Source organism: Ambystoma mexicanum, chromosome 1p (assembly GCF_040938575.1).
Source record: "Ambystoma mexicanum isolate Mex_15411 chromosome 1p, UKY_AmexF1_1, whole genome shotgun sequence".
Taxonomy (NCBI): Eukaryota; Metazoa; Chordata; class Amphibia; order Caudata; family Ambystomatidae; genus Ambystoma; species Ambystoma mexicanum.
Genome location: NC_090921.1, coordinates 41,996,877 through 42,068,965, shown reverse-complemented (window position 1 = coordinate 42,068,965; position 72,089 = coordinate 41,996,877). Strand labels below are relative to the sequence as shown.

Sequence of the window (72,089 nt, the reverse complement as noted above, 5' to 3'; positions counted from 1 at the left end):
ACAAAGCACCACATCGACACCCTTGCACCAGCATTGGCCAATTTCTGTAATCACTCCTTTGCCACTGGAACCTTCCCTGTCCCCCTTCAGTAGCCCATTCTAAAGAAGCCCTCTGCCGATCCTTCCTCTCTGCTACCTATCACACGATCTCCATTACTCCTTTCCTGGGCAAACTCCTGGAAAAGCTGGTCATCTCCCAGATTAATCTGCATTCTGAATCTGTTGATTGTCTCCACGACCACCAGTCTGGCTTCAGAGCTGCCAGAAGCACGGAAACTGCTCTCCTGCACACCTGTGAGGACTTGCTCTGTTACCTTGACTCTAATCTTCCTTCTGTCTTCATTCTCCTCAATCTATCCTCTGCTTTTGATACGGTCAACCATGCCATCCAGCTCAATTGCCTACATGACAACCTGGATATCAATGGTCAAGCCCTGGCCTGGTTGACCTCCTTTATCACTGACCGACCCTCCCAGTTCCAACTGGGTTCTTTCCTCTCTTCTATCTCTTTTTCTACTTGTGGTGTTCCCCAGGGGTTTAACCTTTCTACCTGGCTTTTCAACCACTACCTGGCATCTCTTGCCCACTGCATCAATACATTCTGCTCTAACTTTCAGTGTTATGCGGATGGCACCCAGCTATCCTTCAGGCTCCCTTTAGCCACTTGTGCTCCTTCTCACATACCAGATTGCCTGGTCGCAATTCAGGAATGGTGTGCCGCCAATAATCTCAACCTTAATACCAGTAAGACTAAGATTCTCCTCATCGGTACACCTGCTCCCTCCTTTCCTCTCTCTCTCTTCGTTCTGAGACAGATCTCCAGGCAGAGGTGGGGTTAAGGAGGACTCATCCATAGTTTATGATTAAGGGGGCTCTGAAACAGATCTCCAGGCAGAGGCAGGGCTAAGAGGGACACACCGATAAGTTATGAATAAGGGGGGCTCTGAAACAGATCTCCAGGCAGAGGCGTGGCTAAGGAGGACATAGCCATCCATAGGTTATGGATAAAGGGGGAGGCTCTGAAACCGATCTCCAGGCAGAAGCGGGGCTAAGGAGGACTCAGCCATAGGTTATGAATAAAGGGGGAGGGGTTCTGAAACAGATCTCTAGGTAGAGTCAGACTAAGGAGGACACAGCCATACGTTATGAATGGTTATAGGTTAAAGTTTCGACTCAAAAGGGTTGAATGACAAAAGGGTCGAGTCCATTAGACAGAAAAAAAGGATCCATTTTTTTTTTTTTTTTTTTTTTGGGGGAGTTCCCCGTCCAAACCCCCGTTTTTGGTGTAAAAACACCTTTTTTACCTATACAAAATTTTTACAAAAATATACATTTTAAAACAAAATTCGATCCTTTTGTTTTCGGTCGAATGCACTCTCACCTTTGGCATTCAATCCTTTTGATTTCGTAACTTTAACTGGACACCGTTATCATGTGGTGCAATCTAACTCTCAGGGGCTACAGAATGTTGGCATGTCTGCGTTATGAATAAGTGGGGTTCATCTCTGACACTGGTCTCCCAGAGGCAGGGCTAAGGAGGACACAGCCATACGTTATGAATAAGGGGGGGCTCCGACTCTGGTCTTCCAGAGGCATGGATAAGGAGGACACAGCTATAGGTTATGAATAAAGGGGGGCTCTGAAACATATCTGTAGGCAGAGGCGGGTCTAAGGAGCATACAGCCATAGGTTATGAGTGACAGGTGGTTTTATATGGTGCCAGAAGCCGGGGAAGCACAAAAAAGAAACCTGTCACAAACATCCACATGACTATCCTTTACTCCACTTTCATTACTGTGGCGTTTGATCACTTCTGGGTTAAAGGGTATTCCGTGTGAAAGGCCCTCGTCACTTCTGTGTTAAGATGGCTTGTCCACTTCTGGTGTTATGAAATATTTGGTACCCCATCCCTTTCCGGCATCCCCTGATCTTGACCGTGTTTGGGGACTCACTTTGTCATCACTGATTGGCAGCATTGCCATATTTGCTTATTATAAGCGACTTTGGGCTTGTTTTTCCCCAAAGTCACTTATAATATTTGCAGGTCGCTTGTCGCAGTTTTTGTCCGCTTGTGTGACCATCTGTGTGCGTGTAATTGGGCTTGTTTACGTTGCCCATTACACATCATCGGCTTTACGGAGTGTCCTGCAATGGTCTGTTGAGAGTCCTTTATGACCAATTAATTACACCTTTGTATTTCTCCCAGGTGCTCGCCGCAGTACTTTATTGCTCATCACTCAGTGTTTAATGATGATCCCTCTCTCCCTTTTAGAGCTGCGGACGGGGTTGACTGGCTCCTTTTACACTGGCCCTTTTGTGTTTATCAGCTGATCAACATACCTTTTAACTGTCTCAATGCCTTTTGCTGCTGGTCACCCCGCTATGCATAAACTGATTTCCCATTTGCCGGCCATTGCTACTAATTCCGCTTTATATTTTCCTGGCCCCTCTAACTTATTTTTGCTTGTGACTTAAAATAAGCCTCATGTTGCTGGTTAATGCCACGCATTCAGTGTTTGGCAAAAGTCTCAATTTTGCTTAGAGACAAATTGATGTAGGCATGTGTGTGTAATATAAATACATATGGATTCGGAGAGAATTCCAAGCTTACAATTGTTAATAAAGTGCACCAATTTCCTGTTCGTGTTAAATATCGTAAATGTAGTTAATGATGGTAGAATGGTTCTTGGCCTTGCGTAAATGGGTCGGAATTTTTGAGAGCATCCCAGAATGTGAAAGTCTGCAACAATGTGCCCCCCTCTTGTTCCTCCCCCGACCTTGACTGTGATCTCCACCGACTTACTGTATTAACATGAAAAAATGCAAAGAAAAATTAAAATACAGCATGAACATTGAGTGTAGCGCTAATTTACGAGCCATTAATGAACCTCTAGTCTACATATGTCTTTTTCCAGATCCAAAAGTTCGGGACTGCTTTCTAAAGATCAGATTGAACTTAATCCCGACTTGAGAAAGATTATCTAAAACCAAGCAGCTGGTATCTGTAGAAAGCTATTGCCGGTTTTGTTTGGTACCAGAGGAGCCAGAAACATTATACCATCTAATCATATCATGTACGGCACTGGCTCAGAAGCGAGCCCTATTTGGATCCCTGTTTGTAATTGAAAAGTTCCAGCTAGAGCCTGCCGAAAGATGGGGCCAACTGAGGAGTGGGCACGATAAAAAATAAATTTTTACCCTCACGCAATTCATTACAAATATCTTGGACTTGGATAAGATATATTATAAGGAAGTGAACAGGCTTTGTTTCCACGGATTTGTAATGCGAAGCTAGAATAGAATTTTTTTTGTTTGTTTTGGGGTATTATTTGTGTAACGAAAAGAGGCATGTGATTATATTGAATTTTTATAAAGAATGTATAGTATCAAAAATGTAAAGAGAAAAAAATGAAAAGTTTATTGTATAAACTATATCATTTTAATAAAAGAAAACTGTGTTAACCACCCACAGAAATGCACTCCTTAAGCCAAGTCTGCTTACAGTATGGAGACGTGATTCTTCGGCGCTCCCGCGGCCGCCTGAAATATCCTGCAATATCCTGTGATATGCAAAATGAAACCGCTTGAAACCGACATCTCCGGGCGGCAGAACCTCGGGGCAACGCCTCGCAGTGAAAGGAGCCGAATCCGTGAAGGGAAACGCAAGTTATCTGCGTTGAAAGACTGGTGGAAACTTTGCCCAGCCCCAATCAAGATGACCGACATCGAGACGCGGTGAACTGCGGCGGGGACGAGCGGAGGTGGATAGCGAACCCCGACCGCCAGATCTGCACCTGGAGCCGCGCGGCAGCGCCTGCAGATAAGGGAGCAGCTCAGGACCAGGACAGAGAGTGGACTCTTCCTGTTGGTGAGGACGACGCGGGCAGTGACGCCCCCGGCGCCATATTTCCACTCCCGGCGACCGGCCAGTGATTTAAAGATATATACGTAATCACCCAAAGGGGAACGCTTCTGCGACAAAACACAGCATACACCCGCACACGGCAACTGCAAAAGGCACTGCAAGTACTGGTAAAGGTTCGAACTACGCCATGAGAAGGAGTGCTCCTCCAAACTTGCACCGGACAACTCGCGCAAAGCAACATCATGGGCAAAGAAAAGAGCAAGAAAACCTCAACGCAAAGTACAATGGACCAATATGCTGCAAGCACATCTACAGCAATAAGCGTCGAGGATCCAGGAGGGGACCCCCCTCTGCCAGACGAGGCCCTGTCACTAAAAGATGTAATGGCCGCCATCGCCAGCTCGTGCTCCTCGGTGGAACAGAAAATTGACACTATCTCCACGGAGGTCTCCTTCCTCCGCCATGACCTCCAGAAACTCTTGTCTCGGACCGGGGAGGTGGAACAACGAATTTCTGGCATGGAGGACGACCTCGGTGGGGTGCACCAACAGCTTACACAAGCATTAACCCGACTGAAAACCCCGGAAGCCCGAGTCGACGAGGGAGAAGGCAGGTCCCGCTGCAATAATATTCGCATCCTGGGACTGCCGGAACGCACGGAGGGACCTAGTGTGGAACTCTTTCTGGAAGAATGGCTGGCGGACCTCTTTGCACCAAAGACCTTCTCAAACGTTTTCTCAGTGGAACGTACACACCGCTTGCCCGCGGGTCGCCCGGCCCCGGGTGCACCCCCAAGAACAATCATTGCAAGGCTTCTTAATTATCGTGACAGAGATGCCATCCTACAAATGGCCCGAACAAAAGGGTCAATGACATTTAATGGAGCCAGAATTGTTTTCTTTCCAGACTATACTCACGAAGTCCAGAAAGCCAGAAAATCCTTTGAGCTCCTAAAAAGGAAGCTTCACTCTATGAACGTGAGATACGGACTGCTGTTCCCAGCCCAGTTGAAAATCCAACATGAAGGCAAAACTGTACACTTCACCGACCCACAGGAGGCCTGGAAATGGGCGGAGACCCACATCGGAGGCGACTGGACCAGACAAGATCAACACCGCAGGGGTAGATCAAGACCCCGCCCGCAGAGACAAAGACCAGCCGAGCAACCTATACCTGAGATCCCAATTGAGCCAGACGGAGATCCCTATCCCTTACACGGCCTAAACAGGAAACACTGGCCGGACGCAGGAGCAGACTGAACCACTAATGGACTCAAGAACCAACCCTTCTCCTGGCAACCACCTGTAATGCAACACTCCTCTTGAAGTGACAGTAGCAGTGAGTTACCTTCACTCCTGTATAAAGGATCATATGAGTCACATGCGGTTGCCATTAACACACCATGACATCGGCGGACGCCACACCCCCGACTCGAGACACCAAACCCACAAAGGAGTAGTAAGTCAGTGGGAAAGGGGGAAACAGTTCATATTAGTTAATCTGGCGATATAGTTTTAAATGCCAGTAGAGTTTGGGTGACAGATACTTCATGTTGGGGAGGAGTATGGGGAGTGGGGGGGGGAAGTGTTTTATGTTAGTTTTTTTCCGGGAAGTCACACCATGCCAATGTCCATCAAGATGCCACCAAACATACCGTGCTCGCTGCCCAGGCCCCCATCAAGCGCGAACGCTGTGTCCCCACGGCCAAATGCACCACGCACCTACCATTAACGGGAGAACACAAGCCCCAATGATACCCAACAAACGCCTCAGGTATCTTAAAATCCTTACCTGGAATGTAAATGACATGGGCACACATATAAAACGATGGCTGATCATGAAATTCCTTAACAGACGCTCCTCTGACATAGCCCTCCTAACCGCGACCCACTTAGCTGGCTCCACATGCCAATTCTTCCGCAGAACTAACTATCGACCAGCCTACCTACCACGCGGGGTACACAATGGGATCCCGGGGTGTCCTGATCCTCCTACATAAGCGACTCCCTTTTGAACTATCTGCTGTGACGCAGGACCCTTGTGGCCGTTTCGTGATGCTCCGGGGCACACTCTGGGGCGAGACAGTGGCCATTCTAGCGATATATTCCCCACCGGGGTTGGGGGAGGGTCTCCTGAGTAATGTATGGATCTTGGGCGGGGATTTTAACAATGTTATGTGTAACACATTAGACCGGTCCCACATCTGCAACCAGAACCCAAACTGGCCCACGAGGCTGGCGACCTTTGCGTCAGCGCTTGGTTTGAGCGATGTGTGGAGAGAACTCCATCCTACAGACCAGGGATTCTCCTTTCACTCGGGTGCCCACGCATCCTTATCCAGAATAGATTACTTCTTCCTCCCAACCCCCGAAGCATATAGGGTAAGAACGGCTGAACTCCTTCCCCGTGGCATATCAGATCACTCTCTCTTGGAGGTGACGCTCCGTACGGAACATCCCCTACCGCCTAAAACATGGCAGCTAAATAATTACTACCTGGGCCTCCCCGAGTTCATGGAACACATCACGGAAAAATCTAATGAATTCTTCTAATTAAACATGGGCTCGACACTATGGGAGGCACATAAGGCAGTACTTAGAGGGGAAATGACGGCCTGGACGTGCAATAAAAGGAGGGAACACCATAGGAAAGTGACGGAGGCAGAGGATGAGGTTGAGAAATGGGAAATCAGATACATCTCTGATGCCACCCCTGAAACACATCACTCCCTCTTGAAAGCGAGAGCAGCCCTCCATAATACGGCGTTAAATAATGCAAGACAGGCGCACAGGGAGTCAAAGACCAGAATTTATGAGCAGGCCGACAAACTGGGCAAACTATTGGCATGGCTGGAGCAACGTGAGGAAGGGCACAGACACGTCAGACAGGTTACTGACAGCCAAAATGAGCCTGCCCAAACAGATCCAGAGATAGCGGAGGCATTCGCCAACTTCTATGCCACGCTCTATGCCGCCCCAACGGCTCCTATAGACTCATCCCTCCTAGATGAGATCGTACTCTCGCAATTATCGGAAGTGCAGAGAACACACCTAGATAGGCAATTGGACGAAGCGGAAATAGCAGAGGCTATGACCCAGCTACAATCTGGGAAAACACCGGGCCCAATTGGTTTCCCGGCCGAGACCTGGAAGAAGCTGGGCAGCAACAAGATGGCCGCCCCCCTCCGTGACATGTTCCTTGCAGCCAGTGAACAGGGCACCCTTCCACTAGACTTACGAACGGCCAACATTGTGGTCATTCCCAAACAGGGCAAACCCCCTGACCAGTGCACATCGTACAGACCGATATCGCTTATTAATAGCGAAGCCAAAATCCTGGCTAAAGTACTGGCCAATAGGTCATATCCTCACTGGTCCATCAAGATCAATGCGGCTTCATGCCTCAAAGATCGACTAGAATGAATTTACCCCGATTACACCTGCTATTGGAAAGAGCCCCAACTCTCAATACACCACTTGCACTACTCACAATTGATTTTGAGAAAGTGTTCGATTCGGTGATATGGCCAAGTGCCTGGGCAATAATGAGGCGCATGGGCATCGGTGAAACCTTTTTTAGCTGGGTCCAACTCTTATACAAGGCCCCATTAGCCGCAGTTAGGGTGAACGACTGGACCTCTGGGACCTTCCCGCTGGGTAGAGGCACCCGACAGGGCTGTCCTCTGTCCCCCCTCCTTTTTGCCCTAGCATTAGAGCCACTGGCCCAATGGCTCCGACAGGTCACTACACGGTCCGGTTTCCACTGGCCAGACGGACGAGAGGACAAGCTCTCCCTTTACGCGGACGACCTATTACTTTATTTAAGCAACCCAGTCCACGCATGTCCAATCATAACCCAAATGCTAGAGACCTATCGGGACTTCAGTGGCCTCAGAGTAAACTGGGGAAAGTCGATCCTCTTCCCAGTAAGAGGTGGCGACCTAGCAACCCCTCGGGACACCCTGTACTCAGTAGAGAGGGAGGGCTTCCGCTACTTGGGCATATGGGTCTCGGGGGCTCTATCGGACTATGTGCTTCACAACCTGCACCCACTAATTGACCGCTTTGCTGGGGATGTACAACACTGGATGCTCCTGCCCCTTATGCTTATGGGCAGAGCGGCCCTCTTTAAGATGGTGGCACTTCCATGTTTCCTTTCATACTGCAAAATGCCCCACTAGTCATACCAAATTCGGAATTCATCCGGGTGGAGCGCCTCCTTAGGAAACTGATATGGAAGGGGGGCAGCCCCGAATTCGACCACGTTGCAATGATGTATCTGGGAGGGGGTTATTGGAGTTCCACACCTTAGGTCCTACTACTGGGCCAGCCAATTAAATGTAGTCAATGACCTCCACATATTAGAGCGGAACTACCCATTATTCAGGACATCCTACCACTCGAAACAATATACCAGAGTCTTGCCAGACCCCCAGCACAAACGATGTCGACCCACATCGCGACCATCTGGAGGCAGGCTCACATGCACATGGGCTGGGGGAATAGGATCACCACAGCACAACCACTGTGGAACAACCACATGTTGTCCGAGGTGCAAAAACTGACGGCATGGACCCGGTGGGTGAGGGCGGGGATAACCACGATAGGAGATATCGTTACCGATGGCTCCATCCTCCCGTTTGAAATTCTCCAGGAGAAATTTGGAATCCGAGCAGCAGAACACTATCATTATACGCAATTAACGCACGCCCTGTTCATAGGCAAGCACTTGCCGATGCACCAGATTACAAACCCCTGGAATGCAACCTACTCACACAACACATCCCCACCAAGGTAACAACTATCCTATATAAAGCTATCAATGCATTCGCTACCCCGGAACTGGTCAGCCTCCAAGCCAGATGGGAATAGGATGTTGGGGCCATTGAACCTGAGGACTGGATTCAGGTTCTCATGCACCCATGCGAAATTGCAATAGACTCCAGAATAAGACTGATCCAGCTCAAGATACTCCATAGGGTAAACTACCCCCGTGTAGCCCTTTTCGGTTGGGGAAGGGCATCGGACCCCAACTGCTTGAGATGCCGGGGGGAGGAAGGTACATTCATCCATCTCCTCTGGGAATGCCCCAAAATCAAGACCTTCTGGACACAATGCTCTCAAATATTAGGAAGGACGCTGGGTCGCACGATAGCATTACAGCCTGCAATAATGTTACTGGGGGCCCCAGATGAGAATACCTCAAACAAATGGGAGGGTATTTTCCTCTCGATTGCAATGGGCCTGATAAAGGGTGACATAGCGCAGAAATGGGGAGCCCCGGAGTACCCGACAGTGGCCCAATGGTCAAGCGAAATGGACATTTGCGCGGCGAAAGAACAGAGAATATACACAGCACGGGGGTGCCCAGCAAAGGCCACACAAATTTGGGGAAAGTGGGAAGCACGTGTGACTTGAGGAATGCCAGCAAAGGGAGAAAGAAGGAGGGGGAAGAGAGCGCAGGAGCGCAGCACGGAACTCGGCAAGCAACATTTTACTGAAAAGTGATGCATTGAGTGGCAAGACACGAGCAGATTGATGGACCAACCCGGTGACCGGGGGATGGAGGGTGGGGGGAAACTGTTGGTATGTTGTATGTATGTTTAAAAATTAACCAACAAAATATGTTATAAAAAAAATCTGCTTACAGTAGTACTACACTGAAACATTAACCTACTTTTCTCTGCTAAGATATTTGTGTCCTGTGTTGTTCCCTCACCATCGCCCCCTTGCTATTGAAGTGACAAGGCCTTTAAGCAAGCAATTGCATACTCCTCTATAGAGTAATTGCTATTTGAAAACACAGTTGTCAAAGAGCAGACCTTTGACAGGGTGTACATTTGCATATTGTTTATGCTGTAGCATAGCTGGTAGCGGTTGAAGAAGTATTTGGAGAGAAGGCCAGATAGAAATATATTAACTGTCAATTAGCATTTAAAAACCTGATTTTTTTGGAACGGGTTTGTCCATTTTCCATAGAGGGGCTCTCGTGTATTTACCATTTGAAATGATATCCATATGAATAATGGGGACATTTCCTGAACAAGGTACGCCCCTATTGCAGAATGGGCAGACAATCTAGAATGAATGCTGAATTAACAGAGGTTTTGCCTGCACTGAGCATGACAAGGGTATTGGGTTTTGTATGGGGCAAACAGAAATGAGGTGGACCAGAAAGGGGTGGGTATCATACATCATGGTGGGAGGATGTGTAATGCCAACGACTCGAGTGTACAGCACTCCTGCCCACAAACCATGGGACAAAAAGATCAGTCCTTTGATATGAATTGATGGATATTGGGAGAAAGGGGGCGAGAAGTTTCAAGTATATCTCCGGACTCTCCTACACTGGGTGGGTGGGTAGGCGGTGAGGACCTCCTTCTGAGCAGTGGCGTGTAAGTTGATCCACACCAGAGGAAATGATTAAGCCAATTTCCCTGCCTCCTCCCAGCGGAGCAACTCACAAGGGGATAGCTGCACAGTGGGCCTGTTTCATGCATGATGATATGAGCCAGTCCTTGACTTTCACTTGCATGCTGGTACTTGTAGGCCATACCTATTACAGGATGGCAGTCCATCATTCAATGGGAGATGCCCAGGCTGGCCCACATTGTTATTGTAATTGTTTATTTATAGACAGCTTATACACAGGTGATGTGCTTCAAAGCGCTTCAAGGTGGGAAGGGAACAGGGGAATGCAGAGTCATTCTTAGTCCTTAAAATTTCAGAATGAACTTGTAAAAATAACCAGCAAACTTGGCCTGACGGCCTTATTACAAGTGCAGTGTAAGACAAAGGAAGGAGCACATGGAGAGGAGAGGGAGAAGAACATACAATCCTTAAGCTACCGTACTAGGCCAACGATGTTTCAATAGTGCAAGTGCGTGACAGATGGTAAGGCTATAGGGGGGGAGAGGAGAAGGACATACAGAAACAAAAAACTACAGTACTAAGCCTGGCAGACCAGTGCATTCTAGGTAATGTAAGTGCCAGACATGGAATGAAAGAGGGGGCGGGGGAGGAGGCAAGTGGGCCCAGTCCAAGGTCCAGGGTTAAGTGCAGAGAGGTTAACATTCTCAAGGAATGAGTAAATAAGTGGAGAGTGGTGGGTGGAGTGCAGAGGCCTGGGGGCAAGTGCATACATGCCAACCCTCCCGATTTAGGCCTAAAATATCTCTAACCCCAATGCAATTTAATGGGGAAATGTTATGCTCCCGATTTTCGTGAACAAATCTCCCTCTCAGGGGATCTAAAACGTTGGCATGTATGCAAGTGTGAGGACTGGTGGAGGAACCCGAGACCTCTGTGGCTCTGGAGACATGACAGGATATACCTGGGTACCATGCAAGGGAGCTGAGGAGTGACAGACTCAAGAAGACAAGAACCAAGGGAGAACGACTAACCAAAGACCAGTTAGGCGAAGGAGCAGAGAAGCCAATGATATATACCTTTAAATAACATATATATGTAAGAAATGGAAACAAGAGATACTAAAAGTCAGGTTGCACCCTCCCAGGCATCACCTATCCACATTATTATGTGGGTGGACTGCCGCTGCGGTCCTTTTCCCGAGGCAGGGAAGTGACGTTGGGCTAGGGAGGGGGGCGAGATGTTTCCGGCAGTCCACTGCCATGTTTGAATAAAGCAGGTTGCAACGCACCCCAGCTCCCGCGTATTATGTCCTCATGACGGTTGGGAGGTCCGTGCAAAACCTCACATTTGGCGACAAGGGGTGTTTGACACGCACCCGTGCCGGCACGAGGACCGCGGTCGAGCGGCTTGGCGCGGCGGCACACCTCGACCGCCAGAGGCACACTGTGCGCATACGAGGCCCATGGTCGAGCGGCTTGGCGCGTCGGCATCCCTCCACCCAGTAATTCAAGGTGAGAGGCCCCCAGCCTGGCCCCAGAGCACTCAAGCTGCACGCATCTGGCGAGCAGTCGGCAGCACTGCCCCACAACGCAACCCGAAAGATAACGGGCCCCACAGCGGTTCGGGAAGGCCCCGACATGTGTGCACGCACCACGCCGGCCTGCAGAGGCAGCCACCATCCCTCCCACCGCGGGCAGTGAAGAACTGGGAGACTACACAGCACAGCACACATGGGCCCGAGGGCCACGTGTAGCAACCCCAAGCACAGAGGAGGTACGTGCAGCAGGGACATTCGCTACAGACACCCTGCAGGTAGCAGGTACAAGCTACCGAAGTGTGACACACAAACCCCTAGGAAGGGTAGTAGCAACATCACATCCGGGTACAATACCCCCAGGAGACCCACAGGACCACCACATGCCAGAGATTCCAGAGGCACGTGTTACAGGCCCACGAGTACGGCATCATGTCCAATCCATCCAGCCACGTGGCGTCCCCATTCAGCGGCGCAGGAACCGTGGCAGAGGAAACACAACAGACACAAGGGGTAGGAAGCTCATCGCAGAACATGCCCATGCTAGGCCCTTTTGACCTCAGAGACACTTCAAACTTAGGACCCAGGTGGGTCATATGGCTACGTGACTTCAAATCGCAGGTGAACTGCTAAATGTAGACACAGTGACATATGGAAAACTTCATGGCAAACTGTCGGAATACTTTGCCCCCCACACCAACATTGACTACGAGCGTCACATATTCCACACCACCAGACAAGAAAACGGGGAGTCCATGGACAACTTTGTGATGTGCCTCCGCATCAAATTAAAATACTGCGAATTTCACAAATACTGGAAAGAAGAGGCGCTAAGGTCTCAAGTAATAGCCGGCTACGTATCACAACCTTTCAGAAAACAGCTGCTCCAAAAACAAAGGTCACTAGAGGAAATTCTTGCATTAGCCAGGATGGAGGCAGCAGTAGAATCGCAACTAGACAGCCTGGGAAAAGTTACCATACAACAGCCTACATCAAACACGGACATGATCAACAAACTATACACAGTCCCTACACAAGGCGGAAAGCGTGCGGACGCCACATGCTACCGCTGGCGAAATGAGTATCCCCACACGGGAGAATGTCCCACGGTCGGACAACAATGCGCTGCTTCCGGCGGAATGGACCACTACAGAGCTGTCTGCAAGAATGCGCCAGGGCCCGTACTCAGCAGAGAGAGACATCAGGAGAAACAGAGAAGCTCACGCCTCAGCCCACTGGCCAGCAGAGGAGACGGAGAACAGGTGGCACCAAGACGGGAGGACAGAGCCCGAAGGAGCTCGTACGCACGTGAAGACAAGAGGCCATCAGACGGCTCCAGATGGTCCCAGAGGAGGAGATTCATCAGATACATCAAGTTGCGGTCCCCATTTACCAGTGAAACCCAGTCATCAGAAGATGACCAGAGGAAGAAGGGATATGTGTGGGCTCTCAACAACGCCACGGCCATCCAGCACAGCCCCACCCTCACGCTACAAGTCAACAATACCCCCTAGAATTCCTCATTGACACGGGGGCGACAGTCAACATCATAAGTGAACAAGCGTACAACTCACTCACCAGTCCACCAAAAATCTGCAAGGCAACTGTAGACATTTACCAGTATGGAGCGACGACCCCGTTACCCTACAAAGGCACGATCTCAGCATGGTGCATATATAAATCTCACACCGCGAATATCCCCCTACACATATTAAAGACGGAGGCCAACAGCGGATGTATTTTAAGCTTCAAGACAGCAGTTGAAATGGGCCTAGTCCACATACTATACCAACTAATGGCTCACAAATACTTTGCCAAGCCTGATACCGTGGAACAGGCATTCCCAAATCTATTCAAAGGTTTAGGGAAGCTGAAACACAGGAAGGTACAGCTCCACATCAACCCTGATGTCCCACCGGTCGCCCAACACTATCGCGGCATACCCGTGAACATCCAACAGTAGGTGGAGGAAGAGTTAGACAAGCTCATCAAACTCAACGTCATCAAACCTGTCTCTGGACCTACGCCATGGGTGTGACCCATAGTCCCGGTCCCCAAGAAATCCCCGGACAGATCAATACACCTGTGCGTAGACATGAGAAGGGCCAATGTAACGATCGAAAGGGAGAGACATCAAGCACCCAGGATCACAGACATGATCCATCTGCTCCACGGAGCACAAGTCTTCTCAAAACGGGACCTAACAAAAGGGTATCATCAAATTGAGATAGCCCCTGAGGCAAGATACATAACAACATTCGTAACCCATCTAAGGCTGTTCCAGTACAAGAGACTCAGTTTTGGCATTTCCTCTGCCGCTGAGATTTTCTAAGAAGAAATACATCGAGTCATGAGGCACGTACCAAACTGTCTAAATTATTCAGATGATGTCCTCGTTTTCGGCAAAACTAAAGAGGAATATGACACGGCATTACACAGGGTGTGTGAGGATCTGGACGCATCAGGACTTACACTCAACAAAGCCAAATGTGAATTCGGCAAAGGCTCACTACAATTTTTTGGACATATATTTTCTAACAAAGGCATGCGGCCGAACCCAGACAAGGTAGCAGCCCTCAATACGGCCTCGCCCCCCAAACCGGCAACAAAACTGCAGTCGTTTCTCAGTTTAGCCAGCTATTGCTCGAGATATTTAAAGGATTATGCCACGGTCAGCAACCCACTGCGCCTGCTAACGCGCAAAGATCAACCGTACACTTGGTCCGAAGACTGCCAGAAAGCGTTTGAAGCAATACGCAACGCCATCACGAAAGCGGAAGATATGGCTTACTTTGACACAAAACGAGACACAGAGGTAATAGTTGATGCCAGCCCGGTCGGACTGGGAGCCATCCTCACACAAAGGGACCCCGAGGCACCCACAAATGTGTATATAGTGGCGTACGCCAGTAGAAGCCTGACCCCGACAGAACAAGCCTACTCCCAAGCAGAAAAGGAAAGCTTGGCGGTAGTATGGCCGTGTGAGTACTTTCATTTGTTTCTGTACTGGAAGGAGTTCACAATCACAACGGACCATCAAGCACTACTCACTATATATGGAGACCCCAAGGCGAGAATGCCCCCGCGGATAGCAAGGTGGGGACTGCGCCTGCAAGACTACAGATTTGTTATCAAACACCGACCGGGGAAAGAGGACAACCCGGCAGACTACCTGTCCCGTCACCCAGCAGGACCGGCAAGCCCCAAGCCATTCATAGCGGATGCATACCTCAATTACATAGTCCATCACCTGCAGGGGCTTCCCGTGGTGTGGGCAGACATCATCACACATTCGGAACAAGACCCAGCCCTCCAGATCGTCTGGCACTGCATACAGGCGGAAAGGAGAGCGCACATGAGACAACAGACAAAACAGGAACTGGTGGCGGTTCAAGAAGACATCAAATGTATAGACCATGTCTGAGATGAACTCTCTATAATAGATGAACATGTCGTGTTAAAAGGATGCAAGGTACTCATCCCGGAGACCTTGCGAGCAAAAACAATACACATGGCGCATGAAAGCCACCGAGGGGTGGTCGCCACTAAGCGTCTCCTAAGACAAAAAGTGTGGTTCCCGAGGCTCGACGCCATGGTAGAAGAAATAGTGGCAAAGTGCCTGACGTGTGAACAAATAGCACCACCACCACATCCGAATCCACTCCAGATGTCACCCCTACCAGGACAAGTATGGGAGGAACTAGCGGTGGACTTCTTCGGACCACTGCGAGACGGCACCTATGTGCTAGTGTTAATAGATAAACACTCCCGATTCCCTGAAGTGCAAATTATGGAGAGCACAGCAGCTTCAAGCGTCATTCCGGACCTCGACCGCATGCTGTCCACGTACAGAATTCCAAAACTGATAAAGTTCGATAATGGGCTGCCATTCGTAAGTCAGGACTTCGAGAACTTCTCCAAATACATGTGGTTTCAACACAGAAGAATTATGCCCCGCTGGCCCCAGGCAAACGGCATTGTTGAGAGATTCATGGGCAACATCAAAAGGACACTACAAATTGCCACCATCCTCAACAAACCGTTTGAACAAACCCTCTACCAATTCTTGAGGGACTACAGACACACCCCCCACAGCACGACAGGGATATGCGCGGCCGACCTTATGTTTAGAAGACCAGTCAAAACTTGGCTACCAGAAGACCCCAGCCCTGTAGACGCCACACCGCTAGAACAGGAGGCCAAAGAAAGAGATGACACCGCAAAGGCCAAAATGAAGGACACCGCAGACCACAAAAGGTGAGCTCAAGAATAAACTGTGGAACTAGGGGACCAGGTGTGGATACGTTTACCCAAACAATGCAAGGAGGATGCCACATTTGCAAAGGAACCATTGAAAGTGACACAAAAGAAAGGGACAATGATCACGGCACAGAGAGAAGATCACTCCTCAGTAACCTGCAATGTCTCTCACTTCAAGCGCATGACGACCCACCCCGAAGACACAAGGGATAGCAACATGTATAGCGCGGAGGAAAGACCACGAGACAAACCCTACCTGGGAGACAGCGAAGCCTCCGAGGGTGAGGACAGTATGATGAACTATCCCGAGACCTGGGTGACTCCTCGTAGCTCAAGGAGACCACAGAGGAGTCGTAGAAAACCTCACAGACTCATCGAAGAGATGGAGTGAGAACAAGCAAGGACCTTGTATGTTAAAAAGGGAGGAGATGTCAGGTTGCTCCCTCCCAGGCATCACCTACCCACATCATGGGCCGGGACCCTGAGCTGGCAACACGCATCCCGTGTGTGTTATTATGTCTGAATGCCTATACACATGTGGGGGCCCAAGCGGTCACTCTCCCACACAACACTGGCGACGAGGAGCGGCGACGATGAGAAAATGAGACATTGCTCCGAATGAGTCGGAGATAGTGTCTTCTCCTCACTTCGTCGCGTACCTACGCACCTGGGCGGAGGCCATCTATGTTGATACGCGGATCGCAGCGGTTGCAGCCCAGGCAGGTGCATGTGCGCCGGCTGCGATCCATTTGCATAAAAACAATTTTTGGACATTCCATGGCCCTTTCTCACCGAAGGGCCGTGGCTACTGGAAAAAAAACCAGGCTGCAGGCACCACCATCAAATGCTGCAGGCCCAGTACTCCTCCATCCTGTGCTTTTGGAGTCTGGGCACCCATCCTGTGGTTGGAAGCCCAGTACAACTGGTCCAGAAGTGTTCTGCCTGAGATAACCTCAACCCAATCGTCATCATGGGTGAGAAGGGGGGAGAAGAGGGAGCCCCTGCGCCTGTCCCATGCAGATTGCACAGCACCCTTGCACCCATGCCTGAATTTGACACCACAGGTCCACCATCAAAGCTGGGGCCAAAAAGGCTACTGTGGGTGAAGAAGTTGGAAATGTTTTTCAAGGTATCAGGGGAGACAGATGATGATACGTAGGTAGCCACTATGCTATACTCAGCTGGCACGGAGGTCCACAGGATCTATGACTCGCTAAACCTTCAGGTGGTCACTTATGATGCAGTGAAACAGGCCCTCCAAGACCATTTCCCCCCCATGGCGAATGTCGATTTCGACAGATTTGTAATGTGTGCGGAGAAGCAGCAAGGAGAGGAGTCGCTGGACCAGTTCTGTGCACGGCGGAGGCACCTCGCAAGTACCTGCAGGTGGGTGAATGAGGAGGAGATGGTGCAGAACCAGCTAATTCAGGGGTTCAGCTCGGGGAAGCTGCGAAGGCAGGTGCTGAGGGAGCCAGGCCTGACACTGCAACAGATCCTCGACACATGGAGAGCATACGAACTGGCGGAATCCATAGGGGCGAAAATGGATGCTGCTATACACCCTGGGAAGGGCGAAGACGCTTTTGCCATTGGGCGTTCTGCCCCAGGGAGAGCGCGATAGACACTTAAGAGGGTGGACAGTCCATCTGCGCCTGGCACTCCGCAGTCATGTCCGTATTGCGGGTATGACCTGCCTCATGCTGGCGAACGCCCAGCAAAGACTAGGATCTGCGGCCGATGTGGCACACCAGGACACTATGCAAGGGTGTGCAGAGCTTCTACATAGCTCTCAACCATTTGTCTTGCAAAGGCGGGTGAAATCACCCGATTTTGTTTTTGGCGGGTGCGACGCCCATTGAAATGAATGGGCGTGCAGGAGGCTTGGCGGGTGAGGCAGCCCTTTGCAAGGCGGGTGACACCCGCCAAAAGCGGGTGAGTTGAGAGCTATGGCTTCTACCCCAGTGACGGCGTCGAGGGGGCCAGCGAGGGTAAGCGGGAGTAATGCCCGGAGAGTGAGGGGTGTATCATCGGTTGAGCAAGGCATGCATGATCTGGACATTGCTGAGGAGGAAGAAGAGGAGGAGGAAATCTTTTTCATATCAAGCATTGCTACAGGGTCCAGGCTGAGCAGACAATCGACGTGTACAGTGAACATTGGTGATGACCCGGGCCAGAGTCACTGCCGCGGGACGAAGGACCTCCAGAAGCACCGGGCACACCGGAGACACCTCGAGAGGAGTCCAGGAGGTACCCGAGCTGTGAGGGGCGGAAGCCTCCGCAGAGGTTCCAGGACTTCATCATGGACCCAGCATCATAAGAGGCCGAGAACTGCTTTCGAGGTCCAAGGTTGTTATTGGTGCGTTTTAATGTTATAGTTGTTTCTTGTTTGGGGAAAAAGGAGGGATGTCGCGTAGTCATTACGCTGTAGGCGCATGCGCAGCCGATAACTAGGCTCGCGCATGCGCGTAGATAATAAAAGAAGTCCCGGCCAGCAGTTGCGGCTGGGACCCCGAGCTGGCAACACGCGTCCCGTGTGTTATTCTGTGTGAATGCCTGTACACGCGTGAATGCCTGCGTGGGCCCAGGGGGTCACTCGCCCACACAACAGTTGGGAGGTCCGTGCAAAACCTCACACTAAAAGTCAGATAAATGCAAGCATAATCAAATGTTTTTGTTCTAACACACTCTGCGTTTTCTCTATGTACATTTATGCTTTTGTGTTGTTTCTAAGTTTTGAGACCTATCCACAGCTTAGGTGTGCGCTTGTTTGGAGGGGCGTCAGCTTGTTTTGGGCTTGTTTTGGAAGGGCGTTCAGCTTATTTTTTCTTTCCCACCTGGCAACGCTGCGGATTGGCTGCATGAAGCCTGAGCCCCGCCCCCGCGAGGTGAGCCTGAGCTGCACAGGCTAAAGCAGCCGAGCGCCGAGCTGCCTTGCTTGTAGCGCTAGACACGCTCTGCTTATCCTAAGAGAAAGCTGTAGATGAATGGCAGCGGTAACACCGGCATCACGCCGTCTAGCTGGGCCCCGGAAAGCGGGGGTCTTTCCTGTGCTGGGAATATCGCTGGCGAGGCTCCCCTCTCTAGCCCTCACCATGCACCTCCCTGCACGTGTGCACTGCCGCACGAGCATCTAACCTCCTGCAGCCCCAGGGGCCTCCGCCCCACGCCCACGCCCTTTCCATAAGGACGCCACGGGTGAGCCCACCCCCCTCCCCCCCAGCTGCAGGCTGCCAGCCGCCAGCCGGGAGAGAACGGGCGTGCCTGCCCAGGGGGGAAGGGGGCGTGCCTGCACAGGAGGGAAGAGGGGGGAGGGGGGAGGGGGGCGTGCCTGCACAGGAGGCGGGTGCTGCTCGCTCTGGGTTTCTGCTTTCATTTTCCTTTCTTTGCAGATTGGAGCAGCCTTCCTGTAATCCAGGAGTACCTCGGAACACAAGGTTGCGGTGAAGTCTCTGGGGAACGGGGCACTATGGCCATGGGGGAGGCACTCTTTATGGCCATGGGGGGGGCACTCTTTATGGCCATGGGGGGGCACTCTTTATGGCCATGGGGGGGGCACTCTTTATGGCCGTGGGGGGCACTCTTTATTGCCATGGGGGCACTCTTTATTGCCATGGGGGGCACTCTTTATTGCCATGGGGAGGCACTCTTTATTGCCATTTCTCACTCCCACCCCTGGCCCTACGCTGATCTCTAGGGGGGCAGGTTTGCTAGCTTAGTAGGTTCTTCGCCAGCTCCTTATGTCACCCTCTCTCCCTGGGCCATTTCGCTGGATTAGTACCCAAACACTCGTTGGTTTTGATCTGGTTTCTGTTCCCATGCTGGTGGCACACCTAAGCCCTGTTCCAGGTCATTCGCAATATGCCCACTAGGTTATGTTTTTCACTTTGTGTGCTTCGTTTATAATGGGGTGAGGGGTAGAAAGTCCACACTACATATAGTTACCCAAAATGCAAAGTTAATAACGGAACCTGCTGAATGGTGTGGGAGCTTTTCGATGTATACATCACATTCAGAGCTCCCCATGGTCACACTTGATAAGGACATGCACCCTCTTTTGTCTTTGAATTTTGGGACTTGCGATTTTAAGTCCCACAATACCCAAAAGAAAAAAAGGGCTGGATAGCCTTCTCGCATCGGCCACAGGAAACTTGTGAGTGCTATAACTTTCTTATACATGATCTGTCTTGATATTGTGGGTTGAATGGTGTGTTGTGATGCACATGTCAACAAGAACAAAATCGGCAATACAGGTCAAAGGTGAGGAAAAGTAACTTTTACTATTAGGACAACAGCATATGTATTTCTTAAGCAATGTTTTATCCCTTCCTTTAATAATATATCTCATCACTGGAGCCTTACAAATGTAGACCTGCACCAGCCTTCACCGGGCGCGTCCGCCATTTTGAATTACACACCCCCTGACCCCGCTGGGCGTGCTTGTGCAGAACCCAGGTCTTCTGCTCACCCAGAATGTAAATTGTATTCTGACAAGGCACTTGGTATGGTTTTGTTGATTTAAGGGTCTTTATTTTCTTTAGACAAAAGTATATTTTTTTCCCCCAAATATTCACAGGAAAGGAGACAGTCTAGCTAAGGGGTGTTTCTCCATCTCGACCTCTCGTGGGCTTTCTTAACCCTAGCCCAGGTTTCCCTAACCCCATAATGGACCTTTTAGACTAATGACAGGTAACCTCTCCTGTCTTCATCGTAGTCTTCCTTTTTGGTGAGTTCCTAAAGACCACATCCTTCTCTGACTCACTCCCTCTGGGATTTCCTAGGAACGCCTTACTCTAGAAATCTGCTCAAAGTGATATTTCGAAAAGATGCTATTTTTGTGCCAACTCCGACCATCCTATTCCTTTTTATTTCGCACTCCCGTTCAATCCACTCCCTAATCTTCTTAATCCTGACTCTCCCAACCACTTCAATAGGTCTCAGACCCGATACGCTACTTGTCTTAGTTCTCCGTCTGGTAAGGAGTTTAAACTCCCTGCACGTCTGGTGCAGGTTGTCTGGCAGTGAATTTATCTTTTGTTAGACGTCTCTATCACCCCCATTTCCACAGCTGGGTAAACAGCGAGCAATGCAGATGTGTTCAGAGACCTCGGGATGTGCAGTATTGTTTTAAGCGCAGGTCTGCAATGTTAAATGCTGAACTACATCAACATGAACTCTATCGTTGGTTGAAGAAAATGGCCTTTGGTTGAAGTGAAGAATTTGTTCTTCCTCTCTGGGTCTGTCTAGAGGTAGCTTCAGGTGCCCCCGCGTTGGGAGTGGAACCCCTACAGGGGTTTCTGTGACTGTCCGCTGCCAAGAAATGGTAACGAGGACGGGTGACCAAAGGATCCTCCAGATACTCCCCAGGGCCCATCATCGACTGGTTCTGAGTGGCCTCCGGGCACCTGAATTACCCTATTGGTTGCCTGAGAGCCAGCTGACCCAGAATCCTCAAGGTGTCCATAGCACTCATGTCCCAGTCCCATAAGGCTATGTAGTAACTTAGTCAACTCGCCCTGCTGAATGAAACCACTGGTTTATCTAGTGATTTAAGAACAGAAGCACTGATCAAACAAAATGTCGAAAGCAGAAGCAGAGATTTAACTGCATATGCGAGATTGCAGCCCAGCGGTATGGCTTTGCACCGGAGAGACTAATGTGACCACTACTTGCAGAAAGGTGGTGTGGCTCGATCGGGGGAGGAGGAAGGTTTGAAGCCTCCAGGCGCTGTGGCCCAAGACCGATTGAACGGATAAACCCAGATTGGCCAGGGTCATCAGATGTGCCGTATAACCAATGCAAGGGTGAGAAAGAGAAGGAATTCAGGCCATTCGTAAGCCAAAGGAGTGAAGGGTGTTTTCCAGTGGAGCGGAGGTGGACGGAGAGACCAGGTGCAAAGACGGTGGAGAGAAGCTTTGCAGAAATTCTGCTGGTGTTTGTTGCAGGTAAAGTGTAGTGAGAGAGAGGTGCCTTATTGGTAGAGTGGATGGGTGAATGTATGGTAGACTGAGAGAGGATAGTTATGAGTCGTAGACTGACTGTGTGAGATTTACAGGTATGACAGAGAGTGAAATGAGGGCAAGAGTAGAGTGGCGAGTTGGGGGGAGGGGAGAGCAGAGTAGGATGCTGTGATAAGACTAGAGGGGAGAGTAGAGAAGTGTTAGGGGGACTTCTCATAAATGGCTGATTTCCCTTACCTAATGAGTCCCTAAGCAGCTTTGCTGGATTTCTAGGGCTTATTCTTTTTCACCTGGTAAGAGTGTGAGCTTTTTTTCCCACTCTTACATGTGTTTTGTTGTGTGTTTTTACCATTTGTGTGATCTTGACTCTGAAGCCTCACCTACTCCATGAGCATCATTTTTGTATGTGTTACACAGCACCTTCAGTGTAGTGACACAGGGTTTTCTTTCAGACTTCCCACTGACTCAATTTTTCTGGGACTGACTACTGTCTCCCAGAAACAGGTAAAGTTGCCATTATCTTTATGTAGTCTCTTTTAAACCACAGACCCAGTACACACCATCTTACATGGAGTATTGAAAAGGGTTGATTCTTAACCCCTTTTTGTCTGTTTTTCTTGGAGCACTGTTTTGCTCCCTTTTCATCAAGACTTGGCTGGTGGCAGTGGTAACTACCCTATTTTTCCTACCGCGGTTATCTTAAATAACCATGGTATTGTTTTAGGCTATTATATTAGCCTCAAACATAAACCCGCTTGACCAAATATATTTTATTTCGGCTCCGGCTGGGTTTATTCGCCATTTCTTTTTGTTAGTCTTTCTCTTGTTTTACTCTGCGCGCCAAACCAGGTTTGGTCCCTTTGTTTGCTGTCTTTTCGCGGGCTTTTGCACAGAAGCCCTTCTTAAGGCACCTGAAAGTCTGGGTAGGCAGGATGTGAGGGAGGGGTCTTAGGACCCCTGCAATGGGTTCCCTTGGTAACCCAAGTCGCACTCCTGTTTGATTTGCTGGGTGACTGTCCTCGCCAGGACAGTCACCCTGCTGTGTGATTGACAGCCAGGCTGTATGAATGGGGGGAAAACTGCATAAAAAGCAAGTCTCTGGGACTGGAAAGGCAGTCACCACTGGAACGAAACAACGAACGAGGAGCTGACAGAAGAGGACCCCTACAATGACTGAACCACGACCTGGTGAAGCCCTGATGCAGGTCCGAATCTTCAGAATCCGACGACGGAGGAGATCCTCCAGGAATCTTCTTCCCTTGAGCTGGTGGGACCAACCAGTTTTAACTTCAAGCCAGGACTGCTCCTCTGGTCGAATTCACTGTATAGAGCTACAGTGGGCCGGATAGCCAGGAAGGTCGGACCCTGCTTGGGTTTTAAGGAGCGCACCTTTTATTCGTTGCTTTGCTGCTGGTTTCTTCCCTGGGTAGTGCAGGACGCTCCAGTCTTCTTACTTCTTGTCAGTCCGACAGTTACTTCAGGAACCGTGAGCCTGCAGGAACTACCAGGAATGTCCGCCTCAGCTACAGCTTCTCCGTTTTAAGGTACTGTGCAAATCCGGTTACTCGTTTCGTTCAACTGCGGTGAAGTGTGTGAAATCTTTCTCCAATCTGAGGGCTTGGAGGGCTCCAATCTGAGGGCTTGTCCTTCTCTTCTCTTTGAACTAACTTAATTTTCTGCCAATCAACCTCGTCCGGAACCCGCGGCACGAACTTTACTGCGAACTACCCTGAACCGCGTGCCTTAAGGCACTTCCCTATAGCCAGCATTAGATTGTAGATGTTATCGATTGCTATTTGGAAGTCCTGGCATTTTGCAACCCCTCGGGTAGAGTGGAGGATGCTCACTGGCTATTAGAGTGAAGCTAGGGTGCAACATTTGCACTTGCCACTGGCTAGTGATAATTGACTTTTGGCAAGTGCGAAATGGTATGCTGTTTGTATGAATGGAATTGAGGTGGTGAGTGACTTATTTTTAATGCTGGCTAGTAGCTTGCAACTTAAATTTCTGACCCCTGGTGAAATACCTTTGTGGATCCTGCCTACACCCTGCCCAGAATAAAGGACGCCATTTTTACAATTCTGAAAATTCAAACCCATGAGCCATCATTCAAAGTCTGATAGTTACTGAAGCTATCCGTTACTGTCTGCGCCTTGGACAGTGGCTTACCTCGTCCTCACTTGTCCTTATGGGTACTTGTGTGCTTGCCAACTAATCATTGCTTATTCTGCGTCAAGTTATAGTAGGGCTGAGAGTGGGCTTCCATTTCTGGCAGGTGTGTGTGTGTGTGTGTGTCGGGGGGGGGGGTGCCAGGCGCATTGTTGCATAGTGTAAACACTGATGTATTTCAGTAGTGCTCAATGTGCCAAATACTAGCATTTTGGGTCTAACCCACTGCAGGTGTCTTACAGGTGCAAGTGCCAGTATTGTTTGGCAAGTGTGTTCTTTCAGGGACAAAGGCTGGCATGTTGGGGCAAAGCCGCTTTTTGTTCAACATCACGTGTCTTCGTACAGCTGCTGTAAAGACTGGAGGGGGGTATCTGTATTTCTTCCCGCTATCTGGTAGGGTAGCGACACAGAGCACCCCAGCCAAGGTTCTCTATATGGTAGCTATGGACAAGCAACCAAGACTCAAGCTCTCAGGTGGTGTTGCGGGCCGGTTCTTAAGTACAGCGAGTCTCCAAGCCCCCACAAAGGAATGTCCACACACTATATAAAATTAAGGTTCAGATAGATATATAATACAATACACATGTTTGTACTCTGGTAATCCTATAATGACAAATCGATACAATTCAATGTGGAACCACACTTGGGGCCTGATTCACAGAGTGTTTTCCTATGGGATTGCGCCATTATAAAACATTCCTGTGAATCTCGGGCCCTTAGACTTTAGATTCCTTAAAAATGCATCAACTGCTGGCAGTTGTAATAGAGCATACACATCATTCAATAATGTGAATCAGCAGGTTATATGTGATTTTCAGAGTGGGAAATATAATTGCGGCCAAAATACCAAAAACACAGATTTATGTTTTTAAAAAAAAATGTTTTACTGGGGTAGGACCCCCCCCAAGCACCCTGTATTTGTACACTTACAGTGCCCCCCCCCACCCAGACCCATGTATACCCCTTTACCCCACTACCCTTTATTTAATTAATGTTTGCAGTGTTTTTCGGTATTATGGTCCACTCTGCAATTTACCACTCTGTAATTTTTTCGATATACTGTGTCAGCATAGATAATATGGAAAAAAGGCCGGTTAAGCAATGTCAGAAAGCTTTGTTTGGAGATAGATGCACACAATTCTGAATGAGGACCCCCCCTCCCACCCGCACCTGGGCCACCTATTAACAAGCCCAGTCCATGAATGCTCAATAAGCCTTGGTTTTTTGTTAAAAGGTTCAACCACCCCAATGTACTTGAAGTGGGAGAGTTTCTTCGATGATATCCTTCGAGGGTGGACCCGTTTGAAAGAGCCACTGGACGTCGAGAACCTCTAGGAAAGGGAGGACACTTGCAGCGATACAGCAGCTTTGCGGTGCTCTTCGATGGTCGGTCGTTCCCTCGATGGTGGAAGTCCTTGGCAGATGATGCGTGTGGTAGACCTTGATGCAAAGTGTTCGGTGCCGCAAGTAAGACTCCCTGGACTTGAAAGACCTTCGGCGGTGATGGATGCAGGCCCAGTAGTCAGATATTGGGTGTCACGGTCAGCAGTCCTCTGGCCTATCGGTGCCGCAGCACATACCTGGGGATAGCTTCGGTGATCGGGAGGGACTCGACCACGGGCTGGACCTCGGATCTTCACTCCATCAGTGTCCTTGAGATGTCTTTGTTGGCTTCGGGTGGTGGAAAAACCACTAGCGGACTTTCCTCTGCAGCCAGCGACTTTGACTTTCTCCGGCGGGACAAAGTGGTCGACTGTGATGGCAAGGGAACCCTCTTTCAGGCAAGGTGGAGCTTTCTCGGATCCGGGCATTGAGCAGCATGGCGTCAAGGTGTCCCCACTTCTGGGCGACACGATTCGACTTGGCTTCTGATCGAGCCCAATGGACTCCATGTCCTGACGCTCTTTTCAGGATTCTCGGCGGACCCCTTCTCCGGACGTCAGACTCACAGAAATGTCTTCCAGGGTGTCTCGATGAAGAACAGCAGTTTTTGCACGATGGTCCCTCGTAGCTCGAGGAGAGATCTCCTAGCCAGGACCTCTCTGGGTCAGTCCTCGACAGATTTTGGATTACTTTGAAGAAAATGCAGCAGCAGTCTTCTCTCCAGCTGTTCTGCGAGGAACAGCTTCTTCTAACTAAGCTTCGACTTAAGCTTCCAAACAACTTGGTAAGTGAGAGGACCCCATATATATACACATCTGTCCCTCATTCACTCTCTGGACTAGGCTCTGTCAGCCAATCACACAGAAGGGCATTCATGCAGGCAGGGAGCCAATCATGCTAGCGGGCATTGAGGCCATTCACTCCACTCAGACACACATAACAAGGAATGTGGATTGGGGCAAGCACCCAGCCTTTCAGCACACTACACTGCATTCATGTCAGTTGCAGTCAGGGCTGTCTCATCCATTGTGACACACTTCACACACTTCACACAGGTCGCACCCCAAGGGTGTACCCACAACATAAAGTCACTGGGAAGGCTCCAGCCAGTCTGGCCTGGACTTCCCCCCCCACAAGACAAAATATGGTTCTTCCACCCAACAGGGACAGAGTCGGGCTTCCCAAAACTTTGGGAAAACAAGGTAATAGGCAATCGAAACCAAGAGGCCCCAGGGACCATCTTGCCTTCTACCAGGAATCCATTGATTCCTATGGCAGGGTCTGAGTGTCTCAAAAATGGAGGATACTCGGGGCTCCTGTCACATCAGCAGGAAGCTGCTACCAGCCCATACCCCGCTCTCTGGGCAACACACAGGTTCCCAAAACCATACAGTAGGGCTACAGGGTTGTACCCCCTCCATGAGTGCCATAAGGGTTTCCCACAGGTCTTTGTTCACCACAAACAAAAAGAGGAAGAGCTGCACGGACCTGGGTCCCAACTGGACTCCTGTGCAGAAAATAAATAACACAGAGTACACGTAAGGGAGTAGAGGACAAGGCCATGGTGGCCCTGACTCTCCAATGCATTTCCAGCACCACAGGGGCAAGATCAGGCATGTTGAGGTTAAGATAGCAAAACAAAAGAGGTGATGGCTGGAAGGTTTAGGAATATTTATAAATAAACATATATGATTTAAAAAGGCTCTGAAAACAGTTTTCAGTACACGGCTCTAAGCAGCTGGGGGCAGTCAGTGCTGCACAGGGCAGTGTCCCACATACTGTATGCCTCATCACTTGATTTAGAAGGAGAAATTGAGAAGCTTTATAAATCAAAAAGTTCACAATGTTAAAGGATATTCATAGCTGGAGACTAAGCACATAGGATGGTGTTCCGGAAGGCAGGGTAATTGCCAACGTCAGGAGAACAAAATGGCCCTTGCCAGCCATTGATATAACCTGTTTTCAATATAGTGTTAAACACCACTTTTTCTGGTGGAGGGCAAGCCCGAGCCAGGTATGCCCAAGCGTGGCATTTCAGCCCAGGAAAGCAGCACTTATTTCATTTAGCATTCCTAGCCGGCATCTCCTAGCCGGCCTCTCGGCTGTTGATACATAATGATTTGTTTTTAAGGGAACCAGGCTTTGCTGAATTCATGATTCCCTTAAAAAGAAATGTCTGCAAATTGGCAATAACTGCTTCCAGGACCTGGAGGTGCACAGGTGAGTGGGCAGGTGGGCTGGCTGGGGACTCTGAGGGACCAGGAGTTCAAGGTGAGGCACTCCAGTGTAGATTCAGCCTGGGGCACTGCCTCAAAAAAACAAGGTGAAGGCTGGGCAGAGGTGCAGCAGGCTGACATGAAATGCAGGCAGGCTGCTACTTGCAGATTTCTCTTGTGTTTCCGGCCTCCTGATTGGCCATCTCCCTCCCCCAGGGCCATCTCCCTCCCCCAAGTGCTAATATATAATACAATCACAATTGTAGATCAAAGCGTGAGCCAGTGTCTGGTACTGCAGTATGTCTGTAGATGTACAGACTGGAGGGAACTATTGAACGCTACTTTGCCTAAATCTAGTTAGCCATGTGTATTTTTTTAAGTAAGAGGAAAGCGTGTAAGCGATTAAGCAGAGTGGATGACGTTGCAGGCAGAAAATTGGGCAAATTAATTTTAGGAGTTTGGGATCAGCTCATGGGTTGAGCACAGGTGCCTGAAACCAGTAGGTAAGAGTTTTCTATCGAAAGCATTTTGCCGTGTGATCATGTACATTTTTAAGTGTTCACTCGTCAGTATGATGCACCCCCTCGCTTCATCAAAATAAAATATAGTTGACACTATAAGGTTTGGCTACACTAACCCTGAAAACATGGAGACAATGTTGTGCTTTACTACAAAAATACTGTACTTGTTAATTATGTAACAACTTTCATTTTTAGGAATGGAACGGCAGGAGGGTCTTCTAAAAAATGAAGTACATTTTATGTACTGATCTTTTGACAAACATAACATAGTTAGCTTAATAAAAGTATCATCCTGATTACTTCTGGTTTGCAATTATTTGAAATAGACCTTTTTTTGGCTAGTACTCCTATAAAGGCGGCTTTGCCCCCTCTCTCTCCCCCCCCCCCCCCTCTCTCTCTTTTTCCCCCTTTGCACATGCAGTGAGGGAATAGGATTGGGATAGGGAAAGTATAGCAAGGCAGGAGGATTGGCTGGTAATGGGCGGCGAAAGAGCTAGGTTATATGGTGTTTGCGGAAGGAGGATATAGTAATGATGTGGGGTTAGTAGGGCAATCTGGGCTCTGAGGGCCCATTGGGTGACAGCTTGTTTTTGTTCACCAGTTGGTTTGCGGTGTAGAGTACATAGGAGATTTTGGTTGGCTTGTCTTCTGTTTTTGTGGTTGATGGTTTTCAGTTTGTTGTGAAGGCACAATGGGGTTTTGAGGTGGATGGCTTTGTATGATGCTTTGAAATCTTTTGAAAGCGGTTGGAGCTAGTGAAGCTGAGGGAGAGCTGGGGGGGATGTGCGAGTATTTGGGAAGGTGTAGATGAGCCATGTAGCTGTGCTCAGTATGGCATGCACAGGGACAAAGAAGAGCTTTTCCATAGCAGGATGGAGAGGGCTAGTGCCTGTATTGTGGTACAGAAGTCATTAGGGGGCCAGAGGGGAGACGTGCCTTATCTTGCATAAGAGGTGTAGCTGAAGATAGCATGTTTTCATGATGGTGGCTTTGTGGGGTGTGACGGATAGGCAGGGATTATTGGTGAAACCTAAGGATTTTACTAATGAGAGGGATGTGTGTATTGTCGGTGGCGAGTTCTTGGATCCAGAGGCTGATTTCTGGCTTGGCAGAGGAGGTTGTTTGTGGCCATCTAGGAGGTGATCGTACAGAGACTGCTTTTCGGGATGTGTTGGAGGAGAGTTGCATGTATATTTGCATGTTTCATGTTGTGGTTTCTAAGAGCCTGCCCAAAAGAAATCAGCCTGTATCATATTGGGCATTTGTTTAGTGCCTTTTACCATTGGTTTGATTCCAAAGCACTGTGGGTTGAATACCCTCTGGGACCGCACGTCCAGGCCAGTGGAGAGAGTAACGTAGTAAAACGTGCTAGGGTGCATTCGGTATGTGTGCAGCCAGTGTGGAATGAGTGGTGGGTGTGTAGGTGCATACTAGTGCTAGGTGTGGTGGTTGTCAGATCAGTAGTATGGGTGCAGCAAGACCAACGGAGGTGGCTAGCTGCATTCTGACAGCCCTAGAGATTGATATTGTGGCAGCAAGGCCGAATTTGAGGAGTTTAGCTGCGTTCTAAAGTGTTGAGCTGTTCGTGGAGGTGTTCAAGTATGTGTTCAGCTAGGCTGAATTAATTGAGGGCTGTAGCTGCATTCTATTGTATTTTGGTGCAGAGGAAGGAGTTAGCATAATGGTATGTTCTGAGTATCTGTGTACCTTCCAGGGGGGCTTTGTGCCTGTTGGGATTCAAGGGGTTGAGGGGGAGATAGTGTTATCTCCCTTTGAGTTCAAGCTGTTGGGCTAAGGTCCTTGCTGTGTCTTGTTGGGTAAAAATTGCTTTGGCGAAGACGGACGGGTGGTGACGAGCACACCTGTCCCAACTCATGTCGTTACTGTATAGGTGATAGAGACATCCTCGGTTGGTAGTTCTGCTAAATGGATTCCCAGATAGATGGGATTTGCAAAGAGTAAGTGCTAGACGGTCCTTGGTATATAGTTCTGCTCAGAGATTTCCAGGTGTGTAGGATTAGCAAGCAAAGGCATTTTTTGGACTGATGGCGTAATGCATATTTGCAGGGCAGTGATCAAGTTCATAAATGCTATTAGTGCTTAGTTGGTATTCCTGCTAGATAGATTCCCGGTAGGTAGTACTGCTAAAGACGTTCATACAATATATGTATACCCAAAGTAATGTCCACCTCCTGAGGCTTGTTAAGGTTTAGCCTTGCAGGGCGTACATAGTTGGACGTACATGGCGGTAGAGGTGACGCAGAAGGAACTTTGTTGGTCTTTCAGAAAAGCTAGAGCACAGGGTTCGAAATTGATGGGTGTTGGGAGCTATTTAGCTCCTGCTTGTAGTCTAGTATACCCCGGTTAGCTTGACACCCACAGCTACCAGGTGCTACTTTTGGCTCCCCAGGCCAACTAATGCTGAACACCTATGTGAATTTAGCTCTGTCTGTTTCAATCTATAAATGAACATTCGCACACATGTATACAATGTTTAAAGAATGAGGGGACATACATAATGGAGAAAAGTATAGAATTGCATTTTATGTGGAAGTTAGATTTGCAGAACACTAAGTACTAGCTCCTTGTTCCCGTGGGGTAGTGCCTGGTCACCTGTTAATGCTGGATACCTAGGAGCTGTTTTTAGCTCCTGCTTATCTAATCTTCGTTTCGATTCCTTTAGTTTGCAAACCGCAGTTCTTAAAATTGTTAATCACAGGTGGGTGGTTGGTTGTTTGTTTATTATTTGTAGCGTGTGCCATACCCGAGGGTACCAGGGCGCGGAAAGCGATAGGTAAATTCTCAGCTTGGTTACATTGCTGTACATAAATACGTTTTATACATTTTAGAAAGGCAGTAGTTACAGGTATATACATAGTGAATATTGTTGTTCAAATATACAATCGCTGGGCAGTGATCCAAAATAATTAGTTGTGTACAAGGTAGACGGAGAGGGTGGGTAGTATCCAGGATGCCGTGGCCTAGCTATGTACAGTTAGTCTAGTCATAAGGTTCATAAGTGGAATAAGGTTAATGATCATTTTCTTTAAACCAATTAATGATGATCCGTCAAAAGTGCGGGTAGGTTTGGTTTGTTCTTAAGGCGGGTGGTAGCGAGTTCCAAAGTTGGGCTGGTTTGACTGGGAAACTACCCCCCAACCCTCCTGTTTTGGCTCGTTTGAATCTAGGTATTAGTAAGAGGTTGGAGTTGGCCAATCTTGTTGGCCGGTTAGATGATTAGATAATTGTCTTGAGAATCTTTCGGTGAGGTAACGCAGGGCGGTGTTGTTGAGGCATTTGTGTGTCAGAGAAGCTGTTTTTAGTCTGATTTTGTCTTTATTTTAAAAAAAATGTTGTTTATAAATCAACACACAGGAGCTTATACATACATATTACTTATAGCTTCTCAAAACATATAAAGCACAGGATTGCCCTCCCCCCACCACCCCCAATGTTCCACTGTGGGCACCATTCTCGAGTCTCATTCGGCCTGGTCCGGCGACAGATCGTCCATAGAATTAAGGTCTCTGGCAATCGGGCGTGGTTTAAATGTCAGGGCCGGGAAGTTCTGATCATAATCTAGCACCGGTGCCCAGATGTCCATAAATCGATGACGCAGTTCTGCTTTAGCTGCTGTGACCTTCTCAGCTATCAGAATATCCCAGAGCTTGACCCAGCAGAGGGTCATTATGGGTCCTTCCGCGGATTTCCAAGTGCGGGCAACCGTGATTTTGGCTGCCAGCAAAAATTGGGATATTAGGGACGTTCTCCTCCCTGATCTCGGGTAGATGTCTGGCAGCGGGATCCCCAGGAGGACTTGCTCAGGCGTTAGCGGAATGGTCACATGAGTAACATCCTTTATAGTGGCTAGGCAATGAGACCAGAACTCCTGTACTCTGGGGCAGGTCCACCACATATGGAAGTATGATCCGGGGAGGCCGCAGAGATGCCAGCATTGAGGATCCAGGGCCTGTTGGAAGTGATGGAGGCGCAGGGGGGGGTAATACAATTGCAGAAGCAGTTTATGGGCGCACTCCCGGTTGGTGATGCAGCGGGATGCTGTGCGCGTTCTAGACCAGATGTCCACCCACGTGTGATCTTCTATGGCATGCCCAAGGCCCATCTCCCATTGGGACATATAGGAGGGCCTGGAATGGAAGGGGTCATCTTGTAGCAGTTTATAAAGGGCTGAGATCTTCCCCCAGGCCGGCAGGTCGTTCACTGTTAGCTCCAGTCGAGTAAGGGGTCTCGTGGCCGCAGCTCGGGTCCGGGGGTGGGAGCACCAGTGCCTGAGTTGGGTGTAGGAGTATCTGTCTGTCTCTGCTAGCTGGAATGCCAATTTATATCATTCAAAGGTTAGGGGGGAGTCCCCATCAAAGAGTTGCCCCAGTTTTTCAAGGCCTCCTGCGACCCAGTTCCTTGGATGGGCTCTGGGGGAGAAATCTGGGTTAAGGAAGATTGGAGAGTGCGCACTCGGGTCTCCTGGCACGCCACAATGCCTGCGGGCCCACTCCCAAGCCTTTATCGATTGTTTTGGGGCAGTCAATACTCCCGGCCAGCTCCGGCGTGAGGCGGAAGGGAGAAATGGGAGGAAGCGGAGGGGGAGAGGGAGGCAGGATTGCTCGATCTCCACCCATTTCGGCCGCCCTGTGGCGAGCCCTCATGCTTGGAGGTGGGCTAGCTGTGCTGCCATTTAGTATTTTCAGAGGTCGGGGACCCCCAGTCTCGTGCTGGTCATCATCGATCTTCGCGGGATACATGCTTTCTTCCCTTTCCAAATTAAGTCAACCATCTTCCTTTGGAGCCGCTGTAGAGGGCGGAGCAGAATTTGGGCTGGGAGGGAGGCGCAGGCATAGAGTAAGTGAGGGAGTAGGTTCATTTTACATGTCGTGATGCAGCCTAGCAGGGAGATTTCTTGGGATTGCCAGCGGGTCAGGTCCTTCTCCAGTTCCTCGAAGAGCGGCGGAAAGTTGGCCTGATAGACCTTCGTTGGGTGAGCAAGGATCCGGACCCCCAGGTACGGGATCGAGTGGGTGCTCCATTTGAACGGGCCTCGTTCCTCTAAGGCCTAGCGTTCGGCTGGGGTCAGGCCCACTCCAAGTGCTGCTGTCTTTTGGAAATTAATGGCGAATCCCGATACCCTCCCGAAGTCGTGGATTTCAGCCAGGGCCGTCCTCATGGACCCTTCGATGTTCGTGATGGTTAGCAGAACATCGTCTGTGTAGAGGGCAACTTTATGTTGCTCGGAGCCAATCTTCAGGCCACTGATTCGGGGGTTTTTGCGAATTCGCCGAGCCAGCGGCTCCATGGCCACAGCAAAGAGCAGCGGGGATAAGGGACATCCCTGCCTCGTCCTGCATGTTAGATGCAATAGGCGGCTGTTGACTTTTAGCCTGGTCTTAGGGGCTTGGTAGTTCGTGAAGATCATCTTCCCGAAGGTCGGGCCAAAGCCGAAAGCCTCTAGGGTGAGGCGCAGGTAAAACCAGTCCACCCTATCGAAGGCCTTAGTGGCGTCTAGCGCCAGTAGGGCCAGTTGTTGGGAGTCCCGATTGGCGATCTGATTTTGTCATTTGTTGTGAGCCAGTTGTTCAGTCTTCTGGTCTTGGATATGTGGACTTTTTTTGAGATACTTCAAAACAACGCTCTTAGAGCGGCATTGGGTACCTGGATTTTATTGATGATTTGTTTGTTGGTGCCCAAGAATAGTGCGTTACAGTAGTCTAATCTTGGCAAGATCAGGGCTCTGGCCATTGTAATACAACTCAGGGTTTAGCAGCTCTGATGAGCTTGCATGTATAGGCCGTGGTAGAGGCCAAGGAGTTGGCCTGTTTAGATAGAGAGCGAGTGGCATCTAGGTAAAAGCCTAGTGTTTGGACTTCTTTGGCCACTTTTATTATGTTGCCGTCTATATCAAAGCTAGAGTATTTGGAGTTTATTGATGTTGGTAGCCGTCCCAAGGATGAGTTCTGTTTTGTCGTCATTCAGGCATAGACCGTGGGTGGCCATCCATGCCTGGATGATGAGGTACACTCTATTGAGCAAGGCCACATCCTTATCATAATCTCCCGTCAACGATAGGAGGATCTGAGTATCATCTGCATAGTTGGTGTAGGTAATATCGAGATCATCAAAAAGGGGCTTGGTGAATGTTGTACATGATTATGTTATTTGTTAGGTTTATTTTTTTCTTAAACCGTGCCAAAGCCTGTAGGCATCCAGGCGCCGAGAGACAGAAGAGTGCAGGCTATCAGTAAAGGGAGGTACTAATAAGAGGTGGGTCTTCAAGCGTTTCCTGAAAGCGAGCAGGACCCGGTCTTACGCAGTGTAGCCGGCAGCTCATTCCAGGCCTTGGCGCCTTGGATATGAAAAGCTCTGCCAAACCCGCGGGATCGTTTCACGCGGTGTTGGACTAGCAGAGAATCTTCCGCTGATCTAAGTCTTCTTGTGGGTTGGTAGACACTTATAACATCTTTCAAATAGATTGGTGCAGTCCCAAAGACGCATTTATGACAGATGGTAAGTAGCTTGCACCAAATGCGGGCCTCAACAGGAAGCCAGTGTAGTCTTTTCCTGGCGGCGGTAATCGGTTCTGAACATTTCATCTGGAAGATGATACGCATGGCTTTGTTTTGTACTTTTTGAAGTTCATGGATGTTGGCTTTACTTGCCCCACATAGGAGTGCGTTACAATAATCTACCCGTGGTAGAATGACAGCTCTCACCACTTTGCGGTTTTCGATGGAGACAAGTGGGGCAACCTGTCTAAGCACTTTGAGGTGGTAATTGGTGCTCTTTGAGATAGCTGCGACGTGAGAATAACAATCTAAGCTACTCTCCATGAATGTGCCTATTGTTTTGACTTTCTGTACAATTTGTATGTCACTGCTATCAATCCTAAAGCCTGAGAACACTTGGTCCAGTTTAGTTAATGCCTGGCAGGGACCGAATAGCATAAACTCAGTCTTTGAGGCATTAAGGCAGAGCCAATTAGTAGACATCCACTTTTTCATCAGGGGATACACCATGTCTACTAAGTTTTGGTCAGTGTCATGATTACCAGTAATGTCAAGGACCAATTGAAAGTCATCTGCATAGTTGCAAAAGAAAATCTGAAAGAATTCCAGTTCATTGCAAAGAGGGAGGATGTAAATGTTAAACAACAAAGGGGAGAGTCAAGCCCCCTGTGGAACTCCACAAGTCAACATTTGTGGTTCAGGGGCACAGTTGCCCTCAAATGTACCTGGGATCGGTGACCCTCTAAAAATGATCTCAACCAGTCTATGGCATTAGCAGAGAGGCCCCCGACTGACTGCATTCTGTCAAGAAGGATGTTATGATCAAGCAGGTCGAAGGCTGCTGATAGGTCCAAAAACATCAGCAGGCCCGGCCTACTTTCTTCCAGCTTAGAAAGCATAAAAGTCTGCAGGTCCAGGAGGGCACTCTCAGTGCCATGGTGGCTTCTAAAGCCTGACTGCCTAGTGTGAAGTAGATCGGCCATCTGTACATAATCCTGCAGTTGGATGGTTGCTACCTTGTCTATTAGTTTAAGTAGAAACAAGGTATTTGTAATTGGCCTTAGGTTAGCATCAGATGGATCTAATCCGACTTTTTTTAATGGTGAAACTGCAACATTTTTTAATGGCTGGGGAATTTTTCCTGACCGAAAAGAGGCATTGGCGAATCTACATAGAAAAGACGCAAACTGCTCTTTGTGGTCCAAAATAATTTTGGACGATAGAAGTCCGCCAGGACAATTAGTAGGGTGCATAGATTTCATATTATTAATAAGTTCTACTACATTGGTGGGCGACACACAGGAGCCTTGAGGCACCCCACAGGTGATGGGTATAGGGTCGGCGGTGGCTGATGGCGAAAAGACCTTCATGATCCTATCTTTCAGGAAGGATTGGGCCCATATGATGGCGTCCTGAGAGAAATGAGCGGCTAAATCCAAGTGATTACAGAGGACTTTGTGGTCAACCAAATCAAAGGCAGCTGACAGATCAAGCAGGAGCAGTAGGGCGGTTTGGCCGTTTGTCTCTGAGTGTGTCGATCTGGGCCTTAAGATCGATCGGAGCTGTTTCAGTCCCATATTGTGGTCTGAATCCTGACTGGCAGGCTCCTAGTAGGTGGTGGTGTTCAAGGTATTTTTGGATCTGGATGTAAGCTACCCTATCCAAGATCTTAAGCAGGAAGGGGACAGTGGTGATGGGTCTGTAGCTGGTAGATATGGAGGGGTCTAGGGTTTGTTTTTTAAGCAGAGGGAGTACCCAGGATTCTTTGAGATTGTTACGGATGGTCCCAGTGGCGAATGATGCATTTATGAGCTTTGAGATAAATGGGGATAAATCTCTAGCTGCATCCTTAATGATGTGGGCCGGGCAGGGGTCTCCTTGGCAGTTGGAGGGCTTGAGCGTGAGGATGATTTTCTTAACCTCCAGGATGGAGACTTTGGAGAAGTTGAAATGATCGGGGGGTTTCATGCTGAGTTTAGGTTTACTAGGTTGTTGTAGGGAGTTTTGGCTTTTCTTTTGTTTTTTGGCGATTTTGTCTTGTAGGCTTGTTTTATCGGAGAGTGATTTTTGAATGCTGGTCCTTGATGCAGGTGTCTGTCGGGAATGGGGGATTCAAGCTCTTTGAGAATTGTGAATAATTCTTTTATACTTGAATTTGGCTGTTATAATTTCCTTCTTGTAGGGGTGGATATATTGGAAAGTTTAGCCTTATTGTCATCCGTGGGGGACAGTCTCCATATGGTTTTGCCTTTTTTTCTAATCTTAATGCTTTGGGATGAGGGGTGAACCAGTTATTGAGGTGTTTTTTGGGTTTGCATTTTCTGATTTTTAGTGGGGCGATGGTGTCGAGGGCTGTGGTCATATTTTGTTATATTCCTCCACTAAGGTGGAGGGGTCAGTGGTTTCTGTGAGAGAATTAAGAGTTGGTAGTATAAGAGGTGTTAATTTTTCAGCTGTGATATTTTTTTTAATTCCTGGTGGGAATGGAAGGGGGCTAATGATTTGTTTTTGGTGGGTGGCGTAGTTGCCTCTAGTGAAAAGGCTATGAGATGGTGGTCAGTCCAAGATTGTGGGTTGGTGGATATAATGGTGGCTATACTGTTATGGTCCGTGACCCAGTCAAGGGTTCTCCCTTTGTCATGAGTTGGGGAGTTTACGTTTTGGCTGAGACCTGGTTCTGTGAGGGAGTCTTTGATGAGATTGGCCTGGTGGTCTTTAGGGTCGTTGAAGCCTAAGTTGAAGTCACCCAGTAGCAGGACTTGTGAGGATTTTGTAGGTCATTCGAGATGATGGTGGCAAGGTCGTCTTCAAATGAGCTGATGGGTCCTGGGGGGGGGGTCTGTACAACAGGTGGATCGTGATTGTGTTAGAGCCAGTGATGGGTATTTTGGCGGTTAGGGCTTCGCATGAATTGGTATGTAGCGTGGGAGCTAGTCTTAATGCAAGGTTAGTTTTGGCTATTATGGCTGGGCCTCCGCCTCCGGCCATGTGAGCTCCGATTATTGTATAGTTCTCAGGGACTGGCAACATGATGGCTGGGCCTGCTGCTGTGTGGAGCCAGGACTCCGTTATAGCGAGGAAGTCATAGTCTTCAGATTGTAGAGTATCTGTTATTTCTGTGGCATGAACCACCAGGGAGCGTGCATTAATTAGGACACCTTTAAGATGGGGAGCTATTTTGTTTGGGGGTTGTAGTTTTGGTGTGAGAAAGGTAATTTTGTTTTTAACGTGTGATTTGAGAGGGGAGTACAGGCCATGGCTGATAAGTGGGTAACGGTTACTCATATTGGGTTCGGTTAGGGACCTGGCAGGGGGTTCATAAAGTTTAGGTAGTCTAGATCGCAGTCTTTGGTTCCTGGTTGTGATGCTGCTCAGCGTATTCCTGTTGTAATTGATCGATGGAAGGTGGTTGGGGGTGAGTGTCTTAGTGGTGCAATGGCTCTTGTGGGGTAGTGATGTTGGCCAGTTCTTAGTGGGTGTGTGTTTAGTCAGGGTGGGATGGGGTGTGGTGGAAGCATGTAGGAGGGAGGTGGAGGTGGTGGAGAACATGTATAGGCTAATCTTTAGTAGGATTGTGTAGATACCTGTGATGTGCATGTTGCTGTAGTATCGTCTAAGAAGTTGCTCCTATGTAGGGAGTGATAGTGGGTGTGATGAGCTAAGGAGCTAGGGTGAGCTGGGTGAGCTTTGGAATAAGAGCTAATATACGGGTTGTCTGTGTTGATTTCTAGACTTTGTTCAGTTCAGAGTAGGCTAGAGTTAGTGAGCATGGCAGTGCAGATCTAGTCAGGGTAGGCTAATTCACAGGATGGATGCAAGAAATATGGGGCACTGATCATTGCTTGAAGGAAGTTAGTTCAAATGCAGGAAGGTGTGTCATTGCCTCTTAAGCAAAATATGCTAGTCCGAATGGCATAAGTCGATAAGCAGTATGGGCTAGTACAGACAGGGCTAGTTCAAATGGCAAATCTCACTAAGCAGTTAAGTAAGTACAAAATGGGCTAGTTTAGTGGCATAGCTCGCTGGACGTCGCATCATTGCGTATCATAGGCTGGGTCAAAAGTAGGAGTAAGTGACATAGCTCAATAAACTAAACAGGCTATTACCGAATGGCATAAGTCATTGAACAGTATAGGCTGGTACGTAGGGACTAATTCAAGTGGCATAACTTAGACATGTAGGCTAGGGCAGGTGCATGGCAGATAGTTCTGTGGAATCGATTGTGTGCCGCCTAATAGGGTATAGAACGAGTTACTGGTAGTTCGTCTTGAGCGGTTAAGTGTGGCGACAGGCACAATCTGCGCAATTGCACTTTTTGTCAATTTTGAGTCTGCTAGTAAGCAAAGAGATTGTAAAGAATGATCGCTTGGTGTATTGTGGGTTAAGTTACTGTAACGTTCACCTGGTATCCATGGGGACGTCACTCAGCCTGTTCTGACCTCTTAAGACCTCCAACCCTTCCCTGGAGGCTATTCGACTGGAGACTGGGCCTTGTTTTCTTGGATAGTGTGCTCTCCGTCCTGCCTTCAGCGCAGGGGTGCTTTGATTGATGCAAGCTTGTTGCTGCTAGTTACTTCACTGGCAAGAGTCTGACAGGTAAGTATAATGAGTCTTTTGAACAGTTCTCTAACTTCGTTCCTTTCCTTCCTTAGATGATGGCCGGTGTCCGGGGATGACGGCGTGCTGCTGAGATGAGTAGTGCTGAAGGTGAGTGAGAGCGTGATGCACCCCTTTCGTATTTGTGTCTTTTAGGTGCCGCAATGTTTTCAGTGTGGATGCCGGTTATGAAGAACAAATGCGGTGGGTAAGCGCGGTATGCGCGCCTCTAGATGTTTCCACGCTAACCTAGAGTGTCTTTTCCCTCTTGCAGATGGATGAGAAGTTCCGGAGACCGAGTTCCCCCATAGTGGCTGGGATTCAGGTAAGCGTTTGAAGCTCGTACAGTATTTAAAAAAATAAGCAAGATTTGCAGAATGCTTACTAATGCCTTTTTTCTGTTATTTTCCCTTTTCCTTAGGAAGCGGCGTGCCGGGATGGGTATGACCCTGCGAAGATGCCCGCAGAACAGAAGGAGCGATGACTGATGGGCAGAGACGCCGCAAGGTAAGGCTGTTCCTAACGGTGTTCTTGTTCTTGCAGGACCTGAGCACAGGAGAAAGATGCAGGCCTACTGGAGACCGATACGAACACGGTGAGTGTCACGCTGCAGAAAACGCAAAGCATGTTTCTCAGCCTGGGTGAGGCTTAAATAGTCTCTGGGTATCCCAGGTGCCTCTGGGCTGAACCACACCCAAAAGACTAGACCTCACATGCAGTTCTGGGAACCGAAATATGTGGGGGCATCCATCTTGTCCCCATCAATGCACTACAAGTCCAATCCCCAATGTTATCCTATGGGAGTGACTGAGTCTGGTGCCACAAGCGCCAAGTCTGACTCCAAGTGGGTCTTTAGAGGGATGGAGAGGCCCTTGAGGGCCATCTAGGTGATCGTGGCCTGGGGACATGAGGGCGAGGAATCATGACAGTTACCTTCCAATGCCTCGTCAGGGAATCTCGTCTACGTGTTCATTCGCGGACAGCTGCAGACAACTCCAGTGCCTTAATAGGCATGCCTTCGTGGCACTGAAATGGCCATGCTGGATTTAAAATTGAATCTTGGATCCATCATCGATCAGGGCCATCCTGCACGTTTGATGTTGTTATATCTCTCAGCTGCGTTCGACTTGGTCGACACGCGCTCTTGGCAACCAGGCTACAATCCCTTGTCGGCTGCTCGAATCTCACTACACAATGATTAGTCTCTTTTGTTGGTCCTCGCAATGCTCGCGTTTCATCCAAAATGCCACCTCTATACCCTCTCTGCTCACACGTGGTGTCCCCCAGGCTTCCTCCCTATCTCCTACCTTACGACCTGGGTATTCTTTATACCAACTACGCTGACGACACCCAGGTCGTCCTTGAATTGTCTGGCTCCTACCCTACAGACTCCAAGGCTATCTCTGCCATCTCCTGTTATCCATTCATGGATGAGTAAGAATTTCATGGCTCTGAACGCGGATAAAACTGAGCTCCTGCAGGTTCAAGCCACATGTTAAAAAATCTTCCTAAGGAATTTGACTCATTTACTATTGCTAATGTATCTGTTCCAGTGGCACGTAGTGTTAAGACTCTTGGCGTCACCATTGATGCAGAGCTCTCAATGTGCCAACATGTCGCTAAAACCAGGGCATCTTGTAGCTGGATTAACAAGCAACTTTGTGCAATGCGTCCTTTTCTGTCAGCAATATGTCTCTTCTTGCATCTGCCCTTGTTAATACCAGGATAATTACCTTAATAGTCTCCTAGCATGTACGTCTACTGCCAATATCACTGATCTCCAGACAACCCAAAACGGCGCAGTCCGAGCCGTGCTTGGTCTAGCCAGGCACTCTTCTATCACTGAAGCCAGGAAAAAACTACACTGGCTGCCCATCAAGCATAGGGTATCTTTTAAGATACTCACTCTCACCTTCAAATGTTTGATTGGTTCCGCACCCATCTATCTGACCCAGTGTATTCATCGCTATATCCCTGGCCGTTCACTCAGGTCCACTGAGCAAGCCATGCTCACTCAGCCACGTTTCCGCTCAGTCAAGTTTGGCAAAACCATCTTCAGTGTCACAGCCCCTGCTCTACGGAACACTCTTCCTCTTCACCTCAAGAGCTCCTCCTCACTGATCCAGTTCAAGAAAAAACTCAAGACCCATCTTTTTAATGCTCCTTAGCTTTCGCCATAGAGTCCCATAGACTATACATATGTACATCTTGCCTTAAGGAATAGCAGTGTGCATAAGATGTTGCATGGCAATCTACATGTGTTGGAGAGGGGTGACCACTGCAGATTTTTAATGTTGGTTGAGTGCTAGGAGTATTTGCAAATGTGACCTAGATGTACCTCAGTTCTTGCTTGCCACAACATAGTATTTTATTTACCTGGGAGACTTTAATATGGCATTTCTGTGGAACTAGACCTATCACTGCTGCTGCCACTTTATGGTCTCCAGGCGCCCTGGTGGATCTCAAAAGGAAGGAGGTTTGGGAGGGCTTAGTTAGTCGTATTGAGATGGAAAGGTGCAAGAGAGCTTTGATGTGCTGTTGGTAGCTTCAGTTCAGAAAAAAACGGTCACTGCTTGCTATGTTTTCAGCTGGTAGAGGTTTTGTGGTATTTTTTGTGTCTGTATATGGTGCTGTCTGCAGACCACGGAAGGGAGTACGTGTTAATTTTTCCATACTACCATGTTTAGATTAGATCATTACTGAACCCATGTTTAGGTTTGATTACTGAATCCATACTAATATTGTTCACAGGTGCAACATTTTCCAAGAACCTTATCCGATCCCTCGCCATTGGTGCTTGAGATGCGTATTCTGATTTTCAGGGCCGCTCTAGCCATGGATGTTTGTTTGGTAAAATGGTCACATGGTAGTTGAATCTTAAGGTCTAGATTGGTTGCCAGACAAAGGGGATTTTTAAAAAAGAGTTAAATTAAACCGACAAGATGTAAGGAAAGTCAGTACTGAACAAAGCGCTGTAATGGACAAAGCACCATCGACCCCAGCGACGCTAGTTAAAGTTGAGTGGCTGTTGAGAATGTTACCAGTGGAGATGATGGAGTCCTCAGATGCTGCAGAACTAAGCAATGTTTTATAGTACTGACCAAACAATTTCTGGATGCAATTGCTCTGGCCATACTCGGAAATGGCACACATGCTCCTGTTACCCTGATGGACATCAGATCTGTCATTTAAATCCCTCCCAAATGCAGAGTTTCATGAGGATTGTGCTGGAGATTTTCCTTCAGGCCCTGTGGGTTAGGGGCCTCTGATATATAACTTCCAGATTCCAGTGCTAATTGCGATTGTCTGAAGCTCACCAGGTTCCCAAGTGGTAGACGTGTTTTGAACAGACAGGCCAGGGGTGATTCACAGTTCCAGTGCACTTTTCGTTAATAATCCCAAGATGCAAAAGGGTGTTTGGCTGTTAGTTCAGTTTTAAAGTTGTGATACCTTTTTATTTGACATACTGCAGACTAAGGCTTATAGTGCAGAGACCAATGTGTAATGATTCAGGTGAGATTGGCCGGATGGTAATCACAGAGGGTACCAATTGTCAAATAAGGCTGGCAAATCGCTTGTTTGCCAACTAGAACTTGAATTACCTAGGCTCACAATCAGCAATGGTCATTCCTGTAAAAAATTCAGATTGAATTCAGATAGAAGTGGTACTTTCCCAGATGTTTGTGCTGTCGATGTCTTGTCAATCTGTCTTGGTCCTGTCCAGTAGATTAGCCCATACTGGTTAAGAATAATACACAATGTCACAGGTGACAGTTTAGAGGGAATTTTATTTTTAATTAAATAATGGCAGTGTTAAATGTTGCAGGTTTTTATAGCCTCCATGGTTAGAAATGTGTATCTGTAGCCATTTGGCTTCTGCTTGCAGCCTAGAAGATCCTGCCTAGCTTGACAACATAAACCAGGAGCTTCCTTTGGCTCACAGCCCCAGTCATGCTGACAAAACCCACCAATGAATTTAACTCTGTTTTCCGAACAATCTATAAATAAACCTCTTTTACATTGTGTCACACAGCATCTTCAGTGCAGTGGAACAGAGAAGTCTTTCAGATATCCCAAATGTTTAAATACCTTCTTTGGGATAAACTACTGTTTCCAGGCAGTAAAGTGAAATTGACTTTACCCACATTTGTAACTTTCTAGACCCAGCACACAGTATCTTACAATAGGGTTGTTAGGCAGAACCTCCTGCAGTACCCTTTGGGAACACAACAGGCAATTAGGACTACAAGTGTAAGCACAATTTCACCTTTGGTACAAGCCTATACTACTCAGTAAAGTGGTAGCGATGGCTGAGCAGCCAGACTTATTTCAAGAGTTTAAGTGAGTAGTAAAACAAGTTACACAAAGGACCAACTAATACAGCGATTCAAGTAAACACTTACTCAAGGTTTCTTGGTAGTTTGAAGTTTGACGAATATACATTTATTTACTCAGTCAGTTAGAAAACATTACACTAGCATAAGCAGCTCAATATCACACACTAATAAACCACAAAAATCCAACTGGTAAGTAAATGAACAGGTTTAGCTCCTGTGAAGTGGGAGCAAAATGGCACTTCAAATACTTATCAAACGGATAAAAAGACAAGGTTATAAGAATAGACAGCCCAAATACATTCATAGGCAGGGCAAAGGGTTTAAGTTAAATACTACCAGCAATTCTTCTCTTAGGCATGGCCCGCCAAAGTCAATGGTTCAAAGTCTTTGTATAGGATAGCACAGTTCTTGTAGATAACGGTTAAGTCTTTGCCACAGAGTTTAGAAGTATTTGGCTAGGTGAAGTTTGATGAATGTTTTGGGAAGGACACGCCTTCGAAGTTGAGGAACGTTTCACGCACTTTCTCGATGGCCGAAAATCATTCCGGACCCCGTTTCCACAGTACCTTGATAATGAAGAAAGCTGTAGCTGAGGCAGTTGTTCCTGGCAGTTCGAGCAGATCTCGCTGTTCCTGAGCTTCAGTCGTGGGGACAAGGAGGACGTTGGGAGGTTCCTGCACTGCCCAGGGATGAAGCCAAAAGCTATAGGATGACATTGGTTTAAGGTGTGAGTGCCTTAAAGTCCACAAGCTGGTTTCCTTCCCTCTGGCTATCTAGTTTTCAACAGCACTCTGATGAAAATTCGACCAGATGGGGATGGTCCATATGGCTTACGAGTTGGTTGTTCCCACCAAACTCGAGGGAAGAAGTTAACCTTGAAGGGTTTCTCTGTCGATTGGAGTTTCAGGCAATTCAGTCCTGTAGCAGGGCTTCACCGGTCGTCCAGGAGTTGCAGGAGTCCGCTTCCTTCAGCTAGTCTTCGGTTCTTTCGTTACAGTGGTCGACTCTACTTTCCAAGTCCCAGAGACCTGCTTTTAAACAGTGTTCCCCCATTCATTTCAGCCTGCTGTCACTCGCACAGCAGGGTGGCTGTCCTTTAAGGACAGCCAGCCGGCCAATCACGCCAGTGTGCATTCAGGTTTCCAAGGAGACTAAGCACAGGGAGTTTCAGGCACCTCCCTCACATCCTGTCCATCCCAGACACTCGGGCGCCAGAGGAGGGCTTCAGCACTGAAGTCCGCCAAAGACCAACGAACAAAGGGACCAAACCTGGTTTGTCGCGTAGAGACAAACACAAGATGGACCTTTCTTAAAAGAAATGGCAAAAAAAATGACCAGAGTCTGTTTTTATAGATAGGTCTGTGGCGCCATATTGAAAAACATGGCTGACCCGTTTTTAGCTACCGTTGTTAGCGGTCGGGAAAAATCACAGTAGTTGATCTAAACCACTGCCAGCAGCCATTTAAAGTAGGAAAGGGTAACATTTGACTGTAAATGAGTGTTTTGACTCAGGGGACGCTATGCAACCCCTCCAGCACTCTAGTAAGATAGTGTGTGCTGGGTCAGTAAATTTAAAGAGACTAGTAAAGCCAATTTAACTTTACATGCTCTGGGAGACGGTAGTCCGTCCCAGAGAAGTCTGAAAGACACCCCTGTGTCACTGCACTGAAGGTGCTGTGACGCACAGAAAAATATACCACTGGAGGTGTTTTAAAACTCCATAACCAAAGAACACAAAAGCAAAGACACATCAAAATACATGGAAGAGTGGGGAAAAAAAGGCTCACTCTTCCCAGGTAAAAAATCAAATCCTAGAAATCCAGCAAGTTGCTGAGGGTCTCAAAAGGTAAGGGAGCTTAGCACATAGTGAGAATTCTCCCTAACAAGGGTGCTGGAGGGGTTACTTAGTATCCCCTTTGTCTAGCTTCTCATGTAACATTTTTGTTACCCTTTCCTCGATGAATGGCTGGTGGCAGTAGTTTACTTTTAACTATCGTGGTGTGCATTTACCGCGGGCTGTGTTGCTGCAGTAAAGCCCCTCACGGTGCCATTTTTGTCAAAATGGTCCCAGTCTTCTTATTTTCACCATTTCCTCTTGGAAAGGTCCTTCTTGAGATTTACTCTGCGCGCCAAACCAGGTTTGGTCCCTTTTGTTTGCTTTACCTTTGGCAGGATTCACAAGTGAAGCCTGCCTCTGGCTCCAGGGTGTCTGGCGGGGGCAGGAAGTGAGGAAGGTGCCTGAAATTCCCTGTGTGTAGTCTTCTAAGAGACCCAAATGCACTCTGTGGTGATTGGCCGGCTGAATGTCCGGCAAGGACAGCCACCCTGCTGGGTGATTGACAGCCGGGCTGGAATGAATGGGAGAACCTGAATGAAAGGTGAGGCTTTTGGCTTGAAAGGTGGCGTCGACCACTGGTCGAAGGATCCGAAGAAGAGGACGCCTGCTGCAACTCCTGGACCATTGGTTTGCCCGGTGAAACCCTGCTGCTGTGCTGAAACTCCAAATTCGTATCGACAGAGGAGCCCCTTCATGGAGGACTTCTCCCCTTCAGTTGGTGGGACCAATCAACTCCAACGTAAGCCGCCTGGACATCTTCTCAGAGCTGGTTTAATTTCCAGAGTTGCTACTGGAAACTGAATAGCCAGGTAGAGGAACACCAGATTGTGTGCATTGCTTTTAAGTTGGCCAAGAGCTCCAGGAAGATCCTCCGGACTCCGAGGAAGGAGGACTGACCGAGCATGAGCCCCCTCAACAGAGTGCGGGACCCCAGAAGCAAGGAAAGTCCATCTCGACAGCCAAAACCGCAAAATATTGTGCTAAGACTTTTCTACTTAACTACTAGAAGTGCTTCAGCTCATATAGACTTTTGCCCATTGACTTTTGGCTTAACCTGTTCTACTGAATGACTCTGCTTAGGGGATCCAAAAGTATTTACCTGCTTAAGAATATTTTTGATCTCTTGTTTGTTCTAGTAACCCTTTTTCTTTCACCAATTCCTAAGCATGTTCTAAATGCAATAGTAAGATATTAATGTCCCCAGCACCCTAGCTAGTGAAGTCACCCGAGGGTGTAGGTTGTGATTGTGGGCCATCCCAAAAGGGTATTTACTGATTTAGAAAATAAGAGTGTGTAGTTTTGGAATGTATTTGTGTGTTGCTTTTATATTGCTTCCTTCTGGAGAATGCTTACTCTAACTGACCAATTAATAATTGTTTATTCAAGAAACCTTGTGTGTTTATTTGAATACTGGTCACTGTGAATCTCTGTGTAACTCCCGTACAGCTCACATTGACTCCTCTTGAGATAAGCCTGGCTGATCAACATGATACCAACCTGTTTAGTACACACTTATACCAAAGGTTGGGTTCCTATTGCAGGAGGTTAGGGTTGTTGCAGTGCACCCTAAGGGTACTGCATAGAATCTTGCTAAACAGTCCTGCATGCACTAGGCTTGCCAGGGCGGATCTTGCATATTTTAGTTAAAATGCACACTAATCTAATAGCAAGTGTGAGGATGGGAAACCAAGGCAAAACGCAAGCTTTTTGGAGTCTCTGGGGTGTAAGGCAGGGGTGCCTTATAGCACTGTTGCTTTTTAATCTCTACAGAAATGGGTTTCCATTATCTGATTTGACGACTGATGTTCCCAGAATGACTGGCCAAAAGACGTGCATATTTCTGTATTCCGATGAAGCAGTCCTGATGGCCAGAACAAATCATGCCCTTCAAATATTTGTCGATGGAAATTACATGGGGGTGGGGGGAGCGAGATCTAAAGATTAACATAGGGAAGTCAAATGTAATTTGCATTGGCAGTAGTAAACCCCTAGGAAACCTAATAACTATTAATGATGACAAACTGCAAAGGGCAACTTCTTTTTGCTACCTGGGTGTAAAAATTTGTCATGGCCCGAGGTGGTCTGCGCATATAGAACAGCAATCTGTAACAGGCCTACAATCAACGGCTCAATTCTGAGATATAGTAGGAATTTAGGCGGTTTACCATTGGCCCACACGCTTAGGATTTCCAAAGCCAAATCTGTACCATTGTTGACCTATGGTGCAGCTGTTTGGGGTGTACTATCCTGCAAAGGAAAATCAATTCCTTGGGAAAGTCATGGGGTTCTCCCAGGGCTTTCCAGGGTACTTGATTCATGAGGAATGCGACTTGTCTCATGTTGAAGGGTTATGTTTATGGCGAAATTCCCATCTGTCGCTCCCCGGAAGCTTGGTGAAGGATGTGTCCTCCGATATTAGCAATACCGCCATCTTCTTTGCATATCCTTGTCTCAAAAGCCTCTATAGTGAAGACCCATTTGTTAGTAACATCGAAACAAAGCAGTTGGCCAGCGGCTTCCTTTATTGTAAATTAAACAAAAGGAGGAAGAGAGAATGTCAAAAGAAAATTATTCATATCTATCACAAAAATATCATTGTCGCTCCCAACAAAATAGACTACGCCCAGTGGTTTATAAATTCAAGGAAAAGGACAATTATTCTTCGCTTAAGAACAAACCTTCTGTTTGTAAATGATAGTCCCCTTTTCTCAGGACGACCGTGCCACCACGCTTTAATGTTCTTGCTCCTGCAACAATGCAGACGATTTGCAACATTATATGCTTTTTTTTTTTTCTTCCCCTCGGCCTAAGAAATTTCTACTCCCATTATTCAGGGCGTGTGGAGTGAGACATGTTCTATCAGTCTTTAGGTTTCTTTTATCTGTTCCAGATTTGCTCCCTGTGCACTGTTTATTCGTATATTGAAAGTGCCCCTCGATTGCGCAGTCAGTTATTTTAAGTTAAATCATTTGTTTAATCATTTACAATTGATGATATTTATTTATTTTTTTGTATGTATTCTTGAAGATCTCACCAAACTTGTAAGAGCCGTAATTTTGCCACGTGTAGACTACTGAAATGCGCTCCTAGGTGGGGCAAGCAAAGCTAATATCCAAGAATTACTAAAAGTCCAGAATAAAGCCATCCGAGCCATCCGCATCATCTTCCAGATGAAACGTTCAGAACCTACTACGGCAGCTAGGAAAAAACGACACTGGCTTCCTGTGGAAACCAGAATCCAATTTAAACTCCTATCTGTCATAAATGCATTTTTGGGAATGCTACAACTTATCTGAAGGACGTTATTAGTATTTATCAGCCCAAAAGAAACCTTAGGTCAGCTGAGGACTTCTTATTAGGGCAACATCGAGTGAATCGATCGCGTGGGCTCGACAGGACTTTTTACCACTCAAGGAGCGAAGACATGGAATGCGCTACTGGCTTCCTTGCGTAAGACTAAGGATCTCCTTGCATTCCGGAAACAACTGAAAACATATCTCTTTAATTAGTATGTATTCTCGATAGCAGCTCGGTCACTATACCTGTCTCTCAGCGCCTGAATGCCTACGGGCTTTGGCGTGGTACAAGCAAAAATAACAATAACAAAGAGTGATTGTGTTTTAGATTGTGTAGTTGTGTATTCTTTGATGGAAGTGAATATTTTCTGAATAAAGAAAGACTCTACTCTTACTCCTTTCATAAAAGGAGTAAACACTGCCGGTTTCCACCACACCATGTGTGGTCATTATGCTGAAAGAGTTGCAAGCTGGCATTTAAAGGGCGTTTAACAAGAGTGAAGTACAAGGAAATGGGTGACGGTGGCTGCCCTGAAAAATATCTGTGGTGAATGTGTTCAGTTTTGCACCAAATTACAAACTGCTTGCCTTGTTAAAATAGTAGGCTCTAGTATTTCCTTGGAAACCCTTGCAATGCTGAGGGAGGTTTAGAGTCTACATTGTGTGACCCTCCCCCCGGTGGATTAATCCCAGATACACTTTGTCTTTCAAGCACTGGTACCGTAATGCAGAGTAATGGTGCCATGAGTGCAATGAAAATCAACTGTCATAACTTGAGCTTGGTGTAGGCTAACATCCCCCAACAAATACAACCAATAGAACTTAAGCCTTCAACCCTGAATGCGCACGCCAAGTTTGGGAATTCAGCATTGGGGCCCATTGCAAATAAGTACATATTTGGAAATCCCACATTTAGAAAACCTGCGCATGTGTTTTTACCACCCCCCCTCTTCCATCTGCTGGCTAGGAAATTGCATATCCATTGTTTGTTTTTTATGGCCTTTGTCCATTTGTACACACGTCATAATTGTTTGGAAACTGTAGCACATTCTTTAAAGCCAATAGCTCCAGTATCAATTATATGTAGGCTCCACCATATGTGGAGACATTTTCCTTGCACAGTTTGACTGAGCTCCCCACCAACAAGGTGCTTGTTGTAGTGGGCACAGTCAGAACGGAGCTTGGAGAAAGGTTTTGCTTTGGCCAAGTAAAATAATTTCTACGTTTATTGAGAAGAGCCGGTTGACTGTGTGAGGACTGTTTGGCATGAGAAGCCCAGTTGGTGTTGCGGGTTGACTGTGTGTGGTCCGTTTGGCATGAGAAGCCTAGTTGGTGTTGCGGGTTGAATGTGTGAGGACCGTTTGGCATGAGAAGCCTAGTTGGTGTTGCGGGTTGACTGTTTGAGGACCGTTTGGCATGAGAAGCCTAGTTGGTGTTGCGGGTTGACTGTGTGAGGACCGTTTGGCATGAGAAGCCTAGTTGGTGTTGCGGGTTGACTGTTTGAGGACCGTTTAGCATGAGAAGCCTAGTTGGTGTTGCGGGTTGACTGTGCGTGGACCGTTTGGCATGAGAAGCCTAGTTGGTGTTGCGGGTTGACTGTGCGTGGTCCGTTTGGCATGAGAAGCCTAGTTGGTGTTGCGGGTTGACTGTGTGAGGACCGTTTGGCATGAGAAGCCTAGTTGGTGTTGCGGGTTGACTGTGTGAGGACCGTTTGGCATGAGAAGCCTAGTTGGTGTTGCGGGTTGACTGTGTGTGGTCCGTTTGGCATGAGAAGCCTAGTTGGTGTTGCGGGTTGACTGTGTGAGGACCGTTTGGCTTGAGAAGCCTAGTTGGTGTTGCGGGTTGACTGTGTGAGGACCGTTTGGCATGAGAAGCCTAGTTGGTTTTGCGGGTTGACTGTGTGAGGACCGTTTGGCATGAGAAGCCTAGTTGGTGTTGCGGGTTGACTGTGTGAGGACCGTTTGGCATGAGAAGCCTAGTTGGTGTTGCGGGTTGACTGTTTGAGGACCGTTTGGCATGAGAAGCCTAGTTGGTGTTGCGGGTTGACTGTGCGTGGACCGTTTGGCATGAGAAGCCTAGTTGGTGTTGCGGGTTGACTGTGTGAGGACCGTTTGGCATGAGAAGCCTAGTTGGTGTTGCGGGTTGACTGTGTGAGGACCGTTTGGCATGAGAAGCCTAGTTGGTGTTGCGGGTTGACTGTGTGAGGACCGTTTGGCATGAGAAGCCTAGTTGGTGTTGCGGGTTGACTGTGTGAGGACCGTTTGGCATGAGAAGCCTAGTTGGTTTTGCGGGTTGACTGTTTGAGGACCGTTTGGCATGAGAAGCCTAGTTGGTGTTGCGGGTTGACTGTGTGAGGACCGTTTGGCATGAGAAGCCTAGTTGGTGTTGCGGGTTGACTGTTTGAGGACCGTTTGGCATGAGAAGCCTAGTTGGTGTTGCGGGTTGACTGTGCGAGGACCGTTTTGCATGAGAAGCCTAGTTGGTGTTGCGGGTTCACTGTGTGAGGACCGTTTGGCATGAGAAGGCTAGTTGGTGTTGCGGGTTGACTGTGTGAGGACCGTTTGGCATGAGAAGCCTAGTTGGTGTTGCGGGTTGACTGTTTGAGGACCGTTTGGCATGAGAAGCCTAGTTGGTGTTGCGGGTTGACTGTGCGAGGACCGTTTGGCATGAGAAGGCTAGTTGGTTTTGCGGGTTGACTGTGTGAGGACCGTTTGGCATGAGAAGCCTAGTTGGTGTTGCGGGTTGACTGTTTGAGGACCGTTTTGCATGAGAAGCCTAGTTGGTGTTGCGGGTTGACTGTTTGAGGACTGTTTGGCATGAGAAGCCTAGTTGGTGTTGCGGGTTGACTGTGTGAGGACCGTTTGGCATGAGAAGCCTAGTTGTTGTTGCGGGTTGACTGTGCGAGGACCGTTTTGCATGAGAAGCCTAGTTGGTGTTGCGGGTTGACTGTTTGAGGACCGTTTGGCATGAGAAGCCTAGTTGGTGTTGCGGGTTGACTGTGCGTGGACCGTTTGGCATGAGAAGCCTAGTTGGTGTTGCGGGTTGACTGTGCGAGGACCGTTTGGCATGAGAAGGCTAGTTGGTTTTGCGGGTTGACTGTGTGAGGACCGTTTGGCATGAGAAGCCTAGTTGGTTTTGCGGGTTGACTGTGCGAGGACCGTTTTGCATGAGAAGCCTAGTTGGTGTTGCGGGTTGACTGTTTGAGGACCGTTTGGCATGAGAAGCCTAGTTGGTGTTGCGGGTTGACTGTGCGTGGACCGTTTGGCATGAGAAGCCTAGTTGGTGTTGCGGGTTGACTGTGCGAGGACCGTTTGGCATGAGAAGGCTAGTTGGTGTTGCGGGTTGACTGTGTGAGGACCGTTTGGCATGAGAAGCCTAGTTGGTGTTGCGGGTTGACTGTGTGAGGACTGTTTGGCATGAGAAGCCTAGTTGGTTTTGCGGGTTGACTGTGTGAGGACCGTTTGGCATGAGAAGCCTAGTTGGTGTTGCGGGTTGACTGTGCGAGGACCGTTTGGCATGAGAAGCCTAGTTGGTGTTGCGGGTTGACTGTTTGAGGACTGTTTGGCATGAGAAGCCTAGTTGGTGTTGCGGGTTGACTGTGTGAGGACCGTTTGGCATGAGAAGCCTAGTTGGTGTTGCGGGTTGACTGTTTGAGGACTGTTTGGCATGAGAAGCCTAGTTGGTGTTGCGGGTTGACTGTGTGAGGACCGTTTGGCATGAGAAGCCTAGTTGGTGTTGCGGGTTGACTGTGTGAGGACCGTTTGGCATGAGAAGCCTAGTTGGTGTTGCGGGTTGACTGTGCGAGGACCGTTTGGCGCTGCTCTTTTATGAGCCAATCACTCAAGTACTGATGCACTTTAATCCCTCATCTGCAAAAGGAGGGTCACCATCACTAGCTCTTTGAATGCACAAGGTGCCATTGTTATCCCAAAAGGAAACAGTGAGCCGAAACTTTGAAACGCAGGCAACGGAGGTGCTTTGAACAAAACTTATGAAGGGTCCAAGGTGGCCATGAAGTCTTCGGTTGCAAAGGGATCATGGTTAGTCATTCCTTTGCTGGCCTTGGCCCTAGAACCAGCCTCATGGTTAAACACCCTAGGAGCTAGCACATGGATTTAGTAAACGTGCATTCCTTTGCTGTGGTACCTCCATGGCTCGCGTTAGCTGACGTCTCCGCTCTTACTGACCAAGCAGCAGCCGCTTTAGCTTTATGTCGTGATCCTTCCTAAAGTTGCTTTTTCGTCTGAGAGCTTGTACTGAGTGTCAGAAACTTAAGGACACAGTGTGCCAAGGACGTCGAGAAACTGCTGGCCTCAACCGTTTGGGTGTGCAAACTACCCTTGCTGTGCCTTTGCATAACTGTGTTGAAACCATTGGCATCAGATCTCGCCATCGAATGTGGTTTTACCCAGTTTGCCTCCTCCCCCCCTCCCCCACTGTCTTTAGTGAGTGTTGCGCACTGCGAGTAAAACTACTTGGATGATCATGATGAAGGCACCCTGCTGTGTCAGCACCATCTGTGAAGGAGTCTCTTCCACCAGTACCACCTGTAGCTGCAGATTGAGGTTATGGCGCCATGGTAAGCCTCTGCCATAAACTGAGGTTGAAGCTCCTGGTCTAGAGGCTTTGTACCCCCCCCTCCACCCCCCCAATTCTTTGTGGAACATATGGGAAGCCTCTTGGGAGAGTTTGCATGGCCCGGCAGAGCTGGTCGTGAGGGCCTCTTCAGGACTGGAAACATCCCCTTCTCCCATTGACCACTTTCTTTGTACATATGGCATGTGGTTTGGTGGAAACCTCTGCCTCCAGAATGGTTTATCCTCTACATTCCCAGAGTATTGTAAGCCTAAATTCTTACACACTGTGTACTTGTCCTAGGGCAAACCTGTTACACACCCACTGGGTATGTGGTGCCATTGCAAGCAGGGCAGGGCAGAGGAATACCCTCCTTAATTGAGGGATTAAAAGAGCCTATAGGGGGACTGTGTGTACAGTTTACTATAGGTGCCAATTACGCAGGCGTCCGACTCTGGGCTAGGCATTGAAAAAGACCTGTCACTTTTGGTAATGTAGCTTAGTCACTCCTGCCACCACAGCCAGGGTGGAAAATAACCCATTGGATGATATTTCTATGCAGGGCATCAGGAGTACCCATAGGGGATCGGCATTGTGTATATTTATATACCCCCTTTTACGAATTATTAATACCACATACCAACCACTAAATGGCATCCTTTGCAAAGCATGCAGGTTGAAACAGACTCGAGCCTCAGAACCTGGTTTGATGCAAGTCCCCTATGGCTGCTACAAGGGACAGGTGACCAGAACAATTAGAAATCTGATGTTACCTATAGTTTGCACCAGTCATGCCCTTACAACAAAGGTAAAGCAATCGCAAGAGCAGCCTTAGCATTCCAGTGGAAATGGCCTTTTCAAATATCTATGGACATCTGATGCAGTTTGTAAGGGACCACAGGCCTCCTATTGCAATGATGCATGACATTGATACCAGATGTCCATGAGACTTGAGCAATGGCAATGGCTGGTACAGTCCCAGAAATGAACCAGGTGCTTTTCATCTAGGAGATTACCTGTACAGGTAACCCATGACCCTACACTGGGTCAGATTAGCACATGGTAGGAACATGTGTGTGTGTGTGTGTGTGTGTGTGTGTGTGTGTGTGTATAGATAATTACGAGGGCTAAAGTGCTTCCAGCGGATAGATGTGAAGTCAGTAAATTGGACAGACTGATGCAGTAGAGACATTCAAGGGCTGTGAAAGGTGAGCAGAACTGGTTTCACCCGAGGGACTGACACTAAACTCTTGCACCTCAATAGTAGACTGCACCACCTCTGGTGCACAATATGCTTTTACCGGCTAGGGCTGATCCACCAGCAGCACAGGACACAGTGATGTCAGAGAGGTAGCTAGAGGAAGGCATTTCAGTTATTCCAGATGGAAAGATTTACAGATAGAAATTAAGGATTTGTTCTGCTCATGATTTAGTTACTCGAGCACTACTAAACATGACTGCCCGCACCACTCAAGGACCAAGGATGAGTCGGTGGGACACTCCAAAATCTGGATGAGATGTATTTTTCAATTTCTTCTTGGTGATAATTCATTGCTGTAGATACTTTCCCAGAGGTTGGATTTATGTTGCGAGGAAGAGGGTGAAGCGGTAGAACTACTATTTTGCACATATAATTGTGTTTATTGGTTGATAACTTCTCATATTGTAGTATACTTTTGTCTGAACCATGGGTTAGGTTTGAATGCAAAAATGTATTAAAGAAAAGTATAAATAGGCAAAGAGGTAAACTGCTTCAATTAGCACCAGGTTTATAAAGTGAAGCATGTGAAAACTAAGTCAAGTGCTGCATCCCCATATGAAAGGGATGGGGGTCAGGGCAGGGAGACAGCACCATGATAGGCTACTTACACTTTGATGCCAGCATCTACTGCGTTCTGTTCCACAGTTTCCTTTTGCTTAGTTTGCTTCTTCCTTAGGCTACTTGCACTTTGAAGCCATCATCTTCTGCGTTCTGATCCCCAGTTTCCTTTTGCTTAGTTTGCTTCTTCCTTAGGCTACTTACACTTTGATGCCAGCATCTACTGCGTTCTGTTCCACAGTTTCCTTTTGCTTAGTTAGCTTCTTCCTTAGGCTACTTGCACTTTGAAGCCATCATCTTCTGCGTTCTGATCCCCAGTTTCCTTTTGCTTAGTTTGCTTCTTCCTTAGGCTACTTACACTTTGATGCCAGCATCTACTGCGTTCTGTTCCACAGTTTCCTTTTGCTTAGTTTGCTTCTTCTTTAGGCTACTTGCACTTTGAAGCCATCATCTTCTGCGTTCTGATCCCCAGTTTCCTTTTGCTTAGTTTGCTTCTTCCTTAGGCTACTTACACTTTGAAGCCATCATCTTCTGCGTTCTGTTCCACAGTTTTTTACTTAGTTTGCTTCTTCCTTAGGCTACTTACACTTTGATGCCATCATCTTCTGCGTTCTGTTCCACAGTTTCCTTTTGCTTAGTTTGCTTCTTCCTTAGGCTACTTACACTTTGATGCCATCATCTTCTGCGTTCTGTTCCACAGTTTCCTTTTGCTTAGTTTGCTTCTTCCTTAGGCTACTTACTTTGATGCCATCATCTTCTGCGTTCTGTTCCACAGTTTCCTTTTGCTTAGTTTGCTTCTTCCTTAGGCTACTTACACTTTGATGCCATCATCTTCTGCGTTCTGTTCCACAGTTTCCTTTTGCTTAGTTTGCTTCTTCCTTAGGCTACTTGCACTTTGATGCCATCATCTTCTGCGTTCTGTTCCCCAGTTTCCTTTTGCTTAGTTTGGTTCTTCCTTAGAGCTGTTCTTGTACTTGGATTTTCATATGTTGAAGAGGAGGGGAGATGGGGAGGATCTTTACTGAACCCTACATATGGCAGGGGTGCGGTTTGATGTGTACTGTCAGAGGAAGGCAGTGAATTCTTAAGGACTGTGCCTGAATGTTTAATTCTGGGGGGTGGGTGCTCAATAGCGTCAAAGACTGCTGAGAGGGCAGAGTGGATTAGAGGGTCTTTGTCCTTTGTAAGTCCAGTGTCAGTCTCTTTGCTGTGGCTGAAAAGGAAACCTGTTTGGGAGAAATGTAGGAGGTTACTTGTAGTGATATGCTGTTGGAGTTGCCTTTATATCCACGTGTTCCATGATCCTGATGCAGTATGGCGGGATTAGAATGGGATGATAGTTCTACAGTAGTGGGGGATGTCGATGGATGGTTTCTCTTTTTTTTTAGTGCTGAGGGGATGATGCCCTTTGAAAGACCGGAATTGAGAAGGGACATACATTAGTGTTTTGACCGATCTACTCTGCCAGATTGGTTACAATCTTTCTTTTCAATTGTTTGCCCCTTTAGACACCCAAGACTTGGACTATGTGTGCGGGGAGAAGAAAATCAACAGGGAACCAATAGATTTGAATCGCCTTTTTATTAGCAAAGATCTGGAAGCCAGACCAGCTCTCCCAGCCTGGAGCCCCTGAAAGCCGGACCCAGCTCTCCCAGCCTGGAGCCCCTGAAAGCCAGACCCAGCTCTCCCAGCCTGGAGCCCCTGAAAGCCAGACCCAGCTCTCCTAGCCTGGAGCCCCTGAAAGCCGGACCCAGCTCTCCTAGCCTGGAGCCTCTGAAAGCCGGACCCAGCTCTCCCAGCCCAGACCCAGCTCTCCCAGCCTGGAGCCCCTGAAAGCTGGGCTAGTTCGCTAGCCTGGGTCCACTAAAGCGTAAAGACTTGACTCTGGGAAAGGCCATTAGGTGAAGAGAACAGGAATTCGCCAATGGCAGACACCATATTTAAAGGATCCTGTCAAGACTCGGACCACAAAACTGATCAAGGTCATGAGGCGAGCATCTTGTTGTTAAGTAAATGCAATGTTTTGGCAGCATCCAGCGGCAGCTCGGGTGCTCGAAGGATGTCCAAGTCCATGCCAGCCACAGTGGAAGTCTCCAACATGGTCCTCTTGGCCACACTACAGCGCCTGGAAGGAAAAATTGATCATTTGCAGAGTACCATGGAGGGCATGCCCATTACGGTTACAGATATCATGAAGCAAATCTGGCTAACAAGGGCCGAGGACTACTTGAAGGATAATGTAGCATCAGTGGAGGTTCAGAGTCCAATGACTACCAGAGACCGTAATGTCGGCACGTATCCAGGGGACTTGAGCTGGTGTCCTCAACCAGGGTTTCCATATGTACCAGGACAGCAACGGGACCAGTGTGTACAGCCAGGGATGACCACTGGCCAGCACCAACAGAATCTGCTTGTACAAAAAGTGATAACTGATGTGCACAGCCAGTGCACTCGACCAGTGTTAACTGATGGACAGACTCTAGAGCAAAATCAGTGCAGAACACGCATGCTCCCTGAAAAATGGAACCCCAATTTGAGCCTCAAGCTCGAACCACTCTGCCCTGATGACCAGGAGCAAGAAGAGACCAAAGTTCTACACACATCTTCTGATGAACCTAGTGCAGGACTTATCTACGGTGTAGAACCATTGCTCCCTGGTGGGACTAGCCCCGGTGATAACTCTACTGTACTATCAGTGTTACCAGTTGGGCAGGATCTAGATGTCAAGCTAGAACCAGTGACTGCTGAGCAGCATTCACTTCATGCCTTGCCCTCCCTGGGATTAGATGCACTTCCTGCAGATGAAGCCGCCATCACAGACTTGTTTGTGAAAAGAAAGGAAAATGCCAATATTAAGAAAATCATCCCAGGTAGGTTTATTTTAGAAGTTTGTTATATGTTTGTATTTTGGGGTTTTATATAGTGAATCAATACAACACTGCGCTCTGTTTTTGTGTAACCTACAAGGTAAGTGGGGGAGGGCGGGGTTTACAATATGTGTGATGAGATGCGGGAATGCAAGGGGCCTATGTGGCGTCCTTCCTGAACTGCAAAGGCATTGGCAGGCACTAGATTGCCATCGGGTTGGTGTTCAGTAGGCAGGTACTTCTTTTCCACTTTATCACTTATCTATTTTATATTGTACCATAGCATAGCTAAATCCAAATAGTACAAAGCATTTTCTTTTGAACAATTATCCACCATTTAGTGAGCAATTGAGCATCATTGACTTGTGAAAAGCCCCCATTTGAGCAGCCTAAAAGCTGTGAACCTCATTGCTGCGCACCTCAACAAACCCACACCCCCCCAACCTTCTCTCCTTGCCCTACAAATATGTTGGCACCTGAGAACATAGAGTTTGGGTGATAATACAGTTTATAATGAAAACAAAAGAAAACTTGCCTACTGCCGGGTTGGCTCCTGCCGCGGCCCACCACAGCAGTTTTCAATCTTTTCAGTTTTGCTTATTGCATAGTATCCATCACTAAACGTATCTGGGTGTGGTGGAAGAGAACAAACATGGCGCCAAGTAGTTCATCATCATCACAACAGTTGGTTTAGGATATGCATACTCCATAAAACAAAATACCACAAGGAGACATAAATATGTAACTTCCACAGGACGGAAATAAGAAACTTCTCAATGCACTTTGACACTTGGATAAAGACGCGCGGCCAACAGGCAGTTCATAAAAGCAGTAAAAACAATCCATAAAAGCTTTATGGAATCCATGTAAGGAGTAAGAGCCTGCGTTTCCAAGCAAGCTTAAAGGAAGACTTTACATCAGAAAGGGGCAAAAGCGATAGAAGGGCGGGTGTCCACCGTCTTATTCCACCTTCCCTATGACGTAAAGTGTATAGAATGTTTCCTCAAATCTACATGGAGAGCGCAGGGTAATATAACGCGGGGTAGGGACTCGTAAGAAACACATAGGCAGCTGATCTCCTCTGCGTGCCTGAAAACCCAACCTTTTATTGGTAATGGCCTTTATGTGGAGGACGTTTAGTCTAGCCTTGCTTATTAAAATACTGACTTCTCGGAGGTTCTTACAAAAGCCAGCCAATTCATGTGCTTGCAGTCGCCTAAAGTATATATTGCATTGTTTCTCCCTGTTATAAATACGCTCTTGTTTCAAACGGTCATTCAGAGTAATCCAGTGCATTAGAAGTGGATGTGTTCAGCACTCGGCTCCAACCTGGCGCCGTTCATCTCTAGTGATCATGGTATTTCTGACAGGGGGGAGTGGTCTTTTTTTTTCCCATTGTAGGGACTGAACAAGCTTTAGCCTTTGTGCTTTGTGGTGGGATAAAACAACCTTCGCCCTTTTCTTTTTTCTGCAGACAATGGGACTATGTCCAAAACCGAGTGGTTGCAAATAAACCCAAGATTGTGTACTATCCAGAAGGGGAGAAATGTTGCAGAAGGTGGACACGGCCAATCCACTGCATGGGACAAGAAATCAACAAACTCGCAGGATAGTCAAACACCCGGCGCATGTACCGAACGTGGGAAAAGCTTCACAGACCCATCCAGCATCACAGGACACCAGGGATGCCTTTTTAAAGGGAAGCCCCAACTTAAATTACATTCGATGAACCACACAGAGGAGCAACAATTTGCATGCAGGGTCCGTGGAAAGTGCATGCCTAACCCGTCTGATCTAATCATGCACAAGATACTCAGCAGAGGGCAAAAACTTTATAAGTGTACAGTGTGTGAAAAATGCTTCACTAAGCGCGACAATCTGCACACACATCAGAGAATCCATACCGGGGTGAAGCCATTCCAGTGCACTGAATGTGGGAAAAGATTTACTGGGAAAGGGTGCCTTAACAAACATCAGAGGATCCATACAGGGGAGAGACCATTCCAGTGCACTAAATGTGGGAAAAGATTCACTCAGAGTACGAATCTGTCCCAACATCAGAGAATTCATACAGGCGAGAAGCCGTACCAGTGCACTGTATGTGAAAAAAGCTTCACTCGTAAATCCAATTTAGAGCAACATCAGAGGATCCATACTTAGAAAAGAACAGAGTGTGTAAATTAGATGTGTATGTATAATGATCTGTTCTGGTGGGAACAGTTATGAGGCTTTACATATTTGCCATGCTTCATAAGACGGCAGAAAACCCACGTTTGAGGGTGGGCGAGGGAAGGGCACTGATTTGGTCAGAGGCGGTTCATCTTCAGAGAATAAAAATATACATACTCTGATGTTCATCCATTGTCAGCCTCATTCCTTGTTCCCCAATTGAAGCAGAGGCCAGAGCAGATTGACAGTGCCGTGACATGCAGCTAATCTTATCATACAATTTGCACCTGCTTTTCGCAGCATTTCAGGAAAAACAGACAACCCCTTTTATTTTACTGTTCTCTTTCTGGTTAGGCTTGCAATTCATTGACCAAATACGGAATGTTGGCTACTCCGAGCGTACCCTGGCTGAATGAACGCAAGGAATTCAAGTGGAGAGGGTCTATTCTGAGCCACTGATATTGCCCCTAAGGTTTGGACAGTCACTGGTGTGGGGATCTTTCCCTGTTGCTTATTTTACATATATTTGTTACAGTGATATGGGTTAGGTCGATAATGGATCTGTTGACTGCTTCTAAATGCAAGTAATATATGAACAAAACAATTGGTATTAATAAAGAGTTGCAGAATGAAGACTGAGGGGCATAGGATGAATAAGGGAATTTATGTGCTTCTATAAATACTGCAGTCAATTCATGCCATTGAATGCATACCAAACTTTACGCAACTGAGCCCTGGAGACGCATACAATTTAAAGCTGTGGAAGCTGCAAAATAACGAAAACAGTTTAAGAAACTGCACATATAAGAAAATAAAACTACAGGGAACTATGGTGTTATATTGAATGTATAGGCTTGTGGGTGCCCCACTTTGACTAGGTGCTGTGAGAATCAAGGAGGAGCATGGAGAGAAAGTGCACGAAGGTGGGAGCAAGAGGTATGGGCTAATCGACGCAGTTCATTAGGCTTTATCGATTGGTAACTTCAAATACGTGGCATGGCGGTCTGTGTAAGTGGGAAAATAGTTTCAAAGGGTTGTGTTATCACTGAGACACTGCCGTCTCCTCTACTGGAGTATCTAGATCTGAGTTTTATGGACAGCCGATTAGCAGAGTTTAGGCCTTTGTTAGATGGTGTTTCTCAATCCTGTCCTCAACGTAAACCAGAGCATATCCATGAACGCCTTTTAGGTTCACTTTAAGAGCTTAAGTGAGATCAAGGTTTTACCTGGAGGACAGTGGTGGTTTCTCAAGACAAAAGAGCTAAGAAACAGTTTTGACATGCAAACAGTGAGACTAGCTGCTCTTGCAACACCTCTAACCTTTTGAGGAGATAATCTGAATGATTGACATGAAGGCCTTATCAGCGTGTCCTCAGTTGGTGCGTAGTTCAGTTGGGCAAGCAATAATAAGAGTCTTGGGTTGCAAGAAGCATGGTTTTACTACCACTCCCCTTTGAGAGTTCATTCTTACGTCAGCATCCCTTATGACATCACAGTTTTTGGCATTTATAGATATGGTGATGGGGTAATCAAACCAACTGACGTTTGGATTAGTAGATGATTGCTACCCAGTAGATAATATCTGTTTTATCCGGGTTGAGCATTATGCACTTTGCATTCCCAGACCTTATTTTTTTTCCTTCAAATATTTAATTGGTCATTTATTATGCGCCTATACACGTGTGTCTCAAGGCACAGCAAGGCAATGGGGGGGGGGGGCTATTCTACTAGGCCTTGTGCAAGTACAGGTTCTATATAACGCATTTATTCCCGAGATCAGTTTCAAGTGCGGGTCCGGGATTCAAACCTGTGTTGCTCAGCATGGTCTTGCTTCCAAGACCCGCAGGTTGCCACAGAGCTATCTTCCTTTCACTCATCACCGTCCCTTGTCCTCATAATTAGCACATAGGTAGATTTCAGCATGTTCTGCTTTAGAATGGAGAATTGCAGAGAAAATCCATGCATGGTTTCAATAGAATGGAAGAGGTGAGCGCAAATAGCTCTGTAGAACTAGGAATAGGGCACCCGAGAAGGTGGTTAGACAAAGTCCTCTAGTCTCGCCCATTGTTGCTTGGTAGCCAAATAGTCTCAGAAACCATCTCCCGGTCTTTCCTGGCACACCAGCTACCTATTGGAGGTGTTCAATGAGGTGAGTGTGGTTATCTATGGCAAAGGAATGGGCAATTATTTATTACCGACCTCCCCGTTCTATATGGAGTGCCCCAGGGGTCGTCCCTGTCCCGGATATTGTTGAATGTCTACACCGTAGGCCATTAATGGATATCTTCGCTAGGTTTGAATTATCATTCTTATGTGGATGATAGACAAATCTATGTTAAATTAAAATCTTCACCTGAAGCCATTGAATGCATTCTGGCCTGTGCCAATGCTATAAAACGTTGGATGCTTGAGTGTAAGCTGCAACTTAATCCCTCTAAAACCGAGGTTATTGTGTTTGGCCCAAAAAATCCACTAAGACATTCATGCTACAACATCTTGCCCTGCCATTTTTGATGTTCCACTACCTGCCCGTGCAAGGTTAAACATGTAGGCTGTTTACGGCAGGCATCTTTGGGCTGCAATGCTCATGTTTCTGAAGTCCTTAGATCTGTTGTCTACCAACTTAGGCTATTAAGACCTGTTCTGCCATTTATTTCCGAACCAGAACATGCTGTAGTTGTGGGGGCAATGGTTAACTCCAGATTTGATTACTGCAGCACTCTTCTTTTAGGGGCATCAGTGAGCCAGTTATATCTATTCCAGAAGGCTCAAAATGCAGCCGTTAGGCCGGTATATAATCTGTCTAAAAGGTATCCATCTCTGGGTATCGGAGGAAGTTGCACTGGCTGCCTGTTCAGAAATTGAAATGGCTTGAATTCAGATCGCTGCACTTAATACTTAGCTGGGTGCCACTCCCTGAATCCATTTATCTGTTTTCTAATATCAGGCTTTATTGTTGTACCACCCTTTTATGTTTTTCGATCGGCGGCCCCCCGTCTCTGGGATGCGCTGCCATCTGAACTAAGGAAAATATCTTCTATTACTCTTTTCCGAAAAAAAAAAAACTCATTTGTTTCAATCTTTTTTTGGTTAATGTTCTAAGTAGTTACTGGAATTGAACATCAGCTGAGACGAAGCAGGTTTAGAGTTGGGGAAAGCTGAAATACGGGGAACACTCTTTAGAATACAAATGGGAGACATTGTTGACAATTTGTTTTTTTTTTTCCTACTTTCTTACACCGGTCTTTTGAGAGGAGAATTGTGTATTAAGCCCGGTCACGTGAGGGCAGGTTGTTGGCAATGACCATCCTTTCTCCAGCATTGGCTCTTTCATAGATTCAGATGCTTGAATATTCACCATAGTCAGACTGGGAATCCTCAGTGATAAAATTAATTATTACATTTTTTTTAATATACACACATTGCTACTAGCAATGCATGTACATAGCCCATTATGGCGTATGAGCGATTCTATTGTTTAGTCCCTTCACCTCACTTTGGTCCTTTATGGCCCCAACCAATGAGGTGGCAGGACTTAAGCTCTGCCCCCGGAAGCCATCTTCTGATTTTTCACCGCAGTCTAACGGACATAGGGAATCATCAAGCTCTCTGAGCCCTTCAATTCATTTTCTACTTTTTGTGTGGAATATATTTTTCAAATATATTCCACTTTGTTCCCCTGTTTAGGGGCGTTAGTCTCAGATAATTTTTGGGATATATATTTGTGGTTTTTGACCCAAAATCGTAGTGTAAACCTTCACTTCAGAATGGCTGCATCTCAGGCTGTCAAGAAGCCTTCCCTGTTCAGGGACTGCATGAGGTGCAAGAAGAAGTTGGTTTACCTGAAGGACCCCCATGAACATTGTATTTACTGCTTGTGGATCTGCATGACATTCAGAAATGCGATATTTGCAAGACATTTTCCAACAAGAACCTTCAGGACAGGCACAGAAGACTTCTTTTACACCTGGAAGCCAGGGCTCAATCTTCGGAAGAAGAATCTGTCAGAACAGCTCCTGTCCACTCAAGCATTCCATCTGAGAGGCAAACTTTGAAGAGAAGGTCCTCTTCAGTGGAAAGGAGTTCCTCTCCCATTGCCGAAAGCAAGAGGAAGCTGGAGTTGATACCCTTTCTGCCTCCATTGGACTCCTCGAGCCAGAAGAAGTCACATTCATCGGCAAAATCTACCTCCAAAGGTAAGGAGGAGTTTGCAAAAAAACTGGGTGGGAGGGCAGTCGTCGACAGGGAAACCGTCCACGAGCGAAGGGAGAGATAAAGGCAAGTCGTTGGCCAGACCGTCGACGAAACCCTCATCGACGATTACACATAAAACATCGTCTATGGTAAGATCCTCGTCATCTGATTTATCATCCATTAAAGCAGTCGTCGACGAAGAAAACACACCATTCTTCAACAAGACACTCGTCCATGAAACCGCATTAATCGAACATGCGTCGATGGGAGAGCGACCATCCAAACCACATTCGTCGACGGATCTACCGTCGGCGGGACGCTCGTCGTCGAAGGTACCATTGCCCACAGCACCGTCTGTGACACCGCAGGTTCCTGCATCTATGGAGGAAGTGGAGTCTGAGGAGCCTTCTGCTCACGCCAGTGTGACACCTGTCTTTGAGGACAGTTTCCTTGAGGCTGCTGAAACTGCTGAACCAATGGTACCACAAGTTTCTTCTTTGGGGGACATGGCAGAGCTTTCTGATGTGATTCTCCAGGAAGAATTTTCAGATGCAGAAGTGGTGGAAGAACAACCTTGTCCTTCCCCCTAAGCAACACAGTCCCCCTTGGCAGCCGTCTACAGAAGAGGCCGACTATCCTCATGACCCGATAGTGATGGTATCCGTCCAGAGGATCATGGATGAGTTTTACAGGCGTCGAAGGGAGAAGAGCATGCCAGCAGATCCCATACAACTGGAAAACCGCAGAAGAGACATGTCTCCAATTCCAGGCACGTCAAGAAGTTCACCTCACAGGAGTAGACCTCAATAGAGAGCACAGACACCTGAGCCTGCTCGAAGGCCTAGGAGCAGGACTCGTAGTACTTCACCGACAAGGGTCCCATCACCACCGTCTTCACATAGACCTCGATCTCCGGATAGGGATCCAACAATGGTGCCATCCTCCGTTTCAGTCTCAGATTGGCAGGAGGATCCTTTTAGAGAATTCTCTGATCCAGAAGAAGGCGAGATCACACAGGAGCCTGACACAGCCAGTGAGTGGGATGACTAAGTAGCTGAGAAGCCCAGGAAGAGAGATTCCCCAGGCGATGCCTCGCCTCCGGATGATCTGGTTTCTTTCCATACCATAATAGGCAAGGCTGCAGAATTGTTCAAAATTCAGGTTACATCAGAGGAAAATAAATCGGTGCTTTATGAGCACAGGGACAAACGCAGGAGAACGGTGACCACCATTCCTCTCCTCGACACCCTCTGGGAGTCCGGATCCAAGATCCTGTCTACGCCCTTGTCTACTCCGGCTCTGGAGGCCAGACAAGAGAAGAAATATAAAGCACTCGAGTCTGCACCACTTTGCTTGAGAGGTCATACAAAACTGGACTCGGTTATCACAGTTGCAGCGTGGAAGAAGCTTGCCAATCCTGCTTCGCCTCTGTCGGCACCACCAGACAAGGACGGGCATAAGCTAGAAGCCATGGGCAGGAAGGTATCCACTTCTCCGTCGCTTACCATCAGAGCGGGGAATGCGCTGGCCATGACCGCGATGTTTCATCGTGAACTACTTTGGCTCTGCATGTCCAAATTGGCTAAGCAGTTGCCACCAGAGATCCAGGAAGAGGCTAGATCGATAATCCTCGATCATATGATTGCATCGGTTGATGTGGCCGAATCAGGCTTCAGACAGATGGCACATGGCACAGTACTCAGAAGACAGGCCTGGATGAAGGCTACTAATTTCAGGCCTGAAGTCCAAGCTCCAATATTGGACATGCCCTTTGACGGACAATCCTTTTCGGAAAGAAAATAGACGACCACCTGAAGGAAATCGAATCCGACATGGACACAGCCCGAGCCATCAGGTCTCTAAAGGACAAGGGTAAGGACTACCGATCTTTTCGCCCCTTTAGAGGCTCATCTTAGAAATACAGAGGGTACGGCCGCTCCTCCTATGGTCAGAAGGCGCAAGGCGGCACGTACAAGAGAACAAGTATCAATCCTCCAACAAATACGCCATAGGGGCAGGCATGGCTCTGCCCAAAGGAAGTCACAAAGCAAACAAAACTGACTATCCAATTCCTTCCCCTCAACGACACACCCTGGTGGGGGGAAGGGTAAGCCAGTTCTTCCGACGCTGGCAGTCAATTACATTGAACAAATGGGTGTTGCAGGTGATCCGAGAGGGTCACACCTTAGAATTTCTAGACCAACCTCCTTCCCTGCCTTCAACTTCACGCAGGGTGCATATGTTAAGGCAGGTTATGTCCGAAGTGCAAAAACTACTCCAGAAAGCAGCGGTAGAGCTGGTGCCATACTCGCATAGAGGAAAGGGTTTCTACTCCCGCTTCTTCCTCATCAAAAAGAAAAACGGTCAATGGAGACCCATCTTGGACCTGAGGGCACTCAACAAATATATCAAATGCATAACATTCAAGATGGTAACATTACAAGGAGTGCTTCCTTGGTTGAACAAGCACGACTTCTTGGCCACTTTAGACTTGGAGGACGCATACTTCCATGTACCGATCCATCCAGCTCACAGACAGTTCCTCAGGTTCACGGTGGGAGAGCTTCATTTTCAGTTTCGAGTGCTCCCGTTCAGGCTGAAATCAGCACAGAGAGTTTTCATAAAATGCTTGGCACCAGTAGCTGCAAGACTCAGGAGGACAGGAACGGAAGTCTTCCCATATTTGGACAACTGGTTGATAAAAGCATGTTCCGCGGCAAGGGCTCGCTCAGCAGTGTTAAGGACTATCAACCTCCTAGAAGAGTTAGGTTTCTCCATAAACAATGCAAGACGAGTTCGATACCAGCATTCCCAGGGTGAGACCATCGGCAGAAAGGGTAGCAGCGATTCTACGCTCAGCCTCGTGCTTCCTGGAGAGAGAGACAATATCTGTACGCTCTTACAAATCCCTACTGGGCATGATGTCCTCGTGCATATTCCTCATACCAAATTGCAGGCTTCGCATGAGACTGGTTCAGTAGGCCCTGGACCACCAATGGAAACAAGCTCTTCGATGTTGCGAGGACATCGTCCAGATTCCATCGACGTTACACAAGGCTCTTCGATGGTGGAATGTTACGCGGAATGTTCTACAAGGGATGCCGTTTCAAGCACTGACATCGACCCTTCTGCTTAGGATGGATGCGTCATAAGATCCAGCCATAAGATGGGCGCTGAAGGCTTTCCTGCCTGTGGTAGCTGGACAGGTACTTACAGTCCAAACAGACAACACGACCTCCATGACTACACAAACAAGCAGGGAGGCACGAGGGCAGAGATCCTGTCTCGAGAAGCCCAACAGCTATGTGCATGGACCTTGCACCACGGAGTGCAGATCAAGGCAGAGCATCTTCCGGCAGTGGACAATGTCCTAGCGGACAAACTAAGCAGAGAATACATGTCGTCTCACAGGTGGGACCTGGACGAAAAAGAAACCCAATGGATTTTTGCCTTTTGGGGCCATCCGCAGATTGACCTGTTGCCACCAAGGACAGCAAGAAGTGCCGAAGGTTCGCCTTGAGGTACCCGGAGTATCAATCACTGGGAGATGCTTTCTCAGTGGCGGGGACGGGAAAGTTCCTCTATGCCTTTCCCCCCATTCCCCTCATTGCGAGGGTACTACGCAGACTGAAGGAACAGAATTGTTCAATGATCCTAGTCGCGCCCAATCTGGCGCAATAAGTCTGGTACTCCTGTCTGAAGCATCTATCCCGACGGCCCCCGATTTGCCTCAAGGCGCACCAATATCTGTTGACGCAACAGAACCGCAAGGTCCTCCACCACAACCCGAGGAGCCTATCACTCAAGGCATGCTTCCTGAGCAGCGTAAACTGATGAATCTTAAGCTACCATCAGAATGTTGGGATATCATCAGGGCCGCGAGAGCCACGTCAAAATGAGTAGCCTACACCAGGAAGTGGGCTCGCTTTTCCAAGTGGTGCAAGAGATCGGCCATTGACCCTCTCACTGTTTAGTTTGACCACGTTCTACCCTACTTATTGTGCTTAGCTAAAACAGGGCTTTCATTGTCCTCCATCAAGGTCCATCTGTCAGCCATAGCGGCGTACACAACAACTCCGGAGATGCAATCCTTGCTCTCTTTGCCAGTGGTTAAAGTCTATTTGAAAGAACTGATGCGTACTTATCCTCCTACGCCCATACTAGTCCTGAACTGGAGCCTGAACACCGTCTTGACAGCCCTCTTGGAACCTCCCTTCGAGCCCATACACAGATGCGACGTGAAGTTCTTGTCTTGGAAAACAGCCTTTTTGATAGCCATCACATCAGCCAGAAGGATCAGTGAGTTACAAGCTTTGTCATCTGAACCCCTGTTTACTTTGTTCCAGACGGACTGAGTTATCTTAAGACCACATCCTAAATTCCTTCCCAAGGTGCTGTCGGAGATGACACTCACTGAGCGCATTGTTTTACCAACTTTTTTCCAGAATCACACTTCTGAAGCGGAAAGAGCATTACATTCTCTAGACGTTGCAAGAGTTTTATAGTTTTACTTGCAGAGAACCAAAGGGTTCCGCTCCTCAAACTGACTGTTCATTGCTTTCTCTGGTCGTACCAAGGGACAGCATATCTCTAAACAAAGCCTGGCACGCTGGGTGTCATCCTGCATCACCCACTGCCATCAGATGAAAGGCGACCCTCTAACTAGACAGCCATCAGCGCACTGCACCAGAGGGAGGGCGGCATCAACAGAATTTAACGCAGGGTTAGCCTTGAAAGACATATGGAGCACTCTGCACACGTTCGCAAAACACTACTGTCTGGCTGAAGATACCAACAAAGAAACTGCAGTTGGACAGCCAGTGCTCTGCCATCTCTTTGCATAAAGTAGGACCAGCCTCCTTTTCCCACCTTTCCCGAAGTATGTAACCGTTGTGTTGCTGCATGGTAAAGGATTGATCAGAAATATGTTTGTTCTGTATTTATGCACATATGTATATGATGGTGGCATGTTTTAAATGCTTGGTATTCTATTCAAGCATCCGAATCTATGAAAGATCCAATGCTGGAGAAGTCTTAGTTACTTACCTGCAAGTGTATTTCTCCAGCATTGGTATCTTTCATAGATTCACATGCGCCCGCACGCCTCCCCTGAGAGGCTGCTCCTATGCTCGGCATCCATTATACTGTAGTATCTACGGTTCAAAATCTGAAGATGGCTGCCGGGGGCGGAGCTTAAGCCCTGCCACCTCATTGGTTGGGGCCATAAAGGACCAAAGTGAGGTGGAGGGCCTGCACAATGGAATGGCTCATAGGCCATAATGGGCTATGCACATGCATTGCTAGTAGCAATGTGTGTATATTAAAAAATGTTTAATAATTCATTTAATCACCGAGGACACCCAGTCTAACGACGGGGAATATTCAAGCATCTGAATCTATGAAAGATACCAATGCTGGAGAAATACAGTTACAGGTAAGTAACTAAGACTTCTGGTTTGTTGAAGGAGTCCATGATTTTACAAACGGGCTGTTTTGCATCAAAGTAAGGTATTATTTTTTTTACCCAGTTTAAATTGGACAGGGAATCCTACATATTCCAAAAACCCACCCGTTTCTCACCCAAAATCATCGAATAATATGAGGAAGAGTACTTTTTGAACTTCGTAGGGCCACATTACAGGGATGTCAGGTGCATATCATATGACATACAAACTATTAAAAGTATCCCTTCTTAACGCTTATTAGGGAAGCGTGCCTTTGATATCCAACGAAGGGGTGGACCTTTATCTCTGCCCGTTTACCCAAATTAGGCCCACCTCTAGAATTAGTAAGTGCGCTTTTTGTCCATAAAGCAGGTTTATTGTACAGACGGCCGGGAGCCACACAACACATTATATACAGTTTTCAAAAGTTAATTCACTCCCATAGATACCGTTACAAAGGCATCCCCAAACATGATTGGGTGCCCTCTACAGAGAAATCTAAAACCCACACAGTTCATTGGACACAGACATTATAACACAATCCCCTAAAAATATAATACAATCTTTACATTTCCGATGCACCCCTTCCCAAAACCTCTCCATATTTGGTGGCAGCCTTGCCTCTTAAGTTACACAACAACAGAATTCCTATTAATGAAGCACACTGACCTTCCCCAAAAATACTCCAGCACATGAAGACGAGAGAAAGACAGTAGATTGCCTTTTGACCTATTTGTGTTTACTAATCACATTGCCCAAATCTGTCCGATTTTTATGACCTCTATGTGACTGACCTTTCTGATTCACATGAGTTCCGCCCACTTTGTGATCACACAATCGCTCTCCTGAAATGTTTCACTACTGTTCTCTGCAAGTACCCTTGGAGAGGCCACTTGTTCAAATACCTCCTCGAGTTCAAAAAATGCCTATCCCTTACAACAATGAACTCTCCTTTTTACCAGAGATCATATCTTACCTTTGCCCTCCAGCACTTGAGTCATCTGCAAACTGACCACAGCCACCCCGTTGACTAACTTACAAAACCTGTTCCCTGACTGCTGTTGGGGCCTTTTCAATCCTTTGCCACGATTGCGAAAACACCCTTCTAATTAATCCACAATATGAAGATCCATGATACAGAGTAACCACACCTTGTATATTTGATATCTTTTACTAAATTCGAAAAATACTTCCCACACATGTATACCATTATGTGTGCATATTTATACCTATTCCCCTCTCATGACCGCCATTTATACAGCTAAACTCCACATGCACATATTAATCACCTGCTTCACCTGAGTGGGTAGGGGCCCTCCGTGTGATAATGTTTCATCATTATGTTTCTGCATCCATGCAAATCTAAAAATGTATCGTCTCTACACAAAGTAACCTAAATGTAACATTTCTCCCATTAACCATAAATATTGTAATATTAGTAGCAATTTGTGAAAGTGACAGAAATGATGACGTGTACACCCCCAGTCAGTGGTATGCAGCGCGAAGTTCCAACGTTTACAACTTCCCAACATTCCCCCCTTTTAGTTAACTCATTAACCAACAAACCAATTTCCAAATCATCAATCTCGCTATCTTTATTAAACAAATCTTCACAATCATATTCCCCATAGACACTGCCCAGACAACCCCAATTTGACTCATCAGTAGTTCTGTAATCTGCCCAGTGTTCTACACATTAACTACAACCTGGAGATTTTGCAATTCAGTAATTATTTGAGCCAAAGTTCCGTTATCTGAGCCATTGGGAGGCACATATGTGCAGCAAGGCTTGCCCAATTTATGGCATATTCCACCTTCCATAGCTGTCAGGAGGTCCAAAATGTAGCAATTCTCGAGGGCTTCAAGCTGCACCGCCACACTGAACGCTAACACAGAGGAATTGACAAATAGCAACTCGTAACGTGTGATTTGAAGCCATTTTGCATTGACATAGGATTGCATGCTTGGGGCCAATAGAGAGGAGAAAAAGGTTTCAGTACCCCTAAACAGTCAAATGATCAGGAATGTTCCTTAGAGCCTCAGAAAATGCTGAAAAATAGTTGGATTTTTTCTTTCTCCTCAGACAGTTTCTCCAGAGTCCTGCAAGTTTTTAGATTTTCCATGTACGATGACACAAGGGATGCAGGGGGCACTGGGGATAAAG

The 72,089-nt window shown here is 47.6% G+C and overlaps 1 protein-coding gene across 2 annotated transcripts; it reads left to right on the top strand.

The window, feature by feature from the left end:
• Positions 1 to 19,375: 19,375 nt before the first annotated feature.
• LOC138565786 (uncharacterized) lies at positions 19,376 to 60,939 on the top strand. 2 transcript variants are annotated; one of them, XM_069643004.1, is made up of 3 exons: positions 19,376 to 19,464; positions 56,760 to 58,121; positions 59,593 to 60,939. In XM_069643004.1, the coding sequence occupies exons 2-3, from the start codon at positions 57,176 to 57,178 to the stop codon at positions 60,276 to 60,278; spliced, it is 1,632 nt and encodes a 543-aa protein (XP_069499105.1). In that variant the 5' UTR covers positions 19,376 to 19,464; positions 56,760 to 57,175; the 3' UTR covers positions 60,279 to 60,939. The 2 variants fall into 2 exon arrangements, with proteins under 2 accessions (XP_069499105.1, XP_069499106.1); XM_069643005.1 differs by lacking the exon at positions 19,376 to 19,464 and adding an exon at positions 19,634 to 20,180.
• The last annotated feature ends 11,150 nt before the right edge of the window (positions 60,940 to 72,089 follow it).

Coding starts and splice junctions, on each gene's coding strand:
- LOC138565786 (XM_069643004.1), top strand. CDS start 57,176: ATGGCAGACACCATATTTAAAGGATCCTGTCAAGACTCGGACCACAAA. Junction 58,122..59,592: donor TATTAAGAAAATCATCCCAG/GTAGGTTTATTT, acceptor TTTTTTCTGCAG/ACAATGGGACTATGTCCAAA.